This window comes from Protomyctophum bolini, assembly GCF_963924005.1.
Source record: "Protomyctophum bolini genome assembly, chromosome: 6".
NCBI lineage: Eukaryota > Metazoa > Chordata > Actinopteri > Myctophiformes > Myctophidae > Protomyctophum > Protomyctophum bolini.
This window is the reverse complement of record NC_137867.1, coordinates 29,382,204-29,454,292: the sequence shown is the minus strand read 5'-3', so window position 1 is coordinate 29,454,292 and position 72,089 is coordinate 29,382,204. Positions and strand designations below refer to the sequence as shown.

The 72,089-nt window shown below is 42.1% G+C and overlaps 3 protein-coding genes across 7 annotated transcripts in view; 2 read left to right on the top strand and 1 right to left on the bottom strand.

Moving 5' to 3' along the window:
• Positions 1–3,998, top strand: part of txnrd2.2 (thioredoxin reductase 2, tandem duplicate 2) — a 29,917-nt gene extending 25,919 nt beyond the window's left edge. The window contains exons 15-17 of the mRNA XM_080765931.1: positions 1–21; positions 195–292; positions 638–3,998. The exon at positions 1–21 is cut by the window's left edge and continues 51 nt beyond it. Of these exons, the coding sequence (XP_080622057.1) occupies positions 1–21; positions 195–292; positions 638–761 (243 nt within the window). The 3' untranslated portion in view covers positions 762–3,998. The remainder of the gene's footprint in view (positions 22–194; positions 293–637) is intronic.
• A 7,991-nt stretch (positions 3,999–11,989) lies between these two features.
• gnb1l (guanine nucleotide binding protein (G protein), beta polypeptide 1-like) lies at positions 11,990–49,205 on the top strand. 2 transcript variants are annotated; one of them, XM_080767020.1, is made up of 7 exons: positions 11,990–12,043; positions 23,196–23,360; positions 24,256–24,381; positions 24,915–25,077; positions 29,122–29,214; positions 37,923–38,138; positions 47,372–49,202. In XM_080767020.1, exons 2-7 carry the CDS (start codon positions 23,251–23,253, stop codon positions 47,630–47,632), a joined length of 969 nt encoding a protein of 322 aa, XP_080623146.1. In that variant the 5' UTR covers positions 11,990–12,043; positions 23,196–23,250; the 3' UTR covers positions 47,633–49,202. The 2 variants fall into 2 exon arrangements, with proteins under 2 accessions (XP_080623146.1, XP_080623147.1); XM_080767021.1 differs by lacking the exon at positions 11,990–12,043 and having other exon boundaries at positions 23,199–23,360; positions 24,261–24,381; positions 47,372–49,205.
• Positions 49,206–53,327: 4,122 nt separating this feature from the next.
• Positions 53,328–63,674, bottom strand: tbx1 (T-box transcription factor 1). 4 transcript variants are annotated; one of them, XM_080766870.1, is made up of 8 exons: positions 63,102–63,674; positions 61,442–61,781; positions 59,438–59,539; positions 59,059–59,230; positions 58,301–58,456; positions 56,456–56,523; positions 55,336–55,490; positions 53,328–54,870 (listed from the first exon to the last, which is right to left on the bottom strand). In XM_080766870.1, the coding sequence occupies exons 1-8, from the start codon at positions 63,292–63,294 to the stop codon at positions 54,488–54,490; spliced, it is 1,569 nt and encodes a 522-aa protein (XP_080622996.1). In that variant the 5' UTR covers positions 63,295–63,674; the 3' UTR covers positions 53,328–54,487. The 4 variants fall into 4 exon arrangements, with proteins under 4 accessions (XP_080622996.1, XP_080622995.1, XP_080622997.1 ...); XM_080766869.1 differs by having other exon boundaries at positions 53,329–54,870; positions 61,442–61,832; XM_080766871.1 differs by having other exon boundaries at positions 53,329–54,870; positions 55,390–55,490; positions 61,442–61,832.
• Between the last annotated feature and the right edge of the window lie 8,415 nt (positions 63,675–72,089).

The window sequence follows — 72,089 nt, the reverse complement described above, 5'->3', positions numbered from 1 at the left end:
TCCAGTCAGTGTTACATGAAGGTAGGAATCATTTGACAGCAATTATTTTGACGTGTTACGTGATGGTTTGGGCTTAATGAATTGTACATTTTGAATAATAAAATCTGACATGCGTAGATGTGACCTGACTAATAACGGTTAGACCTACTGTACATGATTGATTGGTCAGCAGTGACGTTCCAAGGTGTCTGCAGGTGGTGTGTGAGCGGGCTGGAGAGCAGAGGATCCTGGGTCTACACTTCACTGGACCAAACGCTGGAGAGGTCACCCAGGGCTTCTCCATGGGCCTCCGGTACGCTTTGCTTTATTACTACTATTTAGTTGTGAATTTATGTATTCATTACTTGGCTTATTATATCAAATTATTGATCGTATTTGTTACTTTATTACCACAATTGACTGGAATAGAGCCACTCACTCTTCCCCCTTTGCTTTGACCATTCATTGATTTCGTGAACTCTGAATTAACTTGCCATCCTCAGACTGGATACATCACACTTTGTAATTAAAAATCTAATTATAACAGCATCTCATGGTATCCCTGCAATAGGGATGGAATAATGAAAGCTGACACTCACACACAGGTAACAGAAGTTGTGTGAATACATGAATGCCCTCTGTGTCTGTCTGTGCCCAGGTGTGGAGCCACCTACAGCCACCTGATTGAGACGGTGGGGATCCACCCGACCTGTGCCGAGGAGCTGACCAAGATTAACATCACCAAGCGCTCCGGCCTGGACGCCACAGTGACTGGTTGCTGAGGTTAAGCACCCACTCCGACCCCTGAACACATATTGAGCACACAGGAATCTCCAAGTGATGGGATGGGATAGGATAGGACAGGGTGGGATGGAATAGGATGAGATGAGATGAGATGAGATGGGATGACAATGAAGTTAAGTAAAATTGTTAAGGAGGGCCACTTTATACTGGTTGCTTAATGCCACATCGACGAGCAGCATGGTTGTACCACAAAGTATAATCTAGGCGTTAACCTGCTCTATTTACACTCTATACTTATGGCCTGTGTGTGTATGTCCCCATTTTTCTTCCTCTCCTTGACTCTGCCTATATCTCTATGTACTTCCATTAGTGCTGCGTGCTTAAGCCATAAAGCTTTCTCTCTCTCTATACCTTCATCCGGCCCGCTTCCTCATCTCTCCTCCTACAAAGAACGCCATATTAGTTTGTGTCTCCTGCTCCATAGGAGTTATTCTTACTCCTGTGAAGGTTGTGGTAGCTCTCATTCCCCCGGTCTCTGTGGCCCCAAAATGGCCTCTTGGCTCCACAGCGGTCTCGAGTTTTTCCTGTACACCTCATGTGCAACTGATCATCACCACAGGCAGGTCCCCCGTCATGGGCTTGTTGTTCCCTCCATATGAGCTAGTTCAGGTTAGTGTCAGCACCATGTCATGTGATAACCAGAGAGTCATTATCCCATTTAGGCCCTGCGTGTGTGCGAATGTATGTGTGTGTGCACTGTATGTTAGCGAAAAGCTAACCGAGCGCAGAGCGAGCGATCAAGCGTCCTTCAAATAAACACGGTCATAAATCAGGATTAGAAACCGCTACTCAAGGGGGGGCACGTCAGGGTGTGTTGAAACCCTACGAGAAATGCGTCGGGACTCTCAGAATCTTTTTTCCCCCTTTTCTTTCTGAATATATATATTCTACAAATATTGTTGTTTCTCTGGCTATACTTCCTGTCCATTAGTCTTGGAGGTGACACATGCCGTGCCTCCCCCCCCCCCCCCCCACAGCCCAGTCTCCACTCTCTCTGCATGACACTGATGGATGGCCATGGGACTGTTGCTGCAGCGACACAGCCCCGATTCCCATGGACACACACAAACACGTCAGTGGGCAGCCTGTCACTCAAGCCTAGACCTGGCCAGAGAGCACACTCGCTTGATTTAAACCTCCTTTGCATTCTCTGCTTCTCCCCTGCTCACCTTTTTATCTTAATCTGTCCATCCCCTTGTCTTCCCCCTTCCTCTACTGCTCACTTCTCTGTCTTTCCTCCCATGCTGTCCTCTTTGCCTCACCGCACCTACCAATGCTCATTGGGAGTGCAGTGAGACCCCAGTACCGTGCTTTATCACACCTTATGAGTAGACAGCTCAGTCAATTTATCCCTTTTGTACAAGAGAGACTCCTAACTCCAGTCCTATTGATCCATTTTCAATCTAACCATTATATTTTAATATTGTATTGGTGAATGCAATATTTCCTGCAATACTGAATACTAAAGCTAGCAGTAGTTCTTAACTCTAGAGTTTGGAACCGAGACTTAGGAAATTAGCCTCAGCTACAATTGCAGTACCCAATGTGACCCAAAGGTGGCACTGTTGCCCGCTAATTTTCTTCAACATACTGTAACGTGGTCAAGAGAGGATAATAAGGCTGTTGCTGGATAAAACTATGAGACTGAATGCATTCAAGTCGCACATTTAATCCCCCTTTAATCCGTATAAAAGATATGTGCCTTCAGACAAAGTTGGAAATCATGTGCTCTGTATTATCAGTGCCAAGCTAGATAAGAGGTTATCTTTTGTGTATTTCCACGTGTGGCAGCTTGGCCCTTAAGAGTTATCGCTGCCCAAAAGAAGTAAGAGGTTTATTTAATTTCACTGAAGCGGAAATAATAACATATCAAAATTGTCAAATGATGAGAGCTACCACACATTTGCAAAGTTGAGAGCGGGATGAGGCAGTGGACCACGAGAAGAGGAGCTGGGGTCAGATCAGAGCAGCATGTTACTGACACAGGGAGGGCTGAGAGAGAAGGCCATAGGGCCCGGTTTATTTGTGTTTGAAGTCTAATCTGCCCAGGCTGATTAATGAGTCTGACCAGAAGAGTGACAGCACACTGGGAGACGAGAGTGACAGAGAGAGAGAGAGAGAGGGGGAAAGACAAGGGTATAGGAGAGGATAGGGGGAAAAGACGGGAAAGGGGAGACGAGGCCATGCTACCAGGTTTATTTGGACCTGGGGCTGAGGGAGAACGAGTCTGGACTCTCTGGAGATGCTGCCCAGGGACAGTGTTCTGTGGAGAGGGAGGAGGTAGTGAGGAAATGGAAGGAGGGGATTCCTGTGTACTGTGTTCGGGGCCGGGGTGCTGACTGAAGATCCCTGACCTCCGCTCAGCAGGAACAGCTTGACTTTATCACCGCCCCAGCACAGAGGGCTCACACGCTCCAGCGCGGCATGGCCGGGGGCCCGTGACTAGGGGCCTTTAGGGGCCCTGGGAGTCTAGGACCCGGCCAACCAACATAGCAGCGAGCGGTAGTGGTGTGTTTGCCTAAGGTAAATGAGTCTGTATCCCTGCGCTTAACGAGCCACTTCAGAGACCCGGCCAGGGCCCAAAGCAACCTGAGGGAAGTCATTGAGGCGATGGATGTAACAGTTAATGTCTGTAATGCTGCTTAACCCATTGTCCCCCCCCAACCCCACCCCTCACCACTACTGCATTATTTCAGTAGTGGTGAGGGGCTGCTGCTGCATAGAGGACGCACAAAATTAAGAAATTGGAACTATGACACAGTATTTATTTATGTATTATGAATGTTTTTTTTCTTCTATTATTGATTTGTTAGTTGTTTTGTTTTTGCTCTATTTTATCATTGCACTGTTGCATCCAAACCAGGTTGCTCTATGGGTGTTTTTCCTAAATGGATAGGAGAGATGGTTACATCAGTTGCTAAGGGTACATACATACCAAAGCCTTGGGCCGGGAGAAGGGGGTGTGGTTTCAATAGGACACCAGCGAGCCTCAGCCGTGCAGAACTGCCATGCCCTGAGGGGTCAGGGTTCAAACTTTTCAGGTCGACCAGCTAATGATGACTTGCACTGCAAACCCATAAACTGGGGAGGGCATGTCTGATGTCACCTGGCCAGCCAACAATTGTAATTTGACCATAAAAGCTTTGTTATGGTATTACTGTATGTAAAATGATGACATGTAAAAAGGCTGCACAATTAAAATGCAATGACCACTGTGTGTGTGTGTGTGTGTGTGTGTGTGTGTGTGTGTGTGTGTGTGTGTGTGTGTGTGTGTGTGTGTGTGTGTGTGTGTGTGTGTGTGTGTGTGTGTGTGTGTGTGTGCGTGCGCGCGCATGTATATACACTATGTATGCATATGTATTTACTGGTATATCTGTGTACTTATGCTAAATATGATGTGAATACCTTTCATTATCACTACCTAAAACTCATAATTGACTAATTGTATTTCAAGTATTAGAAAAATAATCTATTAGCCAGTGTTGCTGTGTCCAGCGGTAGGGGTGGTCACACCAATCTGACCCCCTGGTTGTGTCTGCTGACAGGCTGGCTCCTCTGCTATGCGGCCCCTGTCACTCAACCCTGCAGCACCAACAATGGCAGAAATTCCAGCCTGTTTGTTTGGTTAAGGGCAGAGCTCTCCGAAAGCCCTGAACCTTCCTCAGCAGCTTCTCTCCCTCTGTCTCTCTTGCCCTTTCTGTGTTTGTCTGTCTCTCTCTCTCTCTGGTCTGTCTCTCATTCCCTTCGACTGAATCCCCAGGTGTCAATCTATCTAGACCCAGACTGAGCAAGAGCAAAGTTCACCATCTCAAGAACAGTCAAAGCTCCCATTTAACAGTCGTGGTTCTGTGTCCCTCCACAATGGAGCAGCAGGGAAGCTAAATCCCACCTTGAAACGCACTTAGCGAGAACATGTCAACATGTCAAGGTGCGCTGGGTTGCGTACCCTGTCTTAATCCCAGTCTATTGAATGCTGACAGTCATGTCTGTCGGTGTCACATTCACCTAGCCTTTGTTACAGTTGGGCCTTTTAGCCCCAAATGCCTAACTTACGCACTGAACACTGGAAAGCCGAACCACTCATTGGCTAGGTACACATCTCCATGTCCAACAGCGAAAGCCTTACTGTAGGAGAGAGGAGGAAGACATTGTTTGTGTGTGTGTTGGGGGGGGGGGGGAGTGGGGTGTATGTATGCCGATGTGGGGTAGAAAAAATACCTTGTGCAAACATTTGTGAAAAAATGACATTCGGGATAGAAAAGAAGGCTGGACCATGGCAGAGGATTATCCAGCAAGAAATGAATAGTGTTGTGTTGTAACTACCAGGTATACCTGGATCAGTGCTGTCAGCCCTGAGATGCCTGCAGGGTCAGAGGCAGGGTGACTCGGAGCAGGGGCGTGTGTGGATGCCTAGCTGCCTATGTATAGCTTTGTGCTTGTGTGTGCTTGGGAGTAAATGCGTGAAGTCAGTTAATTTATGTCTATGTGGGGGTGAATAGGGGGCTGATCTGTCGCATTCTGCACCGTCTGCCCTGGTGTGGCCTCCCAAGTTCAAGGCAGTCAGCTCAAAGACCCACCCCACCACTCAGGGATATATTGGTGCCTCAACCAGTTTGTACACTTAGTTACCACATCTACAATAGACCTTGTCCCAATGTCATGACTTTGAATCCACCCAATGCATGTCCTTCCAACTCTCTCTGCCCTCCCTTTTCTATCTTTCTCATCTCTATGGTCTCATGAAGCAGATGTGAATTGGGAACTTTCAGTGCCACTTTAGTACCTTACAAGTTTATGCTGTTAAACATTCTTGGAAATGACTCATTATCTTCAAGGTTATTGGAGCCTTTGCGGTCCTCCCCAAGGCCAAGGTTACTGTCACTTCCTACGGTTTCATTTTTTTAATCAATGTTTGTGTCTGCCATCTGACACACTCCCTTGTCTGGAATCTCAAGGTTGGCTCTCCCTCTGTCTCTATTCTTTCACCCACAGAACAAATCTGCACTCTGCAGACTGCATATTTGAACTACCAGGGGGACTTGTGTGCTATGGTGTTTTGCTGCAGCTGTCTGTCACCTATAGAATATTTCAGTCAGCAAGGTTCCTCCTTGCCTCAACTCTCACCAGACCCACAGACACTGAGCTACAGTGTGGGAGAGTGTGGCCTTAGATGGCATATACAAAGGAAAAACTCATTTGACAGTACACAATATTGGGGGGTTGTGTTGGTAGCCCTAGCAGAGGTGAGGGCCTGTGAAATGAGTTTATCTGGTCCCAGATAAGAGCAGATAGCCTCGGGAATGGTTTACATTTGGTACACATGGCTCCTGCACTGGAAGTAGCCCTTTATCTTTAGGAGGATGTGGGAATTTGGAAACTATCTCAATGTAAGGGCACTGCACTGTGGTCGGGGGTTGCGCAGGCCCAGACCGGTTCAGCACCAACCACAGCCTGACGTAGGCATCCAGCACCCATGGCCAACAGCAATAAGAGTGTGCGACAGTGTCATAGTTTGTGGTTACCATACCCAGACGTCAATAAGAGAGGAATTATGATGGAGACCTCAACTTGTAAATCATCTAGTCGAGCATGGCCACACAGGAAGCTTCATGTCTGGATGCTGTGCAGAGATTTGTGGAGATGTTTTGTTTTTTCTCTCACCTGATGGCACACAACAAAGTGTGTGTGTGTGTGTGTGTGTGTGTGTGTGTGTGTGTGTGTGTGTGTGTGTGTGTGTGTGTGTGTGTGTGTGTGTGTGTGTGCACGCGCATCAACATTGATTAGGACTTTAACAGTCTGCATCCTACAATAACACCTACGTACAGTACACTGGTGTTTGGGGTTAAACAATACATGACTGGCACAATATTTAGAGTTGCAGAGATTATTATGATTATCCCATAGGCATAGACACTTCCCCCATGACTAGCAGCCCTCAGTTGATTGTCTTTCCCATCGTAATTGAAAAGGATAATGTAAAGTAATTAGATATCAGTTATTTTCATTGCATTTAAAGTGCATTTATTATGCCAAATCGTGGTGCTCCCTAAAGATATATGGATGGATGATGGATATATGCACACACATACACATACTCATAGCTATGAATATTGAAAACTAAAGTAGTTATCAGGAAGATCAACTAAATGATGACAAAGTACTACTTCACTGCACCAGGCGAGAGGGGAAGAGAAGATGACAGTTTCCCCCAAATGTGTCCTCTGGGGATCCAGTCTTATCAACCACTGTCAGATAATCATTAATTCAAGCTTTTTCTTACTCCCAGCCATGGCAATGATGGCACTGCCATTTTCTCCCAGCCATTTTCATACTCATGAGTAGAGAACCCACTGTCCGACCAAAGCACTTCCGTTCAAATCCCAAAATGAGTTGCGGAAATGTCCTTTTAAGCATTACTCACATACATTTGGGTCAGTTTCAACATTCCTCAGAGTTAAATTAGTTTGTAGAGATGAATTTGTTAGATGTCATGCTAGTATAATACTCTGGCAGCCCTCCATTCATTTCTTATTGACTTTTGTCTCTCCTATTTAGTCAAGCACGTCTGCATGGTGGTGGGACCACATAGTATACACACATATAAACAGTAACACATATACGGCTGAGGGGGCATTTTGCTGCTGCTCACAATGCTGTTTAGGGCTAGAATTAGGGTTTGGGGTATGTTAGGCATGTAGTGGTTATGGTTTGGGGAAAGAAGGTATAGTGGAAATCAATGGAGGATCCTCACGAGTGAAACCTGAGTGTGTGTTTGTGTTAGTGTTGCTTCTTGGACTCATAGGTTTACTTCTGCGCTTTCCATTGTTTATTTGTCACTGATCTGATGAGAGACAGCTGGCCTGTGTGATGGTGTGTGTGTGTGTGTGTGTGTGTGTGTATGTGTGTATGTGTGTGTGTGTGTGTGTGTGTGTGTGTGTTATACTTGCTGCCTTACTGTGCACATATGCATCTATGTGTACATGCGTTGGTGTGCTTGTGCACTGTGTAGGCCAAGCGTGCAGACTTCAGTTCAATCTGTATTTGTATGTGCGTGCGTTGTGTTTACATGTACTACATGGGCGTGTCTGTTCATAGGTTTGCGTGTGTACTTAGGTGTGTGCACATGCACACACGTCTGTATTGTTCCACAGTGCTCTGCAATAAAGACATAAACAAAAATAAAACTGTTGTTGAACTGAAGTAGAGTGAGTTTCTAAATCTATGCCTCCGCTCTACGTTTCCAAAACAAGTCGGCCATTTTAGGGTGACAGTTCTATAACAGGGATGTCACTGTCACAGCCAAACTATGGGCCACTCACACACACAGACCCATGTGTATATATAAGTGGACCAGTAATTAGACTGTGTAATGTAACCCTTGGCCTTGTGTTGTACTGTATGACAAATGAGGCAGTGGCAGTGAGCACATAGAGTGGTCATTATGTGGAGGCGTGGACCGAAGGGGGAACATCCTGTTGTGTCTAAGCCGGCTGACCTGTGCTGAGTTTCTACAAAGCATCTTGATGCAATGATCAAGTTTTATCATTGCTTTATTCACTTACATTGGAACATTTAGGGTAGTTTTGAGAAACCTGAATGAAGATGTGCCGGGCCAAACTTCGCTTGTGAGTGTTAGATTGGATAGACATGATCCATTGTTCGTTGTTACAAGAGACAAGAGGGGTTTTAGAAACTAATTATCTCTAAACACGCTGGTTCTGAATGTACTGGTTTTGTTTTGTTTTAAAAATCTGTCTCCAGTCCTGATTGGCTTTCATGCAACTGATAGTGGTCACTGTCCACAGGCACATGTTTAACATTTGGTCAACCATAAATCCTCACTATGTGACAATGAGAGGGTCTCTTTTTGTATGTCTTAGGTGAGCAAGTGATCAGTGATCATAAATGTAGCTTCTTAAAACAATTTAAAAACAAACCACCTAATATTAAACTCTTTCACCCCATCTTGTCTCCGTGAAAGTGACCATGAGAATGTGCAGAAGGGGCTATACAGTACCTTTGCAGAATTGTAGAGAGCAAGATGATAAGAACATTAACTTCAGACCATGGGTGACTCCTCTTCTCTCCACTGTTCCAAGGGGAGGATGAGCTTACGGGTACTGATAGTGCCTTTCTGCATCCGCTCTCTCGTCCGCCTGCCCGGTACAAGGCTCGTCTGGGTTTGCAGCCAGTCATGCCGATCAGTCCTCACCTTTGCTGAGATCTCTCCATTCACACCCGTCCCTGACTGTGCCCCTTGCTTCGCCTCAGGCGCCCAAGGAAAATAGGAGCGGGCAATGGAACAAAAAAACCCTCTGGATCATATTTTTTTTAATGATATCTGTATCCAACACAAACTCCCACGTATTCTCTTGCTGTCTCCCAGACCTGTCTCTCAGTTTTTCTCACACTCCCTCACTCTTTTTGTCTTGTTAGCTCTCTCTCTCTCTCAGATAGATTGATTGAGTATTTTATTAGACACAAATATAAACGGCACAGTGGTATAGTAAGACATTTTGACATTTAGGTTGTGTATCACAAATATGTCCTGGGGACTTGTTTCCATTGTGGCCCTCTCTCCCTCTCTCTCTCTCCCTTCCTCCCCCAAAACACACACACACACACACACACACACACACACACACACACACACACACACACACACACACACACACACACACACACACACACACACACACACACACACACACACACACACACTTTATTCTATTCCTTTCTCTTTCTTTCCTTCAATTGCCCCCCTCTCTTGATACAGTAGCTGAGTGTAAGGCTCATCCAACCCCAACACCTGCTATTACCACAACAACCCCAGGGGTTCTTTATTTCACATTAATGTTTCCAGGTTGAGCATGAGCATGCATGTTCCTCTTCTGCAATATATTATATTATTTTATATGCATTCATACTGTAAACCCTCACACCTGGGGGAGCTTCCCAGTAGTAGGAGTACAGTCAGTATGCTCATCAGTAAAACTGCAGGTGGGAGAGAAATGCTATGCTCAAGGGTACCCCAATAATATTAATATGAATTGGTCCAGGAAGTATAGAAGGCACTGGCTCTTATTAAGACTTGTTTTTCGCATGTACATATCTATACACGTTGGGGGAATTAACCCGCCAAGTTTCCTGGCACATGCATCTCAAACTTTAAGCCAACAAGATATTCCATATGTACACGATTTAATCTTTTAGTTGTGCTATATGGTCATCTTTGCTTATCACTCCCAACAGGAGGGATCAGATGTATTCACTACATTATGGTGAATCCTTGTACTCTACTGTGTAGGCCTACCTCTCTGCTCAGACAGTGAGCATCAGGAGGTGGCATTCTATTCCTATCACTCTGTGGTCTGGCTTGCCCAGAGAGGACTGCAGTACTGGGGCCACCACCGTCCAGCAGACCCACAGCCTATTCTAATTTGGTGATGAGCTGTAAAATGACCCGGCTGGCCCCTTGTGGCCAGACTGCGATGGCGAGAGTGGGATTCCGCAGGGATTTCCTTACCAACCGGCAACCGCTCTCTCTCTTTCTCTGTCATTCGCTCACAACCCCTCAGACCCACAATCACATTCTTTTCCCCTTCAGCCTTCACCCCTCCTCGGACCCACAGGGACCGCAGGCCAAGTCTCAAGTGCACCCTGGCATTGTCCTGCAACCCCTGGGTAAGGTGAGACATGAGGAATTATTGATGACAGTGCTAGGCATGGCACCTGACTGGGCCCCGGTCAGCAGACACCTTCTCCAGCCTCCTGCTGAGGGGTCACCATCCTGCCACCCCATTAGCACTAATTGGCTTAAGTCACTTTAGGTGCCCCACCACTAGCTTCTGCCCTTTTCATATGTGTCATCGGGTGCTTATGTGTCCCATCCATTTCAATAACCAATTAGATATATTGGTGATCGTCGTTTGGTCCATGTTGAGAAATACAGTATAACTCACTTAGCATAATTTGGAAGTAGGCTACTGTATGGTGAGCCAGGTGAGTGGAGGTTGAGTATGTGTTGAATGTGATCTGTCAGTTGGGTTTGGCGTCAAGGGCAGGTCTTTAGATATTATGACAGGGTCATGTTCATGGACAAATTACAACATTAATGCTAATAGGTTAATACAATTATGTCCTGAATCCTGACTTCATGGCAAACACAATTGTTCTTAGGGTCTGAGTGAATTTAATTTGCCTACCAATATCATCCTCTACACTCCTCTACTGGTGTCTCAGAGAAATTCTGTTACATACATAACAGATGCACACCAGATTCAGACCCAAAACATCATGGTTACATGGAAGTCACTTCAACCCACTGATCCACTGACCACCACCCCATGAGCTTAATATTCTTTATTGTTTCATTTAGGACTCTAGGGGAGGTGGATTGCTGGTTGTAGCCATGAGCCAGGCTAATCCCTGGCCACAGAAGCGGTTTAAAACACTCTGGTTTCAGCTAATCTTGCCTGCTTAGACCCAGCCGAGCTTGAAACCTGCTTCTTCCATGATAGGTATGGCCAAATAAAAGGTCTCTCCCAGCACTCTCCATGAAAGGAGTCTGTGTGCTCTGTGGATTAGTCTACTCGTGTTTTTTTCTTTGCCTCCCTTCCCTCTCCCCTTCTCTTTCTCAATTAGACTGAAAATGATGAAAAAATAAAGACTCCCCTGTTTGCTGCAGTAGCACAAGGATCTACGTGTTCCATACTAATCTCTGCGTCCTTATAGATTTGGAGGTATTCTGAAAATATGTGGACCAGTGTTTGTTTGCAGATGGTCTTATAGGGCCCATCTTGTAATGCTCTCTGCTCCAACCGCATCATCGCATATTTGTGTGTGTGTGTGTGTGTGTGTGTGTGTGTATACTTATGCGTTATGCTTATGCCATCATCCCTCAAAGTTTTTGATGCATGCCTCAAAAAAGTTTAACACAGGTGGTATTTTTATTTATTTAAATATTTCTAAGAAGGCATGTCTTTAAAATACTTTTACTTATCCACTACACTGAAGTGCAAGTAAAATAATATTGTTTGCAAAGAAAAAAAAGTATTCTATTAATAACCGTGTTACTTTAAACGGTTAAATTGGGGAGGTAGACGTAGATTGGATCATACGGTAGATATATATTTATGGATTGGATAATGCCTCGCTTATGTGAACAGGCACATGTATGGGCAGCTTTACTGAAAATAGGGGTCCTTCAAGTTCAATATGGCGCATGTTTTGGTTCTTCACAGCCGCGGCGCGTTGACAGGTATAGCAATTGGCTATCATTATGTCACCGTTACTGCTAAATGTTATTTTGTGAGTTTCTGCAAAAAATAATTAATCAACTGTTGTGTTTTGCCTGTTCTTGCTCAATATTTGTGTTAGAGAAATAGGGAATTGTGCTTTGTTTTTCCCTTGCTAAAACTTGCCTGGCTGTTTACCATGCAGACTGCTGTTTGTTGACTTGTTTGACGTTTGTCTTACTCTTGTCTCTACATAAGATAGGCTAAATGGCGCAGTTTTGTTTTAAATCAGTGAATGCAGGACTGCTCTTTAACAATGTACGAGACGAGAGTGACGAGGAATGATAGAGAATGTAACAGCAGCAGGATACTTGCTACTACACTGTATAGCTACAGTGTTCACTGGTCATGCTGCCTTCAGTGCCTTAATGCGACGTTGTTCTGTCTGTGAAATCCTCGTTTCAGTTTACGTTAGGCTTTTATTCAAGTTCATTTTGTGACAATAAGGCTTCGCTTTCAAAGATAAACATTTGCGACGAATCTGACACAAAGTGAGGAAAGGGAAAGTGTGTGACTGTGTGTGTGTGTGTGTGTGTGTGTGTGTGTGTGACTGACTGAGACCGTGTGTTTGCATACATGTGCGCGTGCCCTCTGTGTAAAGCTAATTATACCACCATTACAGCATTGCAAATTTGACATGCATAAATTAACTGGATTGTAATATTTCGGTTCATAATTATGTGGAATGCAATTATTCTAAAATCATAAAATTGGCTATTCCCTTTCACATTATTAGATTAATTATTACAACTTTTAAACTACCCTTTGTAATCGCATAAACATCTGATAGTGATAGGAGAGCATATACCGGTAGTTAGTTGTATTTTTGTTTTTAAAGGGAGTTACTGAATTCTAAAATGCACAATTGTACAATATTTGTATGTTTTCAAGAATTCTCATAATGTACAATGAAACTGAAATGAAAAATTTAAAATGCCCATTTGATATTTCCACAGACTATAGTAATTCCTGAATCTGGATGTGACTATTGCTGCGTTCACACTGGCAGATGCAAAAGATACAAAGCTACACATTCATAGCGTTCATGTATTCATAGCGTCCGATTTATTCTAACTGTTCCCGAATACGGTTGCCTGGTCCCCGCTGGCCATGATTCACATTGGCCTTCATTCTTTCGCACCCGAGTACACTACATTCAACTGTATATAAATGCTTTCACATGATTGCAGCGATATGTATTATCCAAATACACTTCAATCGGTCCAGATGCGGTACGCAGCATTCACACCATAGACACAGTAGATATAAAGTACTCACCACGTGGACCACGGATGTTAGAAATGTACTGAGACAGCGATTAGCACTGCTGCATCCAGCGTTGTTTAATAAAAGGAATTTTTATCCAAGCGTTATTTTTCAACTACGGCTTTCAACTACGCGCCCCTATCGGTCGGGAGGAGTGTGGCACCCTGAAACACTGGGTGTGTTCGATATAGGCACGCTGACTGCGCTGCCAATACAAACTAATAGGCGAGTGCGCTCCTGATGTGCAACTGTGAATTTTCCAAATGAGATGGGGTTGTTTTTATTAAACAAAGCGGGATGCAGCAATGCTAATCGCTGTCCCAGCAAATTCCTAACACCCGTTGCACACGTGGTGAGTACTTTATATTTGAAATCTGAATGTTTATGTACAGGTTTTCAGTGTAAATGTAGTGATCGCGTAAAACTGGCTTCAGTTGCCTGATGACTGTCATGATTATGACATTCATGTTTCAGGGCTAGCTGAGGGGAAACAGTACAGTATGTTCTATGATTTACAAACGGGTTGGTTTATTACAAACGTTGTCAACGTGGCTATGATTCAGGACGCTTATCTGCTTAATGTTTTTTATATTAATGTATGCGGACGTCTCTGACGTTTATAACAAACCAAACTGTTTGAAAATCGGTTGACAATTGAGCAAGTTATGGTTATTTTAAAAGTACATGCCCCATAGACACAATGTTATACTGCCCCTCGGTAAGATGGCCGCCACGTAGCAACGTCGCTCTCCATTGGCCAGAGTGGTACCAAGTGGTCCCGAGTGCGCATCCAGGACCATAGTGTGACTGTGAATCCCCCCTAATCAACTCTTTTGAGGGGCACTAGCCCTACCTACATCCAGCTTTTAGTGTATATTCACAAACTTTGTCTTACACAAAAATGAAATTCCCATTGTCAATGAATGGAACATTTTACGTCATAGTATCTGAGCAAAATTTCATAATTTCTATTTTACGTCATGAATCTGATGTATGTATTGTTCCATGATAAGAGTGCCCCTCACTTCACACTGGTGTGTAGCTGTTGTAGCTTTTTCAGCAGCTACAAACATCAGATGTATCAGATGTAGCTGGCTTCCATTGAAAATGAACGTTAGACTGTATCTTTGCATCTGCCCTGTGAACCGTAGACTTATAGACCCTCCTACATCCAGCTTTTGGTTACCGTCCACTTCGTCTATATACAGCTTTTGTCCCCACGTCTCAATATTTCAGTTGTTCAGATGATGTATAATGATACGCCCCTCACTTCACACAGGTGTGATTTTTATATAAATAGGAGATCTGGGCCATTGCCCACCTCTACACGGCTTATTCCAGTAACCAAAGAGAAACCTGAATGAGCATGTCTGCAGCTCCACTTCACGTCGTAACGTCGGATTCAAAATCAAGTTTGCATGTACAGTACTATGTTGATATGTGTTTTCAGACATTTAACCACTTAGACCTGACCTTCAGTATACTTGGTAAACCTGACCTTTGGCCAAAGCTCACAACACATCACATTGTGATCTTGTAGATCTGCTATTTTTTGCAAATGGTCCAAAAATAGATTAAGGATGAAGACTCCTGTTCTAAAGTCAGTTACCGGTAATGCCAAATTGCCAATTTGTTATCTTTAATGGAAATTATTTCTGAGTAAAGACACCGAACTGCTCTCTCAATGTTACTTCCTCAAGAATTTGCAGACATTCTTGAGTGAGTCTGAAATGGCCAGGCTCATTATGTTCTACTCCGATGTATCACAAACATAATTTGTTTTCATGTTTTGGCTGCAGGGCATCATGTTCTTGGAGCACTCTGTCTCACATAGTGGCAGAGGATGACACATCGGCTGTCGGGCCTCTTGTGTCCCTTTTGTCCTCTAGTGTGCAAGTAAATCACCTAGCAGAGGAAATAGGTGATAATACAAACAGATAACGTCTTGGGTACCTGTTGGCCACAGTCAGTACCTCCTAAATCAAATGACACTGTTGGGTGCTCCATTAGTGCAAGCCTCAATGAGAGCCACAAGCCATTGAGTCCTTATCTGCAGTGGCCCCTGCGTAGCATTCACGCCGTTGATGTGAACAATGCTACCTCTTCCCGCTCACTGGCGCCGTGAGTGACAGTGGGTGTGGGTCCACTTGTGTCTGACTTCATCCTCTAACTGACAGGGAAGGGGGTGTGTGTTTGTCCAGGCCAGATACCCCCCGCATCACCACCAACATCAACACCACACCACCCGCCACCGGCCAAGTGACCAATGTCTCTGTCACACAATAAAGGGTGTGTGTGCACTGCTGCCACTTCCTACCCTGTTTATCTTACTAGGTTTTTATAATGGACCTGGCGCTCCATTTGACACATCGTTTTCCGTCTCCTCGCCTGCAGGTTCTGTGTGTGTTTGGGGGCGGGGGTGCTGAGCACTTCTGTCTTGTGTGATAACTGCAGTTGCCTGGGGGTGACAATTCTTACTGTTGGTTTTAAAATGTTGATTGTCTTGGAATTTAAGTTTAAGCTTATTCTACAATTTAATGGATGTAAACTCGGCGAATGGGAATACTTCTCCCTATCCCTATTTGTTGATTTTATATTGTCACAGGAGTATGTCTGGAGGATGAGCCATAGTGCAACAGGGTCCTTAATAGCCAAGCTGTGAAACATTTTGAATATTCCCAGTGCCAAGGGCTCTCAGGGGCCCAACATTTTAAATGGCTGGTTTAACAAATATTAGCCATCCAGTGAGTCATATATTGTTCTCCTGTGGCCCAAAATTCTAAGCAGATCATGTAATGAGGGGATGGAAAGTAATAAGTAGGCGATTGAAAACAATGTGTATGATGATCTATAGGACTTCATGGCAGATTTAGTGCCTTCTTCAGGGTAATGAAAAATTTAAAACCATGTATCTTGGAAGTAAAGTTCATGTTAGTTATTAAGGATACATATGATTTGTAGTGTGCGAAATAAGACATTACAGTCCTAGTGGCAGAGTTGGTCTCCACATACCTCAACTTGCAAATGCTTCCTCTCCTAATGAGGAATGGCAAAAAGAAATAGGAAATAGCAGATAAAGCCGTCGGTTCTGATAAAGAGCAGAATGACTAATTGCTGATGTATTATATGGCAGCAAAAGGAGGGATTTAACTACTTTCTCTGAAACATTCAGCCCCAAAGGCTATTATTAATTTTAGTTTGTCTGCACTTGCATTCTAGACGTCTAGAAGTTGAGGTTTCTTTGTGTGATGAAATATGATTCTAGATTGACAGGTTATAGCCCATCTTGGCTTTAACTGTCCACAGGTCAGCCTATCTAGACTGCATGCTTTTCAGCTATGTGTAAGCTACTTTCAATTTTTCATCACACAGCTCAGATCTCATATTTGATGATGAGGATATCAGAACAGGGGATCTTGGGATCCCATGCCTCCGTAATGGCTCCTGTGAAGCTGGGCCATTATAGAGCTACTATAATAAAAAGCTGCCTGTGATCAGTATATCCCTCCCTCCCTCCCCTGCTGCTCTTTATTTATGAATGGCAGAATATGACAGGGAGGGGGCAGCTCAGGTGGACTAGCTGCCGATCACATGATACTAGCACCAAAGAGCCAGGCGAGGAATGTGGACAAGACTTTCCTTTCCTACGCAACCCAAAAAGAAAAACTTTTGAAGACCCTCCCTTCCTCCATAGCAGCAGCAGTTCTCATATAGAGTCCAGAGGAGGTGGATGGCAAGGTCTGGGGGAGGCACAGATAGTGGGTGCGTTTGATCTGAAGGTCGCCAGCCCCTTGCCTGTGTTGAGAGATGCCTTGGCTGGCCAAGGCTGGCTCTTATTTAATAACATGAAGGGGAAGCGGACCTCTCTCTCATAATTAGGGCCTAATTACCCTGCAGGTGTGGACAGACGGCCCGAGAAGAGACAAACTGCCTTTATCCACAGACTTAGAGTCAGATTACCTCCAGAGCTGTCTTATCTGTTACCGGGCCAGTAGTAGCCTCGCTTCTTCCATGTTAGCTCCCAGGCTCAGGTATATTAGACAGTCAGCCTGATTTATTATTATGCCCCGTCCTCCCACGGCATACACAGATTTAATTAGGCCCGCCTACTTATCACTGCTTCTGTATGTGGGTACATGCCAAGAAGGTACATTTTGAAATGGAGTGACCGGACCCTTTGGTTATATGGTTATCTATTTTCAATCACGTTTTGAAAGATACTTAACTTTATTAAAATGGGTCGGAGCACAAGGGGTACTTTAGAGACGTTGACGTAGCTTTCTTTTCATCTTTTGTCCATTAAGGGGCCTTCAAATAATCTTTATACACCATTAAAATGCAGCTCAGTGGACTAAAAAAAGAAAATGTGATTTTTGCTTACACAATGACAATCTATCTATCTCTATACTAATCAGGCTGCACAACCCATATTGAATTACAAGTACAATACAATACAATACAATACAATACAATACAATACAAGTGTCAAACTGTAATTTCACTAAGTGACGGGGGCCCTTAGCTTAGGAGCGCTTGGTTTGTTTGCTTGGTTGCGTCTTTTGGTTTACTGCTATGACAATTGAAGCGTCTTCCTCAAATAGCTTTTGAGTGACATCCTGCCAGTGGGTTGTTTATTTGCTGACTCCCACCCACCCACATACCGCCTGCATGTTTCTGTTCGCAGTGTTTCGGGTTTTCCCAGTGGTTTACGGCCAACGTAACAACAGCACCATTGTTGATGATGCTGGAAATGCTGATGCCAGAAACATAGAAATTATAAAGGCAACAGTCCACTGAGGCAGTAGTGAGTGGCGGACTGGTGAGGTTAGGCCATTTTACCATGTTACATAATTACATAATACATCATTTATTTTAAGAGTACAGTTTCAATCTGTCTCCTGGGCGAAAGAGCCAGGAAATCTGGTAGGTGTGGGAGTGCAACGACGTCTACATAGTGGGTTCAGGCTTGCACCGGCACCCATGAGGAATTGAAACCACGAAATGGCACCCTTGAGCCTATTGGTGGCGGTTTGGTGTCCTCCTCTACGTTCTCAGAGGGTGGGGGTGGGCGTTGCCTCTCCCCTTTTATGTTCGCAGTTCTACTCTACTCGTCGGCGCAGTCAAGACCCCTCCTATTCCTTGTCCCAGATGGCAGTTTTGGTCAAAAACAAAGTTCCTTTGATGGCACAGAGACGACGCTGTGGAGGCCTCCAGTGCCCCGGCATAGATCCATCTTGTAAACACCCGTTAAACTTACTAGGATATATCAACTTCCGGAAGTCTGGAAATGTGGCTTTTCAAAATAAGAGCTCAACTGGGAAAAATGCTGGCGTGAATTAGATCCTAATTTTTCAATAAATGCTAGCGGTGTTAAGAGCTTCGTCTCTGTGGAAGCAAATGGATTGGTGAACCAATAGGATCCACCGGCTGTTTTCGTCGGATAAATTTGAATCCGCCCCTCTATACCAGAAATCACACTGGCCTGGGCAGGCTCCCACAGAATGAACTTTGGGAGTTCAGACTTGTGGTGTGCAGGTGCCAGTTGCTGGGCAGCATAAAGGGAAACAGCATAGAGCAGTGGTTCTTAAACCTTTTCATGTCAAGGACCTCCAAAATGATGTGTATTTGGCTCTGCTCTGCGGACGGTCGGACCCCCATCTCAAAAATAGTTTGTGTCAGAGACCTCCCGAAGCAAAGTATAAAAAATAGCAGATCCACAAGCGATATGACCTTGTATGATCTGCTATTTTTGTGGTAAAAATGATTGTGATGCTATATTAACTACTTCTCTGGTACCCTCCTGGGTCCTTGGACCCCACTTTGAGAACCACTGGCATAGAGGCTCTGGCTAAAACGCCATGGGGCATATGTTATCATTGCTGTCGGCAGAAACCTCGGCTCTTCCATATTTTAACTTTTTATGTTTTACCATGAATGAATTCCCTATCGGATCCTACTTCTACAGTGTCACTGTAGTGTTTTTGCCATTTTTGAATTTGAATCCTGAAATGTAGCATTTGTGGATATGAGGTTTCCACCCGACGTCCCGGCGCCAACAATATGTGATTCCAGTGATGTGTTTATTAAGCACCACTCACTCACTCACTCACTCACTCACTCACTCACTCACTCAGTGAGCACGTCGCCAACGTCCTTGTCAGCCACTGCTGTTTTCTCTTTGATTGACATCAAGCCACTACAGGTGGAAGGTGTTTATATTGTGAAAAATAGCCTGTTCCACAAGCCTCCAACCACCCACATACACACCCTTCTCTCTGGCTCTCTCCGGCTTAGAGGTCCATGGGGGCTTGATGCAGAATGACAATAAAGGGAACCTTAATCCACCTGTTATCAGGGTGAGCCTCCTGTCACATATACACATATAGTACACAGGTCTCTGGCAGAGGAATGCAGCCTCCCCACCCCATTCATAAGAAACATAAGGCTTAACTAATGGACCCTCACAAAATGCTGTTGACATTCTTTTTTACCCTTTTGTCATTTTCTTCATACCGTAGAAGTTGAGAAGGTACAGTACAGGGCTCTGTGAGTGAGAGGTCATACCATGGCTGTTGTCTTGGCCTAGAGATGCATTGATAGCAAAGGCAGGTCACAATAGGAAGGTGGTAAAGAGTTATTATCCTGCTGCTACAAAAGTTCAACAGCATTGCAAATTTCAGAGCCAATAAACCAAACTACATTTTTCTTATTTTTTTCACATGTTTAACAAATATAACTCCCTTAACTTGGGTGACATTAATGTCTGTCTGTTTATATATATATATATATATATATATATATATATATATATATATATAATGTGTTGATATTTTTAGTGATAGTAAGCTGACAGGAATTGGGGGGAGAGAGACGGGGAGTCACACGCAGCAGAAGTCATCGGGATTGGGAGCCGAACCCGCAACACGCTGTCAGGCTGGATTAGCAGCCTAGTTGCTGGCCCGGGCCATATGTTTACATTTTTGAGGGGCGCTAGCCCCTCCTGTATACAGGTTTAATGTTTGTCTTTAGTTCAATGTTTGTTTAATAAACGGCATTGACAATGAAGGGAAAACTTACGTCATTTTGTAACTCATACGTCATATTGTCTCTTTATTGTTAATGGCATTTAATGTTTGTGTTTGGCACAGATTGTTTTACATCACCATTTCATCACCTAATCAACATGATTCTGTGCACTGTCTGGGAGACAGCGATGTCCTGATGGGCTGACATCCAGAACGCTATGGAACATATCATCAGCATTGTGATCACACAATTTGAATATTGATCGGCGTTCACCTGCTTAGAATTTAACTGAAATTTAGGAATTGATAGTTGAATTCGTACTCGTAGCCACAAGCGTTCTTCTTGTCTGCCTGAAGGTAATGGGATTGTATGGATGTGATGACTATGCTCTTTGTGAGATGTTAGACTGTGGTGCCCTTCCCTTAATTAGGAAGGTTGGCCCGAGGTTCCATCTTTCCGCTTCACAAATTTAACATGGACAATTTAACCACTAACTTCCAAAATGAGCTGCTCCCAAATACCTCAGGCTCCGGTTTCAGCGTGTGCCGATCGCCGCTGGGTCAAGGGTTATGATATGTCAAGAGTCAAATAAAAGGGGACAGGATTGGCATGTGGCATGGGGCTGACGGTCAGTAACCACGGTGACCTACCTCCCAACAGGTCACCTGTACTGGTTGCAATTTCATTTATTTAAGATTAGGATCGTTGTTCAATTATAGCCCTTTCATTTGGCTTGTAGATGAAAGTGGTTTTCAGCTCTGTTTGGCATTTCATTCTAGCTCATACTGACCTGCTATATGACGTACTGTAGATAGTAGGGAACAACCAATACTGTATATCAGTTTGACAGATATATATAGGCCATTATTTGACTTTTTTTGTTTTTTTACAACATTAGTATCTGCAATTTTAAGGTCAATGTCTTGGTTTTTTAACCATTTCAACCTGGTGTTGTGTTTTTGTGCAAGTCTTCTGTGCCTTTTCAATTTGCACCTAACCTAACCCGATCAGTCTGATTGCATAACATATTAAAATTATTTTATCCAATAGATAAGTGAATCATTCCATTTGGGCTGTGGCATTATGTATCTTATTTTTTTAAACTATTTGTTAATTCATATAACAAATTAGGCCAATCTCTTAAATTGAATCATGCAAAAAAAACATTAGTCAACTAAGACTCCCTCAATCAATTTGTCGACTAATCGAGGTCAGGCCTAGTATGTAGTCTAGGATTGACATACCTACAAATCTGGCTTTGGTTGGTCTCTATTGAGAACCACTCGCCTAGAGCTCATTTCTTAAATATCGGATTCAGAATAACATTTAGAGTAGAAACAATAAAATAGCAGGCCTATCAAGTCAATCAGGTCTGCTTTCCTTCCCATCTTTTTGACATTGACACACGATTTCCTTCTGGCATGTTTGCAGTCGGCTGTGATTTCCACCACGGCCCTGCCTTACGGCAAACACACAAAGCGGGCCTGCCTTCTCTGCCTGTGGAACAACTGATGTTGATCTGAAGTGCAGTTTAAAAAAAAAAAAAGCTCAAATGTCTGTCTGTTTACAGTAATTAAGCTGTCACCAGGCTGTGATTTATGACGAATTGAGTAAGGGCAGCGTTATCGTGTAGCCTAGTAGGATAAATGGAAAGAAGGCAGAATGATACAGAGAGGCAAGGCCACTGTAGCTATCATAGCATCTAACAGACACAGAGGCTTGTAAGCACCGTGTTACCCATGCTCCACCACTCCAGTTGTCTGACCATGTGACAATATAGATAGATAGAGACATGAATAGTGCCCATCAGTCTGTGACAAATTCATTTTATTTTAGGCCCAGGTCCTTTTAGGCCCTTTAATATCTGTGGCCCCTTTTCCACCGGTTGGTTCCCAGTGGGAACCAGTTCAGTTCTTTTCCACCGGTTGGTTCCCAGTGGGAACCAGTTCAGTTCTTTTCCACCGGTTGGTTCCCAGTGGGAACCAGTTCAGTTCTTTTCCACCGGTTGGTTCCCAGTGGGAACCGGTTCAGTTCTTTTCCACCGGTTGGTTCCCAGTGGGAACCGGTTCAGTTCTTTTCCACCGGTTGGTTCCCAGTGGGAACCGGTTCAGTTCTTTTCCACCGGTTGGTTCCCAGTGGGAACCAGTTCAGTTCTTTTTGGTTCTTAGTCCATGAGCCATGAGCTCCAAAATTGAAACGTTAATTATGAATTGAGTGTGCAAAACCATACTATATTAGATTGTTATCACCATTAAACTTCCCCAATTGAGTACTTACACGAAGACAATGATTTATTGTATTACAAATTTTACATTTTTAAATATGCAAATGAGGCATTATGTGGGAAAATATGCAAAATAATCAAAATTTTGTAAAAACTACTACTGTGGAAGGGTTATCATGTATTAATTTACTTGTATTGATCCTATAAACAATTTAATATAGGGTATAGTTTGCCCACCAATTTTGGAGCTCTGGCTCATGGACTAAAAAAACCAAAAAGAACTGAACCGGTTCCCATTGGGAACCAATCGGTGGAAAAGGGGTCAATCATGTGTCGTCAACTACTTCACAATCTCACTCGATAAAATCAATCCTCTCTGGATTATTATCGTCATTGTAGGCTACATTGTCACAGCCATTAGTAGTATCCTTCAGTGGATAAGTTTAAAGTGAGCCCACACTAGTATTTTCAGGACACATTTGTAAATATATATATATAAATATTATATAGTCATTGATAGCAAAGCTGCTACTCTGTTTGTTCTTCCTTTTTGTTCCAAGTGAATGAATTACAGGTGTTAATAATAATTTCTCTTTCAGTTCATGAGGTGCCCTGGGTGTATGGCTTCTAGATGGTGCATACAGTGAAGCAGTGATGTCACGTCCGTCCCCGTCCCCCATCTATATGCTGCGGGGGGCTGGTGCAGCTCTCAACACCCTGCACTTCAGCTGCCATGGGGGGGGAACCCCTCTCCTCTTCTCCGGGTTAGACCTTTTTTTATGTCGTTTCGCCTTCAGTCTTGTTCTATATGACGTCTGCATGTAAAAAGGTTTCCCTTGTCGTTTCACTAGGAGATATACTTGGTACAAGTGAAAACAATCGTTTTTTTAAATACATCCTAAATGCATCGTTTAACAATGAAATCCTTGAGCAAACAACAAATACCTGTCTAGCAATCACTTCTTAGGGCCGATTCATACTCCTATTTTAGAGCCGAATAAAAGTCGGTTCGGCGCTGTAGAGCCTACAATTTGACGTCATTTGAGGTTCGGGGGGGCGGGTACCGTCCTAAAGTCGGCTCTTCGGTGCTACTGAAATTTTCTGACGAGCCGAAATCATTTCGGCACTATGAATATGAATCGGCCCTTAGTCATGTCCCTAAAGACAATTGGATTCTGGATGTCATTAACTAAAGCAGTGTTTCAATTACAAGCACCTCTTGTGTGTTCTTGAGGAGCTTCGACATCATTTTAGTCATCTTTTATATCCACCCTTGGCTTAGAAAACCAATAAACTGAGTTTAAACTCTATTTTCTTGTTCTGTCAAGAGCTGAGTCAATTGCCTAGAATCTTTGTTTGATTTATTTTTGATGAGGGATCACATCACTTGTCCCCTTTAAACTCTTTAATCCACCAATGTTTAATGTAGTTTCATTGTACATTTCATTTTCACAGTACAGAATAATAACAGCTCTTAATCGCTCTGGATTTAAAAAAAGCCTGAATTGTAATTGTAAATTGTAGTTGTATATTGTCCATTTATTATTTTAGGCACTCGTGTGGCTATTCATACATCTTTATACAAATATATATTCTATACACTATTATATTTATATTAGAGTGTGGTCATCTGAGACCTAATGTAACTGTATTCTCTAGGTCAGCCAAGGGTTCCATTCATATATGGAACTTGAACACCCGGAGGTCTGAGAAGATTCTAGAGGGCCACTCTGGGAACTCTGTTATCTGGCTCAGCACACGACAGTCAACAGATGCCCTCATCAGGTACACATGATGGCTCCTGGTATTACACTGGTTTTACATTTAATTTTATTCACCAGGCTTGGAGGTAGAGATTATCTTTTCGGCCCCTGTATGTGTGTCCAGGATCACAGGAATGTTGTCTGGGTTGTCTGATGCTACTGGTCCCTTCGATTGGGTTCATGAAATGGTGGTGATTGAGAAATCAAAGCACAAATCAATGCTTTCTTTCAATATAGGACAAAGGTTAACCACATTCCTATTCTGCGCATGTCATAATAGGTGAACATAGGATGGGTAAATAAGGTAGAGCCAATTATAGACCCCGAGGTGGACCTCTGTAAATAAGGTAGGGTTTCTTTAAGTGGTTAAATCATTCTTCTCCAAAGAAAATTCCTCAAATGCTGCCTTGCTCCAGATTGAGGAACAAAGGTGATGGACTCTTTGCCTTAAGTCATTAATTTATTTTGTGATATATATATATATATATATAATTTTTTTCTTTTATTATAATCTGCTCTTCATTTTACATACCGGTGTATATATGTTTTCTACAGTCAGGGACGTGACATGCGTGTGTGTCTCTGGGACCTGAGGGAGGGCCGTAGTGACGTGACAGACTCCATGTGGACAGGCAGCGTTGGCTTCTGTCAGAGCTCCCTGCTGGAGAGCTGCTCTGGCCCACAGCTCCTGGCCTGTCCTGGTCCACAGACCGAGGAGGTTAGTGGGCTGTCCTTTCTCAAGACCCCCTCCCTCAAAAGGTTTCAATCTTGCATGCACGGACGCGCACACACACACACACACACACACACACACACACACACACACACACACACACACTGTACACATATGTGACCCCTCCCAGTATTTTCAACCACAAGTCGGCTCTAATGAAACTTCACAATAGTCCAAAATACGTTTTTTTTTTTTTTTTGCCACATTAACACAGTTGGAATGTTAAAGAATGTTTTTATTCCATCAGAAAGTCGTTTTAGTGTCATTAAGTCGTTAATGTCTCAGATTATTCTGCATATTTTATAAAAGAAAAAATATATATTGGATGGGTGGATAAATGAATAACAATTGAGACTAGGGTGAGAAAAAAGAGGATAGAGAAGGATAGGAAATTAATCTGAATAGGCCTAATGTACATTACACTGTACATTACTGTACATTACACTCTGCAGCTGCCACTACTGTTGACTGATTGAACTGTTAGAGGTCAAGGGGCAGCACATTAAAGTAAAGGGGGCACTACCTCTTCACTTTGTGAAATCTTTGCAGCATGTCTGAGAATTTGAAGCGGCATAATTTTGGTGTTAAGCCTACTTCTCAATATTAAAAAAAACAAAACAAATTGCATTCAACCCTTGAGACTTGCTATTGTCAGTTTGCCAGATAGGCTTTTGGCATCAGCACATGTTTGTGGCTTTCAGTAGCCTAAGCACCTTTGAAGTTGAAAGTCCTTTTGCATTGCTATCAAGGGCATTACACCTCAAAGTTAATGTCAGCTTTTCACCTTCTCTCACATATTATATTCTTTAAAATCTATTGCCATGCACAAATTACATAACTGCTAAAGCACCACAGTGATTATTCTGGGGGCCAGATTTGAAATGTTTTATTTGAAGTCTTAGTTAGCTAAGTAAAATATCATAGTGATCTCTGTGGATTATAGTGTTGGAAAATAGCTCATTTAGTTTGGACCCAAATAAGCAGTGAAGATAAACTAATCTTAAACTAAACTTTAGTCACACATTAAACCCACTTAAATTGGCACTCATAACGGTAAAATAATTTATCTCTGTCAGTTTCCCAACCTCGATTTCCAAAAACATGCATTTTTCTTTTTAGGGCTGGGATAGTATGTCATTTGTATTATCAAGGTGAAAATCAACACATCCACATACAACTATTATGCAAGAGGTATTAGATGGGCTGGTATAATAGAAAAGAGACTTCCTAGAAGAATAATGAACGAGGACTCCTTTTCATTTTATTTATTTATTGTTTTTGCTATTCTAAAAATCAGTTTACCTGTCAAAATATATAGTAGAAAAGATAATAACTGGGAAAAACGCCTCTGAGGAAGACGAAAGTCGAAATGTCAGTCACTCCTGCAAAACAAAGAACGTGCAGACCAGTCGAGTGCTCCAGTTTATTTTATTTGGGGATTCTCCTGAAGAATGTATGTATCATATCTTTTGTCCCTGTTGAGCACTGATGAGCCCTTCTACATTCTGCTGGCTGAAGTGTGCAGGACATCTCTTTACCTTGAGAAATGTACTATTGGAATATATTTTCCAGTTGGACTTATGGATGCGGCAATAATTTCTACCCACATGATCTGTTACTGTCATGTCTTGTGGGTTTGTTGAACTAGTCATGCTGGGACCTGTGGGCCATGAACTCGAAATAATATTCAACAATACCACATCCCGATCCACTAGTGTTGAGAAACACTGTCTGTTTGTAGAGGTTAGTCTCTTGTGCAACGAAGCGGGACAGAGAGGTGGGGGGGGCAGTTAGCAATTCAGCCACCTTTTATTGCCTCCAGATTCATGTTACTGCACTCTGCGCTGGAAGAGCCACACTTAAAAGGGACAGGGCAGTCACTTGATCCAGCCAAACGTGCCGCTGTTAAGTCTGGTCCACATGGACCAGGCATCGGGGCGCCTGCAATTCCCAGCACCTCAATAATGCTATTGTCCCTAACAGACAGACAGATGCGCTCTCTCTTTCTCTCTCTCACACACACAGATCCTATCATGTATCCACACACACACACACACACACACACACACACACACACACTGAGAGAGAGTCACACAAATACAGATTAATGAATAAATTACCTCCACAACCACAGCAGCACATTTTACAGAGAACAGCATACATTAACAGATATACACTGATAAACATTCATGACTTCATACCCCCCACCCACAAAACCTTGATACATCCACCACAAAGCATGGCACACCACTGCAGTGTAGTGTCATAGGCAGGAGGTCAGGTACACTGTAGGAAGTTACTGTAGGTATGTTGGTGAGCAGGTATGTAACTAAGGAGGCAGATCACATATTTCCTGGCTGGCTTTTTGAGGTTTTCGTTGTTTACAGCTGGCAGAAAGTCTCCTGCCAGCAGATTGCTGCCATAGCAGAGACACATTAATTAATAGTGTGGTTGTTTTATTTATGGGCAATGCAGCGGTGCCACACAAGAACGGTCCCGGCAGCACCTGAGGCACATGCAGCTGGGTGAAGGCCCTCTTTGTCAGGCGAGACGAGAGGGAAGCATGTGGGACAGATGTGCTACGGTGCTAAAATACAGATTGCTGTCTTCAAGGGCATGTTTAATCTCAGGCCTAATGAGGATGAATCTGTGGATCATCAGCATACAGGAAATCAGGGGTCTGAGTGTTGGTGTACAGCCACATCAGCACACACACACACACACACACACACACACACACACACACACACACACACTCTCTCTCTCTCTCTCGCTTTTTCATGCATACACATACAGTACACAGACTCGCTCGTAAATTCACACATACTGTATATACCCTCTCTTTCTCACTCTCTCTGTCTCTTACACACACACACACACACACACACTCGTGCGCACATGCAGAGGCACTCACTTTCTCCTGGGCTTCATTAGGCTGTGTGTATTTTGTCAGAATCAGTGCCAGCGTTCTCAGGAAAACACCATTCACGTCTGGGGGTCGGCCTTTAGTAGGATTTATTATAGACAGTCGGATGGCCGTTTTTCCCTGATGGATAGGACTGTACTGATGCTGGGAGCAATACTGAGCTGCTTCTGGACTTAAATGAGAGAGGCTGTGACTTGAGTGGCTCATTACAAAGAGCAGTCATGATTTAGCTTTGCGTTTCTCAAACTTTTGGGTTGAAACCTTATTTTGTAAATATAGGATTTCTACTTCTTGGTCAAAGCAAAAGGAGTCCTTTGGAGCAACATAGCCAACCTACAGTAACTTACATGTTTTGTGATTTTATTAATAATACTGGTGTCGATAAGTAGGAAGTCATGAGCTAAGATGTGAGGAATTTGACAATTGAGAATAATAATCAAATCAATAATAATAACTAGAATTCTGTGTCGTGGCTTGGGGAGCAGCAGAGCGAGGAGGTATAATTTTGAGTAGATTTGAGGAGAACCGTTTTTGGTCTCATTTGATGTTGTAGCTAGTGCTACATAGTCCAGTACGTACAGTATGTCTGACCCGTGGTTACAGTGAGACTGGTTGATCTATTAAACTGGCACAAACAAACCTCTATAGCAGGGGGGTCAAACACATTTCAGATCACGGGCCAGATTGGCGTGCGTGCGTGCGTGCGTGCGTGCGTGCGTGCGCGTGTGTGTGTGTGTGTGTGTGTACAATTGCAGCTGTCAGTGCCTTTGTTTTTTCAACCTGCTGTCTCTAGTCTAACTACAGTGTATTGCTTTACAAGTTTAGTTTATTATGACAACTATTGCTTTTGACATTGGTATTTGGTATTTTGTGAGACCCATCCCTTACATTAGTAAACCATTTGAAATATAACATTTATAGACAGAAATGTAGAATAATGTCATGGCTATACACAACTATAACTACAAAATGTTTCTTGAACTAAATTTGACACATCATAAAAAGTCAGTGTAAAGTCTTTAATCTGCTTTCCACACATTCCTTGCCAGTCTTCTATTATATCCTCTTAACTTGATGTTAAATTCTCACTTTTGCATTGACAGATCAGGATTGTAGAGCTGCCCAGTATGGCCAGAGTCTGTACCCTGATGCCAGACAAGAGACTGGGGATGGTCATGTGCATCCAGCTATGGCAGGTAAGCTCCAGACTAACATGTCAGTGAATTGAAACAAATGCAAAGAATCAACATTTGACACCGTATCGTATCCTGTAGGCTTAGCGACTTACTTTGCATACAGTGCACACGGTAAAGTCCCCAGTGTTTATTTAACATGGAGAGTGTACAATTGTATAAAGTAAACTAACAGTGAGGAGTTGTCTGTATAGCTCATATGGCAGGTAAGGTCACAGTCAGAAAATGTCACTGGTTTGTCTACTTCATGACTGCAGTGGCATGTCATCTCCTCTACCTGGTCTTTTCTGACATTCTTCACTGTGCTGTCTAATAGACCAGAACTAAAAACTATCTAAACTAATCAAAGTATTTAGAATGCCCACAGGTTGAGACAAAAGTCAATCAAAATTCAGTTCATGTCTTTGTCATTTTCCCTCAGAAGTACAATCAACTGCCGCCAAAGAACGAAAAACTAATGTAAATAGACTAACTTGACTGCATACAAGACAAAACATTGTATGATTGTATTGTAGCAACGTGGTAAAATACAACAACTGAAACATATCAATGTAGGTTCTAAAATCTCTATTAGGAAAGTCTAAACTACAACATTAACAAGCTCCTTGCAGCCTGGCAGAATTGTTAGGATGGAGACTACAGGTTTGATACCCAACACCACCAACATGTGCAATAGTAGTAGCCACTCTGGACAACAGTATGAAGAAAACATGACTTGGGCAACATTTAGGCTAGAAATGCTGATATCACTTTAAAGGTCATTCAACTAGTATTGAGTGGATAAAGCTTTGCATTAAGGTCCCCGCACACTGCTGTGTTTTTCAGATTTTTTGCTGCGTTTTTCCGTCTGTTTTCCGAAAAATGCGTCCAGTGTGCAACCACCTTTACTCTCTCTTTTTTTTGGCTACTTTTTCTATTAACATTTATAGACATATTGGCTGGAATCCCACAACAAGATAGAATAACAGAAAGGTCCACACATCGAGATGGAGGTTGAGAGACATTTTGATTTATGTCCCACCTCCCCACCCTAACTCATCTCTCACACACACACACACACACACACACACACACACACACACACACACACACACACACACACACACACACACACACACACACACACACACACTCTCTCTCTCTCACACTCACACACAATTGTCCCGGTCTCTCTTTTTTTCCTTTTTCTTTCCATGCATTTCTTCTGGGTTGGCAGAGAGTCCCAACACAGTAATTAGAGCGTTAGGTTGGAAGGGGACTGGGGTTCACGTCATCCATATATCAGCCTGCAGCTGTACCTCCGTCCAAGAGAAGTCTCGTGCTCTGTTTGATAAATGCTGTCGAAAGTTTTATTTCCCTGTCATTAACGAGACCTGTAATTATTTTCATGCTTAATTAATAACTCTTTTTTTCCCTCCATTTTTGGGGGATATTGGGTGGCCTTGTGGGGAGGTTCAGTGGGTCTTCTTGCTTATGCAAGGCTTAAACAAATTGCAGGTGGTTTTGGCGGAGGGTTTTGGGCCATTATGCAGTTTAGTGGCAGCCACAATTCTAACAGAAGCTGTTTTTTGATCCGCAGCAAATCAGGGGGCTGGATTAATAATTGGACTTTCCTGGATCCTCAAACATTAAGGCCTGATCAGCAAATCAGGGGCCTGGATCCTCAAACATTAAGGTCTGATCAGCAAATCAGGGGCCTGGATCCTCAAACATTAAGGTCTGATCAGCAAATCAGGGGCCTGGATCCTCAAACATTAAGGCCTGATCAGCAAATCAGGGGCCTGGATCCTCAAACATTAAGGCCTGATCAGCAAATCAGGGGCCTGGATCCTCATTAATTTAGCCCTGAGCTTCAGTGTTAAGCCTGATTTATACTTTGTCGTATAACGGTTTCCTGTACCAAAAATAGCCGATCTGCAAGCTCACTTCATGATATGATATGATATGAACTTAATCACTCTAATCACATGGTACAGTTGAATTGAATTATAAGCTAAAGTCAAAGAAAATGTACATTATGTGAGATGTCATGTAAAAATACAGAAATATTAAATATTATAAATATAAAGTGGAGGACAGGTACAACATATTTAGTCAAAGGTAGTTGAATTATGCAAGTGACCAGTCACAGTTGACCATATACTGTATCAGACAGTGTAAGCGTTATTATTGTGGCCGACATTTGTGCTCTTTAGTTGTACTTTGTGAACAGTAGGAGGATAGCTAGTTATTGATGTGTTATTGCTTATGTTTTGATTAATTGCAGTATCATCAGAGATGATTAAAGTATGGCAGTTAAGACATTACAGCAATCATCAATATTCAAATGTCTTATTTGTTTTAGTGCCTGATTTGACAGCCGTATCACGAAGTTCAACATAAACTACATGAGACATTGCATCAATGTGAGACGTCTTGATGATGAGTTACAGTTTCACAGTCCTTAGGATTTCAGTTTACTCCTGCAGTTTCCTTTCATCCACTAGATTTATGGAGCCGTTACAGTTTCACTGCTGAGTGCCAGGAAACGTAATTATCAATGATGCAATATGAGTGTTCTAGTGAGCAGGCAGCTGGCTGAGTTCAAAGGCAAAGGGCCCAGGTGATTCTAAATCATTTCAGGCTGATTCCCTCTCATGGCCAGACCACAATCATCTGTTACTGTCACACAGAGACATGGAAACACTGATACGCACTCACACCATTTATGACCCGTGTGTGTCACACACACACACACACACACACACACACACACACACACACACACACACACACACACACACACACACACGTGTGTGTGTGTGTGTGTGTGCATGTGCATCCCTGTACGTGATGTAAATCATATTCATCATCAGAGTTGGTGTGTTGCACTAGCACTCGTGAACATATCAGTGTGTGAGAGTGAGAGTGCCTGTGTGTGTGCGTGCGTGTATATACACACACACACACACACACACACACACACACACACACACACACACAACCCACCCCACCCCACAGGGAGGCTAACAATACTGGCCACACATTCTGTCAATCAATCATGAGAGGAGAAAGCTCATCTTGTCTTACTCATCAGCTCCTCATGTAGTCCTGCTGTGAACCTGACCTTACACACACCAGGAGGTAGAGACACACACACACACACACACACACACACACACACACACACTTCATTCACTTGGACACTGGGAGTGAGGCCTATATTGTCCACATTCACAGAAAATCCCATCTACACAAGCACGATTATAGAAAAATTACTGTCATCGCAAGACTGTAAATTGACAACCTGTCAACACTGACAGTCTTGGCGATGACAGCCCATACTGCCCGGTCAGAAACGTATTCTGTGCTCCACTGCTCTCTCAGTGTTTCCCAAACATTCATGTGTCTCTCAATCACATACACTTCACTCTCTCTCTCTCTCTCTCTCTCTCTCTCTCTCTTTTTCCATCTCTCTCTCTCTGTTTTGATGTTGATGTTTGAGGACTGTTTGAACAATCCTGGAATATAAATACAACGGCGTGAGGGTGACTGACTCGATCCAAAGGGTTTGCACATCCTTGTTTGTGTGGTGTGTGCAGCCATTAATGTAGATTGTAGACAGTTTGCATGCACCTGGATGTGATGGAACCCCACACACTTCAAGAGAGATTGTTTCTTTGACGCAAACCCACTCTCTTATGCAGACAATGGGGAACTATGTGCTTGTGCATGTACGTGCCCGCCAGCGTGGGTTTGCAAGCAATGTCTGTGTGTTTGCATTTGTGCAAGAGAGAGATAGGCAGCAAGGGAGGGTGGTGGAGGGGAGCCCAGGAGCTGGACCTTTCCACAGGGACAGTAGTGATGCATGACGTGCAAGGCTGTTACGGTGAACAGGGGCTGGCTGGGAAAAGGAAATGTTCCTATACAGATATCCATCACTCTCAGCTCATCACCTCCACCCCACGGCCAATGACATCATCACAGAGGACGGGGACAGGCCGAGTGGACATGATTGGTTCCGTATGTTGTTTACCGATAGCTCCGCCCATCCAGGGTCTCTACAGTAGCTATATCGGGGGGGGGGGGATACTTTGTCTTGTGATCTTTGTTCGATTTGGAGTAGCCTAATGTGTTAAATAGCTCTATATTCCGAAGGTAATCATTGCTATCGTGTGTTTGTTCAGTAACCAGAACTCTGTGTGTCTTCAGCTGCATTTTCACGGTCGGAACACTCATTTCATCCAGTGGAGAGAACAGTGGAGATAATACGTAGGGTTGTCAGGACCTCAGCAAGGTGCACAGGGAATTGTGCATTTCTTCAAAATATAAGTTTTCACATTTGTGAAAGTGAAAGGGTTTTGGAGGTGCATTCGAAGCAGTAGAGGCCCCTCAACATTCCAAGTTGGGGTTGATTGGCTGTTACCTTCATCGACATATGGCATTTTCTGTTACAAATAAGAAATATGACCCTTCACAGTGGAATTATCATTTTCATTTCACCACAGTAGTACATGGTAACACATAAAGAAATGCATTTTAATCTAATTTATAATGCGCTTATAAGACATAACACTCGCTATTAATCATTTATGAGAATTTATAACGTTTTTAATGTATTATAAGTGTTGGTGTGAACCTCTAGTAATTATATAGCCTAAGCATCTGTGTTGTTTAGATGTTGAGATTTTAGATGTTTTCCCGGATTGAAGGGGTTAAGAGAGGTGGCCTTGTGGTTAGTGTGCGCCCTGACTGGAAGGTTGGGGTTCTTTCCCCGGTTGGGTCGTACCAAAGAATGCCTCCCTGCTTGGCACTCAGCATCAAGGGTTTGATTGGTGTAAGTCCTTGCGGCATACTAGCGTCATGTCCAGGGGGTGTACTTGTATGTACATCATGTCCAGGGGGTGTACTTGTATGTACATCATGTCCAGGGGGTGTACTTGTATGTACATCATGTCCAGGGGGTGTACTTGTATGTACATCATGTCCAGGGGGTGTACTTGTATGTACATCATGTCCAGGGGGTGTACTTGTATGTACATCATGTCCAGGGGGTGTACTTGTATGTACATCATGTCCAGGGGGTGTACTTGTATGTACATCATGTCCAGGGGGTGTACTTTACTTGTACATCATGTCCAGGGGGTGTACTTGTATGTACATCATGTCCAGGGCGTGTACTTTACTTGTACATCATGTCCAGGGGGTGTACTTGTATGTACATCATGTCCAGGGGGTGTACTTGTATGTACGTCATGTCCAGGGGGTGTACTTTACTTGTACATCATGTCCAGGGCGTGTACTTTACTTGTACATCATGTCCAGGGGGTGTACTTGTATGTACGTCATGTCCAGGGGGTGTACTTGTATGTACGTCATGTCCAGGGGGTGTACTTTACTTGTACATCATGTCCAGGGCGTGTACTTTACTTGTACATCATGTCCAGGGGGTGTACTTGTATGTACATCATGTCCAGGGCGTGTACTTTACTTGTACATCATGTCCAGGGGGTGTACTTGTATGTACATCATGTCCAGGGGGTGTACTTGTATGTACGTCATGTCCAGGGGGTGTACTTTACTTGTACATCATGTCCAGGGCGTGTACTTTACTTGTACATCATGTCCAGGGGGTGTACTTGTATGTACGTCATGTCCAGGGGGTGTACTTTACTTGTACATCATGTCCAGGGGGTGTACTTTACTTGTACATCATGTCCAAGGCGTGTACTTTACTTGTACATCATGTCCAGGGCGTGTACTTTACTTGTACATCATGTCCAAGGCGTGTACTTTACTTGTACATCAAGCTGCCTCAAGCTACAGAATCAAGAGATGGGCTCCTGCCCTATGGGCCTCATGGCTCAGCAAGGCTTTTACATGATGAAATGTCTTGGCTGCACCAATGAGCTCTTTTTGAGGCTCCACTACCCTTTGCAATTTAACCAATAAACCAAGTAAAGAAGTACAATTGTTTGTTTCTCACAAATTCTACCATGTAGTTATCACAATGCATTACAATGCATATTGATATAGTTTCCTTATAACTTTTCTACCATCATTTGTTTTCATTCTTCACTGTATACTATAACCGTAGGAGGGGGAAAAAACAGACATAGTTCCTCTCCTTCTGTCTGTCTCTCTCCCTCTTTTGTTATTACTCCTACAACGTTTGAGGAACGAAAACCAAGGATGTGTTCTAGTATATCAGATGTAACAATAAAAAATCTTTAATCTCTCACATAAACATTCCCTCTTTCCCTCTCTCCGTCCAACTTCTATTCATCTGTCTTTCCAGCTGTTCTGTGGTGATGAATCTCTTCTCGAAGCCCTAGCACCACCACTGCCAACACACACACACACACACACACACACACACACACACACACACTGGCCCTTACTACTTTCTTGTAGAAGGAGTTGTGGAGGATATAATGAATTAGGTGTCTACCCAGGGTTCCCTGACCTCCGGCCCGTGATATCATCAATCAAGGAGGGGTCCTACAGTTTAAGTGAAGTGCAAAAGTGGGCCACGCCAACCACCCCACCACCCGCTTGGCCCAGGAACTCTTAAGTCCAGACCATCCCACCCCCATCCCCAGCACAGCAAAGACAAGTCAAGGGGCCACTCACTGATTTTCACTTGTTTTTATTTATTTTCCTAAGTTCCTCACGCTCGACCCTCACTGACGTGTTTGGAGGGAATACACGGTTCTGTCTATAATTTGTTTAAGGCTGGAAAAAGAGAAATATATATACTGCGTTAAGTGAGAAGGGAGAGGACTCGAAGATGGATGAAAAAATGGCAGTCCTTGGCCTCCCTCTTTGCACATATGGAAAGAATTTATCTTTCTCTATTCCTTCTTACTTACTTGTACCCTAAGCAGGGCACACTCTATGGCTGAGGCCCTGATATGTTTATGTATTAGATGGAATGCCCATAGAGCATGCATAAAGCATTTAACACCTTGCAACTCGGGCAACGACAAACTAAGTAGGTAGGGAGTTTACTACTATTTGCCAAGTATCGTTCAACCAGACACATTGCAGTGGAACTGTAAATGAATTCTAGATCACTGTAGTTTACCGCTGCAACCTGTGTTTCCATCTGTATGTCGGACACTGTAATAGTAGTAAACAGTAAAAGTACCTGTTGATTGGTAGTAGAAGCTTACAGTTTTCTGCAGCTGCAGTAATGCAACGTATGGATTCGTGATACAGATGAGGAGCAAAGTGACGAGTGCTGTAATTGACTGCTGGTAGGAGAGGAAGCGCCAGGCTGACGAATGGAGTCCAGAGTGGCTCTGTCTCTCATAGTGTCAGCAGGCTGACGAATGGAGACCAGAGTGGCTCTGTCATGGTGTCAACAGGAGCTTCCAGTCTGATAACCTCTCTGCTCTCAGCGGCAACCCACTGTGGTTTCTCTGGTTTTCCACAGAAACCACAGCTTCTCCTGATTCTGTGGGCCCTATTTTGCATGTCTTAAAGGACAACTTTGGGGGTTTTTTCAACCAAGGTTCATGTTTTAGGTTATTCGAGAAAGTAAAAGATGAGTGTTATTATTATTATTTTTTTATCATTTGCTGCTTTATTTCGTGATTTTAGCTATTTTTGAGAGGGGGTCGGGGGCATTTGAACAGGTGGCTAAATATGTATTTTTATACAAAATTTTACAGCAATTTCTTTATTATTTACAAACTGATTGAGTAACAATGACAAACTGATGATTGAGCCTATTGACCCTATTGTACCTCCTCCTTCACGTTCAATAGACCCTTTGCTCTTTTGAGGCCAGATGTAATTTCCTGGGGTCTGCTAGGGATATAGTAAATTATAATAAAATAAATCTCTGTAAAATGTTGTAAAAAAAATACATATTTAGCCACTTGTTCGAATGCCCCCACCCCCTCTCAAAAATAGCTAAAATGAAAGAAATTAGCAAATAGAAAAAAATTACACTCTTACCTAAACTACTGCACTGAAACGGACACAGAGGCAGTTATAGTGGACCCCCGCAGATAATAATAATGCAGCTGGTAATTCGTTGATTTAATCAATTCTTGGTGTGTGTGTGTGTGTGTGTGTGTGTGTGTGTGTGTGTGTGTGTGTGTGTGTGTGTGTGTGTGTGTGTGTGTGTGTGTGTGTGTGTGTGTGTGTGTGTGTGTGTGTGTGTGTGTGTGTGTGTGTGTGTGTGTGTGTGTGTGTGTGTGTGTGTGTGTGTGTGTGTGTGTGTGTGTGTGTGTGTGTGTGTGTGTGTGTGTGTGTGTGTGTGTGTGTGTGTGTGTGTGTGCGCGTGCCCGTTAAAGCAAAACAAGGGCATTTATTTATAGAATGCAGTCATTTCTGGCAAAAATAACATCACCATTGATAAGATGAAAGACATTGTTTTATTTGTAATGGGCTCCTGTAGTAAGGTTTGTGCCCATATATGATTTGGGTCGAACGTGGTCACACCAGGAACAAAAACAGAATTGTATAATGTGGGACAGACTGTCATAAAGCTCACAGCGGACCACCACGTCAAGTCTTTGCTGGCACAGTTTAATGCCAAAGTCAATGTTACAGGAAGGAACAAAACTCACGTAATACAATTCAAATAGCTAAAGTCAGCTGGCTTTAAAAAAACAATGTGTAACATTATCAATTCTTATATTTGCAGTATGGTAAGGAGATAGTTGTGCAGAACAGTGCCACCCCCTCATCCATCTCCCTCCATCCCTCTCTTCCTCCAGCCTGTATCAGGTCCAGGCCCTCTGCTATTGGCTGGTTACGAAGACGGCTCCCTTCTGCTGTGGGACGTATCCCAGAGGTCTGTGCTGAGCCAAGTCTCCGCCCACCCTGAGCCCATCATGTGTCTGACCTTTGACCCTGAGCGTCTTCGTGGTATCTCGGGCTCTGCAGAGAAGAACCTCTCCCCCTGGACGCTTGGCGGACAGCTAAGCCTGCAGGTTAGTGGAAGGAGATGGATAAAAGAGACAGGGTGGGCTTGGTGATGAGGAGGGCAAAGAAGCAGGGGGGTTACTTAGAATCTAGACTTAGAAACTAGAAATGGTAAAGATTTATTGAGAAATGCACTCCACTGTCTTACATGGGCAGCAATACTTAACGATTTAACTGCTTGTGACGTAACGTTCCGCCAGAAGGAATCCAACCGGCAACTGCTTCTGGCGTAATGTTCCGTCTGATAAGCTTTATAAATTTTTTTCCATAATTTTTTTTGTTGCACAACATTCGATGTTGCGCAACAGTGGGACGTCATCAAAGCGCTCCCAGGCTGTGGAGCGATGCGATCAGTTTTGACATCAATAACCTCCGTCTTTTTGATAAAACTGGGCGCTGGGTGTTACTAATTGAAAGGACGGTGAACTTCGTCCTGGGCGATCGGGGTGTTAATGGGTTACATAAAGTGTTTTTGACCAAAACACTAAAATATACATTGTCTTTTTTGTTTTTTCAATCATATGTCAGTCTGACCAGTGCCTCTTCACACCCATTCTTTTCTCTTAAATTATGACTAAATAGCTAAACTGTAAATTGGACAGGAGAGCCGGAGAAGTGCATTTTCTCCTCTCCTCTCTTCTCCAGACTGTCTGGGAAAACACTAGAGGCCAAAGAGGAAGAGACTCAGCAGGGCTCTGGGGTCATAAATCAGTTGCTGGTTACACAGTGTTGGCAAGGCCAGGGCTAAGGGCTGACCTGTCACTCCGGAGCCCGCCACCCACACACAGTCAAACGCAGTAGGACTGCCTGAAATTGTCTTTTGATACTTTATAAGAATCTTATTGTTGTGTGTGTGTGTGTGTGTGTGTATTTTTTTACTGTCTGGCATTTGATTTTGTCATTTTAAGATGGTTGCTGGTGTCACGTTGCGTTGTGAGCTTGTAGATCTGCTATTTGTGCCAAATGATCACACACATGCAGCCATCGGACTCTGTTTTGGGCAGTTTTCTTCATCTGTCCCACGATAATCTGGTTGTCTTTGCCTCACTCTGGACTGATCTTCTCCAGGTCTGTTTTGGCCAGCTCAGATTGTGGATGCTAGGATTCATGTGGTTAAGTTCCAGAGTCCAGACAAACATAGACACACTTTTGGGGGTGGACCATACGCTCTCATGCTGGGGCCGGAACATCTCCCACCATCCTCCATTTTAACTGCTTCAGTAACTCAGAACCTAAAAAAAGAATTCCATCAGTCTTTGTACCATAATTCATTTTACATAACGGCCAGCTCATCTGACTTGCAACGCCTCATTTGATGCTATATTTTCTGTCGGATTTCACAAGCGAAAGGGAACGGCCCCATATTTCAGTCGGCCTCCAGGAATCAGAGCAGAGAAGACAGAAGGACCTAGGCTGACATAGTACACTCCAGCAGTATGGAGGAGTGTTATTCTTTCCGAGCCATTTTACAAATGAACGCTTGAATTACAAATATTTGCGGGGGGAAAAAAAGGAACCCTGCATATTCATCTTGTGGAAAAAACGTGTCCAAAAAAACACTGAGAAACATTTTATTCATTATACCTAAAATAGGGACAGAGAGAGGTCATTTGGTTTATTTCGCATGAGCAACAAAATATGTATTGGGCGCATAATCCAGAAGGAGGGACGAGAGGGGAAAAGGGGGGGGGGGGAGTAGGGGAACGGGATCCAGCAGGGGGGGGGGGAGTAGGGGAACGGGATCCAGCAGGGGGGGGGGGGAGTAGGGGAAAAGGGAGGGGGGGAGTAGGGGAACGGGATCCAGCAGGGGCTTTTAAATTATCCTGAAGTGCAGCCCAGTGTGACGTCCAGACAGTTATCCCCAACTTCTTCCCACAAAAGTATTTTTGTGCCTCTGTAGTGAGGAGTAGGTGGGGGGGGGACGACATGGGGGAAGGGGAGGCTGCCGTACCGGGTGGCGTATCCCATCCCCCCTCCGACGGACAACCCGTGAGAGGTAATAAAAATATCAAAACCACTGAGGCCCCTTTTAGCCAAACATAAAACACATCTGCAGTAAAAGGGAACAGTAGTTCACAGTGGGAGGCTGCAATAAATGCTGGGTAGGAGGGTTAAGATGTACAGCATCCCGCTTGCTACAAATCACTGCCTGTGCCACACACACACACACACACACACACACACACACCTGTAGTCTTCACACACGCTGAGAGTGTGGACCCTTACAGTAAAAGGTTGCGTGTGCGTGCACACACACACACACACACACACACACACACACACACACACACGTAGTCACCTGCATGTTATCATTAACCAGCCAGAGAGGTTTTCCCACTAGCTGGTTGCAATCTGGAGGAGAGGAAACTGAATTTGACACACCACAGTAGTGGTTTTGATTTAGTGGTTGTGGAGGGCTGTGAAAAAAGCTTATCAAGGGCCAGATAAGGACAGATAGCCTCAGGAATGAAGGTTAATCTATTACACATGGCTCCCAGAAGCCTTTATCTGTTGCTCTGCAGACTCCACAGTGACCTCCGTGGACCCCCTGCTACCTGGCTATCTGTTACTGTAGGACCCACCATGTATCATCTGTGCCGACTGTTGTTCAATCCTCTTTCCCTTTCCAGAAAGCATTTTTGACGTATGTGTCAGAATGAGATTATGTGGGTGTAGGGCATTCAAGGTTTAAAAAGAAATCCCTTTTTAAGCCGAATGGACGGTTGTAAGGACAGATTTTTAGGCGGCTGCTTAATGTATTGACAACAAGTGTCTACAGACTGGTTTCTCCAGAACGCAGAGAAAAGAGAGAAAGGAAGAATGCTAGGGGGAGAAAGCCAAGGTTAGGTTTAACAGGGTAAATCAACCATGGCTGACAGTGAGTTGTGATTTTCTTTTCTTTTTTGAGATATGATGACAGTTGCCTACAGGTTGAGCTACATCTCCCTTCAGCTCAATTCCACCTAAATGTAACACTTCTTGTATACTCCACACATATACTGTATGTAGTGATGCACACATTCACCTCCATGATATATGATATCACGCAAAGCACACAATATATACATTTTGCTGTAGCCTTTCCATTCATCAGTCATTGGAGAGTAGATTTCATGAGCATTTCCAAAAATAATCTGGAACAATGTACACTATGAGGGCTGCAGCTCCACTCTGTGACAGTTTATTTCCATTTTGACTGTTTCAGTTAGAGCAGACATTCTAATATCTATAATTAATACCTGTTATTGACTGCTGTAAAGCCATATTTACACTGCCCGCATGCATCAGTCTTGTCTAGTCTAGTCTGAATGAAATTTCTGGAGATCAGCTGACTGGATTGTCATTCAACTCTGTGGGAATTTATTACTTTTGGGGACTAAATGGTCAAGGTCACAAGAATTAAGGTCAAGGTTGAAATGGATCCAACTTCATTAAATATTAATTGGTTAATAATTATTAGGCTGCCCTGAAGAGATAATTAAATGTTGAAAACGGTCACGGTCACTAGCAAGGGCAAAATTACATAAGGTATCCTATGAATGTTATTAACAATTGCCCCTCATCAGTATTCTTTTGTCCTATCTTGAATATCTTTAAAGGATCCCTGGCTAATAAGCTAGGTATGCCTTAATGCATTATAATTGCCCTCTATAACTAAAATGTCTTGAGATATTTTATTTATTTTACAAATGGTTAATCTTTTACTCAAGGGGGACAATGCCCATCACAAGTTGTCATTTATCCATGTGTGGTCCAAAACAACTTAATACTTCCTACGGTTAATATGAACATGAAAACAATATTTGAAATATGATGAATGTATATGCATCCATACATTCCATAGGCCTTGACCGTTGACCGCACATGGACATATTACATCATCAGCCTGTGACGGGTCAGTAAAAGATCAAGCCAAAATAGTGAATGAAGGTGTTTTTCATCAGTTCTAGACGTCAATTATAATAGCCTGGAATCCATACTGATTGCCTACGTTCACATCAGTCTGGCAAGGGTTCTACTGTAAGTGACTCGTATTTCCAAAGGTCACCTCACCAATTATGTAGGAAAGTCAAGAAGTGACTTTTGTTTTACATTGGAAGACCCTAGAAATGGTAATGTATTATGGCATATTTTGATTATTTTAAAGCTTTCACAACATATATCAATATGGACAATATGACATGACATGCATGATACACAGTTACGCACAATAACATATAACTTCAAATGACAATTGTCTGACAATCATGACACAGTCATGATTTCTATGGCAGGTAGTCTCGTCTGTCATAGAAATCATGACGTATACCTTATTTTACCACCCCACCCACACATTACCCTCTTCCTGAATAGAACCGCTCACCTGTTTGACACGTCCTTCTCCTGTCAGCCTCTTTGGCAAGCGAGGTGTGACAAAAGACTGTGATCTTGTGTGTGTGTGTGTGTGTGTGTGTGTGTGACACGGCCTGGGGTGTGTCTGGAATACCTGTGAAAACCCTCCATCACCTCCGCCACACGACAGGCCTCAGTGAGCGAGCGATGACGGGTCGTTTCAATAGTTCAGCGGGAAATGCTGAGTTTTGTGCCAAGAAAGAATGAGAGAGAGAAGTGAGACTTGAGTGAGTGCTGCCAAGCAAACGCTCTGCTGTTTTCAATTTCTCTGTCGGTGAGAGTCAGGAACAACGGTTCTGGAGGCGTGATTTCGTCCTGACTACTTAGAAAGACTACACTACAGAACCACTCTGAGGTCCCAGCTGCTGAACAGAACTGGCCGTTCTGACAGCTGAGAGCACTGGCACTTTTTGCTCTGTGTGTGTGCGCCTACGGTATGCACTTGTGTGTAGCCCTGTGCACAATCATGCACACCACACATCCGTGTGTGTGTGTGTGTGTGTGTGTGTGTGTGTGTTTCCCTGTATGTGTGACTACACACATTGTGAACACAAGCCAGGAAGAAGCATTCTCTCCGAAGAGGAAAAAAAAAGAAAATGAGCGATGGGGCCCAAAGATGGATTCCATCTTTCGATGATGAGAATTTGATAGCGAAGGGAGGAAGGGAAGGGGGAAGAAGAAGAAGAATGGGGCGTCAAGGAGAGCTAGCCAAGACTCCCAGGTTACAGCTAATGGATTTCATTAAGGACTGAGGCCTGGCTAATAGCACTGCTAGGACATCTGGACACTGGATTCATTCAGCAGTGCTGCACAGCTAAAGCAAATAAGTGTGAAAATAGAATAATAGTATAATGATTTTCTCCGTCACTAATGCAACATTGTAAATGTCTAACATTCAAAACAAGATATATCTGCATGCTCTGGAAGCGTTTCTACTATAAAAGGTTAAGTCAAATATATAGTATATTGATGATATACCAAAGTATCTTTGTATATCGATGAATTTAGCGGAGTTTAACAGGGTGGAATTCTTCAACTCAACTCGTGACATCACAAAACTGCTGTTGGGTTGTAGCAAATGTGTAGCAAATGTAGTCCCCCCCCAACATTTATTGTTAATAAGAATACCAAATAATAACATACATTTTCACATTATTTGAATATCCAGCATTAAATATAAAGTTCTTTGCCCACTGATCCTAATGGTGACATGCGCAGTGACAAAATATACCAAATAGGGGTCGACACTAAATTATTATTACATATAGGTATATAAAAACAAAATGCTTTATTATGTACTGTCAATGTATGTATATCTAGCAGCTTCCTGCACTGGTGATGACATCGCTGTGCAATTCCATTCTCCTACCTTTACAATAAGTTGTTTCCATATAATTCTGTGCAGAAAACCTGATATCGTTTTAGTATTTAAATATCAGAAGTTGTCCCTTATCTTTTGCCCAACCTTTAAATACAAGTATAATAAATAAATAGTCATGGTATCTAAAACCATCAACACTAAGACCATAACTTAACTTACTCTAGCTGTTTTGACTCAATGTCTAAGCTTTAACATTATTTTTTTGTTGGCTAAACTGTTGTCTTACAGCACTTAAATAAATAAATAAGTACTAGGGCCATAACTTGTACCTAAAACAGGAATGGATGTGGTGCCCAAGCTAAACTTACCCCCAAGCTCTACCGGAGCTTCCAAATCACAGAGGAAAGAAACACACCTCTGTGTTCTCACTGCAGGAAGTGTGTACGAACTAGGCCTATCCTTTGAAAAGCCCTCGGCTAATTTCTACCTGATTTCTTTTTTTCCTGCAGCTTTCTCAGAGCAGAGAAAGTAAAAACAATTAGCCACCCGACCGTGTCGAGTGACACATAACTACATCACCGTCCATTTACTGCTCACGCCTGACCCCTTAATGAAATAAATACCTTTTCCTGACACAAACTATGGGAAGCAAAGCAAACAAAAATAGACACTTAAACCCATCATTATCAGGGCTGTAATGGAAGCCAGATGGAGAAAAGTTGGGGGCATACCAACTTCTTGAGGTAATAATGTTACTCCAAACGATTCATCTCTCATCTTCGCGGTGTCCTTTGTAGAGTCATACCTAGCTTGTTCGGGCCTAGAACCCAGTGCACACTGTTTCACACTGCCTGCCTTCAGTGATGATGGTATTACTCCACCGAATTCCTGTAAGGAAAACAACGCTATCTAGAAATTCCGCTCTGTTCTTATTTCGGCTTTCTGGTCTCCCATTTTGATCAACGACATTCCTCCCCCTGCGCTCCCTCTATCACTCGTGCATTGCATTCCACTTCCTCCACCCAGGGTACAAGAGTACCTGGCTTATGTCTTCCACATGCGGGCCTGCTGACGTTGGCCGGAACAGGAGCGCGTAGATAAATTCTCCTGGCGTCTCCTCCCGCACGGGGCCATCAGTCTCCCTGGACGTGTCTTATGAAGTCAATTTTACGCTGTCCAGTTCGATTTGGGCTGCCACAGCCAGATGTTCCTCCTATCCCGCCACACCCGCCTCCCTTGGTTTGTCCGACACAGTGTAGATCCCCAGGCTGCAGGAAGAGCACGTTCGCCTCCCCAGGAATGTCCGCTGCGGCAGGCGCCTTTTTAGACGACGATCACGACCGCCATTCATTACAATATGTCAGAATGTTGCCCCTTTTACAGAGATTGATTCCGTCCCGGGGACACAGTAGATCACAGGGAAGATGGGAGCTGTGGATAATCTGGTGCAGGCAGCCGTTACCAACCATGTATTTATCGGGTCGCTCTCGTTCTCCTGCTGACCAGACCTTTCAGTGTGAATGTAATTCATCAGAGGCGCTTAAAGCAGCAAGCGCCTTGGCAAACAAGCATTTCATCAAGGCCGTCGCTCTCTCTCTCTTTTCACGTGAGCAGGGGTGACAAAGGTAACTTGAGTCCCATCCCGTGCTGTCCCATTGCACATGCAGGATATACACCCTCTCTCTCTGGCTCTCTTCGACTCCAAACCAAACAGAGAGGACGCAGAGAGATTTGCTCGCGGCCCTCGTGCCATAATGTTTTATGACTGATGATTGAGTCCCAGGAGTGGCCTGGGCCAGGTTCAACAGGCATCCACGGGCCTTCCATTCTGGACCTCAGTCAGCCGATCAGCTGATAGACTGCTTCTTGTCCGCTGTTTGTCTTGGGCACGCTTCCCTAGAAGGCAATGAATGATTAAGTTACTGGCTGCCCTACATTTACAGTATATTTAATTGCTTTCTTATCTTGTAGTTGAGCAATAGGTGGGCTGAATTTATTTTATTTTGTTCAAGTAATAATTATTTCAGGCGATAAACATGAAGAATATGTCAGTGTGAGTTGTCACCCTCAAAAAATGTTTTGGTGTGGAGTGTTTTATTTGGCTCATTGTGACACAGTCTTGTGTTAGAGTGGTAGTACATAATCACAAATACGTGACAGCTGTGTTTTGTCTGTGTCTAAGCACCTGTAAGTGCATGCGCAGTTGTGCACATGCCCTTGTCTGTGTGTGCCTGGATATCTCTGCATTAATTATTATGCACTTATATATAGCAATGCTATATATGGTACACATATTTGGTACACATATTTAGAGAATATTCATATTTTCTTTATAGGCCTATGTGTGTCTTCCTGTCTTAGTTTGCATATGACTATATGTATGTTTTGTGCTGCTTTGTAAAGGTCAAGACATAATTTGTTTAGTTAATTCCTGCGAGAGTGAGGTCTAGCCAACACCAACTGGAAGAAAAAAATGTTTATGAACTTTTAAGAGCAGTCTTTAGTGTGCCTTGAAAACCTTTACAGAATCAATTTGCCTGAAGAATACCTCGTTTTTGGTCAAAACATGTTGCCTCTTTGATTGCACAAATTAGTGATGCTCCGATGTATCGGCCACATATTTGGTATCGGCTGATATTGCTGTTAACGGTCATTATCGGTATGGGCAAATAAAACTGACATTAACCGATTGCAGTAGCCGATGTTTATCTGTTGTTGACGCATACATTTTCCATTGGCTAGGTTGGTATGTAGGCTATCTGTAGTCTACCAAGCTGTAGCTTCTGAACATGTATTTCTTGTATTGAAGATCTATTTGTTTCCCTGGCACAAAAGGGGAAATAAAAACAACAAAAATTAAATAAACATATCTGTATCAGTATCGGCTATCGGCTAAATTGTTATGTTAAACATCGGTATCGGTATTGGCCAAGAACTTCCATATCGGTGCATCCCGAGCACAAATACTTTATACCTTTCTTTTACTTTTATTATTACATTATTAGAAACATAGCTATTGTCAGCAGGCAAATAATTAATTGTCTATTTGTTGTGAATAATTAATGCTTTATATTGGTTCACGGCAAGTGTGTGCAGCATCAATACTGTATTTCTTGGCTACTACTGAAAACGTTTGTGGATCCCAGATTAGAGCCCGATTGATGTCAGATATTTGGGTCCTATCCCACCAATTACAGATGTTTTGACTGATATTTTCATTTTGAAAATTAAAAAACAATATACAAACCTTTAAGATTTGATAGAATGTTCTATTTGAGAGCATTTTCTTGTACACAAGAAAATATATAAAAATTAACACAAATGAGTTAACTTTATTTAACCACTTAAGCCCTACTCAAAAATGTTGACAATCATCACCTGTGAAGTTGACTGAATAAACCGTGTTAATACTGGTAATTATGACATGAACTCACATAGTAGTGCTTTCGCAAAACGGAAAGTCACAGGAAATGTTTATGGTTTTGACTTTGACTTGACTTTTTGTGAACCTGTCATACACTTTGTCAGGTCCAAGCCCCTGTGCCCCTGACCAACCCCGGGGTCTCCCAGCTGAGCGTCCGTAGCGACGGTAAGATCCTGGCGTCGGCCGGTTGGGACCATCGAGTGCGCATCTTCAGCTGGAAGAAGCTGCGGCCCCTGGCGGTCCTCCAGCATCACACTGACATGGTGCTTAGTGTGGCCTTCTCAGACCACCAGGAACCCACCCACAGGCTCTTGGCCACAGGCTCCAAGGACCAGCGCATCAGCCTCTGGTCTATAAGCTTCTGACACTGGATAAGTTGAGCTATTTAGGATGGGTAAAGGGTGGATGGTGACGCTTCCTTCAGGAGGATTCAATCAATGCAAAGCATGCATGCTGTATGCTGTATACAAGTAAGTATTATGGAACTGATAGTCATTGAGTTGAGCTCCGGGTTATTGTTTATGTGGAACATTGGTCCATAGCTGGACCATTTTGATGTCATTCCTCATTGCAAACATGTAAAACAAACTTATCAACAATATTCAGATTTGAACACAATCTTTTAGCTCAGCATTTATCACATTTGTCTTATACAAATCTTTATTCTGTAACATCATACATTTCTTGGGTGCAGTTTGTTTACTTTGCCATTTCTGCATTATGTCAATACAACAGCTGTACATATGTGAATATATGTACACTGTAGATATCTGATCAAAGATTGTTCAAAGAGACCAATTGGTTCTGATTAAAATATAATTTGCACTTATGGCATGGCAGTTTCACATTGTTATTAATTTAATACTATAGATGTGAATAGTTCTTTACCTCAAAATGTGTAAACTATTAGATTGAAATTTAGCCTAGGCTCCATTCGCAAGGACTGTTGTTATCAGAATGAGAAAATCATAGCCGGTTCATATGCCTATGTGTAGATTTGGTGCAGCGACATAAAATGGTTTATGACTATTATTTTTTTCCCAATGGAAATATCCTAAAAAGCAGGGTCGTATTATAATCGGTGACTAGACTATTTGACATTCAATGTTCTTTTTCCACAAAAGAGTCTTGTAAAATAGAGGTCTTATAATCAGAGTTGTCTTATATTCGGCCGCACAATACGATATTAACGTATTATATATTAAAGTTTGACATTACACATTGACACCTGGACGGAGGACCCCACATAGGGTCCAAGAGGATATATTATCCAGTCTATAGGAATAGGAACACTAGTTTATGTGGTTAAAACAAAGGTGGTGCATGTCACATGTGCAACTACATTACTGTTTATGGTATGGGGCCTGCATATACACCAGACTTGCATACACCCCAAACTGGCCTGGTATCCAACCCTGCCAAAGCATTCCTCCTTTGCATCTGTTCGTCTCCGTTTTTTGTACTGTTCATAAATAAATAAAATGTATGAGGGACTAGGGAGTGGACCATTATGCGGTTTTTAACTACTTTTACATCTAAAAGTTGACATTTTGCAAATAAGTAAATACCTGACAGTCAAATTTCACCTCCCATTGTTTGCCAAACTCCTGGCGCTTTGTACTGCTATGTTATTGTGTTGTCTTATCTGGTAGGAGATTTGCGCCAGTGGACTTGTATATTTGTGCTATAAAGTCGCACCTGCAGGGCCGTAATCCACTGTTATTCTTGCCAGCCTTAAATTGAATACTGCCTGCCGCCCAGAAGTGTGTGTGTGTGTGTGTGTGTGTGTGTGTTGTGCGTGTCTTTTTTGCCACTGCAAGCATTTTTGCGCCTGTGTTTGTGTTCATGTGCATGCGTGTTAATCACATAAAGGGCCCACAGACAACAGAACGTTTAGTTGGTTTAGTAGAGCTGCTTATAAACAATGGCTTTCCACAGCCTTGACTATCGAAAGCCTTGATGAAATAAATACACCCCCCCCCCTCTCTTTTTTTTACTTAACTTTTGTTCTTTTCTTTTTTTAGGTGAGCAAGCAATGTCTTATTTACAGATGGTAAGCAATGGCTAATGCTTACTTTTGTAACATTTCCTTTTCTCATTTACAATAATTATTTCTCCTGTCTGTAACTTTGGTTGTCTTGCTGTATGCAGAAACACATAGCTGAGCTTTAAAAAAAGAAACAAAACTTTCTAATTGATTTTTTGCAACTTGCGACATTGAAATTAATCAGCTGCACTAGTACACAGGTACATTTCACATATATTGGAAAATAAACACTTTTTTTTCTTAAAAAGTTAAAATGTTTTATCACAGCCACAGAAACAAATTGAGCTGTTCCTCCTGGTTGGTTTCTAATATCTCTGATTCAGTGAGCAGCACTGTCTGCATGGTGTGAGCTGCCGCGTTACAAGGCCAGTGCCGAGAGGCCCTGGTGGGGGCCCTGACTTCAAACAACACACAGGCGTTCTGCTTCATATAAACCTGGTCCCCTGAGATAACCCCACTGAGTATCATTTGTGGTTTTTGTTTTATTTACAGGAACAATATCACTCAATGATGTGCAATAGCAATGACTAATTGGCCAATAGTTTTTATAGTTCTACTTCTCCAAAATTAATATGAATTGGTATATTTAAATTATATGTGGCAAATAAAAAGTTAAATCTTGTAAATATTCTCAATTTATGGAATGATTTGCTAACTTGTATCCACTGCCATTTATCATCAATCATTAATAATGCCCACTATAGGCTCGCCATGTCGCTCTCAAAGCATGGTGACTTTGTCCCTGACCATGCTGATGACAGCCTACATTTATAATAGCTTCCTAGTTCTCCTGTAGACTTTGAACAAACAGAGCTGTGTCATCGTGGCCTGGCTTCCGTTCGTTCACTGATAAATCAAACCATGGGTCCATGTGCCAATGACTGCTGAATGGAGCACACAGCAAAGCCTGTGCCTAAAAGGTGTGCAAGTTGAGGGGGGGGGGGGGGTGTCTGAACGTCATAAATCACTTCATAATGGATCAATTAGGAAGTCAATAAATGGACAGGGGGACTAGGGGACCCCTCCACCCCACAACAGACCCGGACCAAGACAATAGGCCTGCTGCCCCAGTTATCACTAATGTGTATCCTCCCTGGCTTTGCAGGGCAGGGGTCAGCCTGGCTTTGTAATTGCCCATAATCCATTCAAATGGGTGAGTAATGTAAGGGCATATTGTGCGTGTATATACATGCACATATCACAACATTCACAAGTGTAGCCTACACGGGTGCAATATCAAAATAAATGTAATGGGCACATTTGTTGTTAAGCAGTTATTTAGTCAATTGTGAAAGCTATGTAATATCTAATGTGTCCAGTGATGTATTGTTTTTATACTTTGTTTTATTTTCCCACATTTACTTTCCACATAGAATATTTGTCTGTGTGATGGCAAATGGAATAACTTTTGGATCATTGGTTTACCTGCAGTGTTTTATTTTTAATGATGGTACCTAGAACGGAATATATGGGCAGGCAGGCGAGGTAAGGCGGCAGAAATCTACACAGAGGTAGCCTAAAACAAACGGAGCGGCACATTGATAGGCCTGTCACAACAGATGTTCCAGATGCGGCGGAGTGTCAAATGATGCCTGGGGTCGCATTATCATCCATCCTCCCTATACTCCTGATACTTCTCTGGCCAAGCCCCCCTGGCACTCCTGTCTTCTTGGAGCTGAAGACATCTGGGCATAGTCAACATTCAGCGATTTGACGTAGACCCTTATATGCAGGGTTTTTTCGCCGTTCATCAGTGAGTGATAGATGCATTGCATACATTATGCTTCAAAATAGCCTAGACTTGTTGAAAGCATGCCAGAGCCGATTTACGTGCTTGGGCAGAAAAGGTAAATGGAGATGGAATTTTGTTCCCTTTACACGTTACACCACATTGAATTGATGGTAGGCCTATATGGGTTTTATATTGCGTTGTAATTCCTCGTAATTCCTCTAGCAGGCGCAAATTCATTGATATACCAACACAGAATAATTCACTATTACACAAGATTTAAGTTTGTGTGTTTGAAGCTCTGGCCAAGAATAGAATGGGGTGAAACAGGGCTTCACTAACTGTGGTGTGTGTGCTAACGAATATGTTTCCCGATCTTTTAGTGCAGGGCTATAGGCCTATTAGCATATAAGAAAAATATACCTTTTCTAATTTACATATAGTTATTAATCTGATTCCAATCAATGACATAATATTATTTGTGACTGTTTTATCTAAATCAAGAAAATGCATAAGAAATTTGAAATGTGTGGTGATTTCGACGTATTCGTTGTCCCTAATTAAACAAATGTCAGGGTGGCAAGTTGTCCGCAACTCTGCATTATGAAGCATGTGATCTTTGTGCATGGTGTCAGAACAGCAGTTAGTGGCTATAGTAATTATTATGGCCATGACATTTTTTTCTTTCTTTCTCTCTCACCTGCTGACCCCCCGACTAGCAAAGTGTCGGCGCAGGGGGTACAGGTTCGGCGACCACCGGCCCACATCAAGGCCGGCGCTGGGTGGATAAACACAGCTGGGTCGCCCTAAAGGAAGAGTCACGGGGTGTCGGTGTCCTCCGCCTTCCTGGCGGGCTCCTCTCCTCTCATTACCTCCAGTCGGACCTCAGCCTCCAACCTCCGTCCAGACGGACGCTTCCTGTCCACGCTGGAGGGAGCTGCAGGAACTGAAAATATTCGAATGGAAAAGGCAGGGTACGTGTTTGTAAAATAGAAAACGCAGCACTTGCCTGCATAAATAGCCTATAAATGGCATGTTGCCCTATATTTTTCATTCAGTCTTTGTTTTCGGTCCGGTGCACAAATTTAAAAGACATGCATGCTAAAAGATAAAAGACAAAAAGGAATATTATACATCGACTCTTCTGAAGGTCAATACAAGAATGATCGGTTTCCGACATTAAATACATAATTAGTCTGACAGCTAACGCGTGAGTGATGGGCTATGCTTACATTTTTGAGGGGGCTAGCTAGACTCTATTTGTGTAGATTTTCGTCTTACACAAACATTAAATTCCCATTGACAATGAATGGAGAATTTACGTCATATGTGGATGAGCAAATCTGAATTTTTGTCCTACACAGATTAAATTCCCATTAACAATGACAACATATGTGTCTGAGCAAATGATGATGATGTACGATTATAATTGCGCCCCTCACTTCACACGGGTGTTATTTTTAAAACTATTTAATGATCCATTCCAACGCCATTCAAATGACATGCTTGACCTAGTAGGCTAGTCTATTTCAATGGCATAGGCACATATTGGCAGTAGATATAGAGCCTACCCTAAACAACACGAAATTATACGACCAATTAGTCGCTGTTTAAATAAGTGGAAAGATGATTTAACCTTTGACATTTTTACAAGTCATTAACTGTCAAAGGTCAGGCGCTAGCGGCATCCTTTTCCTCTAGCCTACCTTGGAGCTCAAAGCTGCGACGGGGAGAGAAAAATAGGATCTACATTATCGGAATGAATCATTAGGGTACGTTTCCTTTTGTTACCGTGACAGTCACAAATCCCCAAAGCAGACAGTTTTTTTCTCGACGAGATTAACCTTGACAACAAAGCATTCCTCACGGAACTTCAAATGGAGATGGAAATCGTTCAACAGATAGGGGGGTTTCTCAACGCTCCAAAAATATAGGCCCAGACTACAACTGTCCCATTAAACATGAGAAATGATATCCTTTTGGAAAGGAAATGTACAAATGCCTTTTTCCTATTTGTGTGACATGGAGTTCTCATTTTCTGGGAACACAGGTAGTTCATGTGGTCGCTCCTGCTGTTACACACACACACACACACACACACACACACACACACACACACACATATATATATATATATATATATATATATATATATATATATATATATATATATATATATATGATAAAATCACTGCAGTAATGCTTTTGCCAATGAAGGGTTTTCTTAGGAAAGTATGGACAACTACAGTCTGTGGGAGGGCTGGCATAGTTAATACTGTTTTATTACAGGTGTGTGCGTGCGTGGAAATTACTTGGTGAAAGTAGAACACTGTCTGTGTTGAGAAAATGGGCACCTCCTTTCTGATTTACATGTATTAACATGCATATGATGGCTATACTATGTATATGTGTATGCATGCACTTCTTCATATAGAGCCGCAGAACGTGAGATTTGAACTGCTGCCCATAATACAGTTCAGTGTTTAGACAGCTTCCAGCTTCTCATTCCCACTGATACACTGAACATCGCAAACACAGCGAATCCGCTCAGAGAGACCTGAACAATACTATCAGTGAAGTAAGCTTTCGTGTTTCCCTCCGCCCCATGTAGTCGTGCAACAGCAGACCAAGTCATGTGAATGGAAGACTGTCAGAGAGACCCATATGTTTTTTATGAATTAAAAAGTAAAAGAATTTAATGTTTATTTTACAGATACAGAGCAGTCATTCTGCTTCTTTTTTATTTACTTTAGAATTGCTGCAAGTCAGTGCCATGGTACAAGCTTCTCAGAGCTGCTTGAGACGTCCTTAATGTTTCAGAATCAAACCTTCTGCTTCCTCCTCAAACAAAAACATTTCAATGTGTGTCGACACCCCCTCTCTGATGAGCTCAACATGCAAAAATCTCATCTACCTAGAAGCTCGATGGACTATGATAACATATGGCTTTTTTGAAAGCGAGAAAACGAAGAAAAACAAAAAGTGCATCCAACACAAAAAAAGGATCATTCAATTCCAGTCCGTGATCAAAACAGTTGTCCGTCCATTTTAAGGAGTCGTCACTTCCCGCCTGCGTCCTTTATTTGCATGGCTCAATGTATATGCACTGCACAGGCAACCGGGTGCCCTGACGAGAAGGTATTGCTGTTTGGGGTTAAAGGTCAAATCAGACCTCTTCGAGGGCTCCTCGGAGGACCTGGCTGTCATCCATCCCGTGAAGATACGTTTCCTTTAAATAAATATGGCAGGATTTAGTTTCTCTCTTAGGTGTGTGTATGTGGGGTCTCCAGCAACCAGGGCCATAGCTTGCGAACCCACCCCCTTGTAGGTTGTATAAGAGCCACAAAGACAGTCATCTTGTGTGTTTTTTTCCTGCCTGTTCGCATGCATTCCCCACAGTGCCATTATCCAAAATCACAGTTCGCCCTCGGTGGGCAGCAGTCATTATCTCGGCCCATAGTCATAGTTAGAGGGAGCACTTGTGGCTGAGTACATGTTAGCCGTGGCGGGATTCATGTGATGGTGGTACGTGTGGCCCCTGATGCCGGGTAAAGGATAGGGTGAGGGCCTGGTTTTGGCCCCCAGGTAGTGTTCATAGCTGGTAGGGTACTTGTAGGGGTGGTGGTGCAGAGTGTCAGGGGGTAAAGAATGGGGATCCGACCGCAGGTCGTGTGGAGGACTGGGGCGGCCGCTGGTTAGGGGCACAGCGTGGAGTCCTCCCGGGACAGGCAACGCGGGGCTGAGGACACGGGACATGAGCTGGTGAGCCGGGTCCGCGTGTATAGGTGTGGCACTGGGGTCTCGCTCGTAGTCCCGTCTGCTGTCCTCTGTAGAGCAACAGACATATAGAGGAAAGTCAGAAATAGTCATTTGGAGACGTTGTGTACATGTGTCCAACAAGTGAGCCTTGTTCTGTACTAATAATAACTAATACTAACTGTCATTTGATTCTTGTTTTTTTCATTATATTTATTTGATCCTTTTTGCATATTTTTTTAATTATGCTTTAATGTATTGTAATCACTTTGCATATATTATATTATAAATGTACAAATAAATCAAAGAGATAACACGAGACCTAAACAAAAATGCCTGAATTTAAAAATAAATAAATAATCATGGTGGTAAATTTAATATCAATATAGACTTTGGCTTAGCCACTATTCAGCATACATCCTTTCTAACAAAGACAGTATAGACAACATAATAATACTGCCCAAAATGAAGGCGTGGAAGAATGGAAAATGTGTTGCAACTTTTGTTATTTTTATTTTTTAAATCATCTAAGTTACCGTAATGTGACTTTGTCTCAGGTGAATATGAAACAAAGAGAGCTAGCTGCAGACCTTTCTCTGAGCCGTTCTGCTGAGGGGGAGACGACATTGGGTTCCTTGTTCTGGCAAAGGCACTCATTATTGGCAGGGAGCCTGGCCTGTGATTCCTGGGCCTAGAGCAGGGAGAGAAGATTCAGTTACACAGACAGTTAATGAGCGTCAGCACCAAAGTTCCTTTATTGTACATTAAAGATAGATGATGTGTGGGCACAATAAACATCTTTTCTATACTGATGCAGGTGCATAAAGGGCATGTATTTGTATTATAGGTATCCAGATGATGTTTATTTCTAGAATAAGCATCAATTCCATATACATCAGCATTACAAGCAACCATGAAGCTTACAAAATTCCTGCATTTATCGCTCAACGGGGCCAAAAAAGATTACGAATAATAGTATTGTTTATGCAGTCGGATACATGACTTAAATTGAGCGGTTAGAGACATAGTACTGTAGGGTCATAAATACAAGCTTGCAGATTATTTTCATACTTTCTAAGATTGTGCCATGATAGCCTAAAAGGCAACATTCTTGCAGCATCAGAACAATAATTGGTGTCAGAGAAGTCGTCAATCTCAGAGAAATGTGTATCGACTTTCCAATGTTGCCCTAGGATTGTCTAACCTAACTCATTCCAGCAAACCTTGCCCACCCAACACAAACAGACTAAAATAACATGAAATCTTGTAATCAGGACTATATGTTGTTTTTTCTTTCTTTTTTAAGACTGCCAACAAAATTCACGGTTCGATTCAATATGGTGTCATGGTTCGACATCAGAAATGTAGATTTTTTTATTTTGTAATTTATTAAAACTACATATTTTTGGTTTTAACTTTGAACAATACCCAACTTCTAGGGCAGTGGTTCCCAAAGCGGGTTCCCCAGCAAAATGTGTTAATATAGCATAAACATCTATTAATTAACCACTTTAACACATAGGATATTTGAAAATGTAACAAGTGTTGCACACACACACACACGCGCACACGCACACGCACACACACACACACACACACACACACACACACACACACACACACAGTATATTCTATATTCTATAAATATATACCTACCAGTCCTCTGGGTCACAGTCCCTGAAGCCCTTGGCGAAAGGATTACTGGCTATCTTCAGCTGTGTGATCTGGAATGAAAAAGAACATAAAATGTGCCATGTAGCATTGTTGGAAAGAATGTCTTCTCCAACTCAACTCAAGTATAGGCCTATAGGCCTAAACTCTGGCTATGTATGTCCACCATAGACTTCATGTATATTTTATATATTTGTAAAGTATAAACTGCATGTCTTCTTTTATGTTTCTGTAAAGCCAAACAGTCTTCATCCAGACATGTAGACTAAACAATACAAAGAATGTAACCACTCCCCCATTTGCAATGAGCACCTGAACCCCTGTTTGATTAAATACCTTCATTTTAAATAGTTATAGGCCTATATGACTGTACACGATTATGCCGAGCATGAGACATTTTAGTTAAGATAGGCCTAATGCTGACAGACAGGACTTAGATCAAAGAGGAATATAAATTACAGGTGTATTTAAGAAGTTTGACCAATTACAATATAATCAAAGACCTTTTCATAAAAGTGTAATTTGTTTATTCAGATGCATAGTCATTGCACCATATATAATTTGATTTGCACGTGAACTCTTTTTTTATAGTGAAAACTATTTTATTTTCAATAATCACCGTAAAGAAATATGGTGAAAAATATCCATCTCATGAGGAGTTCTGAGATGGATATTCGTCCACAAACTATATCCATCTCATGAAGAACTATAGTAATTATTTGTGAGATATATATTTTTCACCATATTAATTTGTCCTTACGATAATTAACTTAAGTAGAGCATGTACCTTAGTACCTATACCAATAATCCTATACATATACCATCATTAAAGTTGGAAAGGCATGCCTAACTCTAAGTATGACCTACTTTGTGCATATTTGCCTTATAACATTTAGATGAAGTCACAACCTTGCACAACCTTTAAGTCAGTTGAATAAATATTATATGACACTAAAGTTAATAGACTATAGGCCTAGGTCTACCCGTATTACAGTGATATGATTTGAACAAAAAATGGGTAAAAAAGAAAGAAATCAGTCCGGACTGCAGTGACACTGACTGACCCTCTCCAAACATAATAATTTGTTAATTCGTTCCTTTCTTTTGACCGCAGGGAAAGAAAAGCAAAGATTATTTTTTAAAGGAACTCAATCGCCTTTCATCTATTTCCTGACATTTTTGGCCACATATTTGCCTCGTGGAGAAATAGTATGCTACTACTCGATCCCTCTTGCAAAACGGTCTGTCCATCAAGACAATTAAATTAATACACAAATTAAAAACGAAAAATAATATAATTCCCATTTTATTGCATTTAATAGCCTACGCAGATACCTATGCCTTTCATGTTACATTGTTTTCGTTCATTTATCTCTGTGGTAGAAATTAATAGCTTTTAATGATATTCCCCAATAACCGTTAGAACCGGATATAAAGTATCAAGAAGTGTAGCCTAAGCCATGGCAATACCGAGATGATCGAGGGCGTCTGTGGTCTGTCTATTCCCCATATTCCCTTTTTGTTTTCAAAATCATAATGGCACTAAAATATAGACTTATTAGTCAATATATGTCTCGAGTCGAGATATCCTATAAGTAATTTCCGTTTAGTCTAGTGGACATTCATTCACATCTGTGCCTGATTCATATAAGCCTTAAAATAAAATAAAATCATCTTAGAATCAAAATAGACACACGCGGGCCTTTTTGGGCTATATGTGTTTGCATGCCACACAATTTGTTGTGTTATTATCATAACATAATAAACCATCAAAGTCTCTGACTTTCTGGTCCGGCCGGGGTTATAATAATTGCTCAATGCTTCTCTTACCCTGTGATTCTGGTACGCTGTCACCGCTGTGAATCGTGTTTCTTCAAAAACAAATGTTTTATAATTCTCTTCGGCGTATTTCTCGCTGTCTTTCCGGGGGTCGACATAGACGACGTGGAACCTCGGCTGGTATCTATGCATGGAGTTTAGAATGATCTGCAGAGAGGAGAAACGAACTTAATTCTGCACTAATGAGTGTGAGATTGTTCAACTTGACTGAATGGAACGACTAATGCTCGTGATTAACATCTATATGGGCCTACATTTGTTAAAAGGTGGATTGCAATGATAATGAAAGATCACATCTAAGCATTATAAATAATATTAGCTTGTGTGTTATGGTGCACGTCACTGACGGCCTATTATTTTCCCCGTTGTGCCCTGTCCTATAGCCATTAGCCTATATTCATTTATACTTTTTTGCGTTTAACTTTGTGCACTTTGACGCAAACTATTATGTAGCCCACTATAGGCCTGCAGCTTATTGCAACGCACATCAAATTATAATGCAATGCATGATGCATCGTGGTCAAGCATGGACAAATTGGACCAATAGCTAAATTGAGAATGAGCAAATGTGTCGTAATTAGCCTATTATAAGCCATCTGCCACCATGGCCTCGCGTTTGCATTTATGTAGGCTCCTATACATTAGGTTGAAGGGATTATGTGAACGTGCACGGTCTTAATTGAATGCATATGTTTTCTTCCCGTTTCGTCTCCCATTACAACTCGTGTCGATGCAGCCTATATACTCACATGGCCATTATCGTCCAGTAAGTTGTTGGTGAGTTTGAGTTTATCGAAAGAAACGATTTGCTTCATCCATTGCGCGCCTTTGGCGGGGGAGTCGGGGTGGTAGTGAACTCTCCCGGGAGTCGCGGGGTCAGCCTTACCGGCGACCAGCCACGAAGAGCTGTGAAACGCATACCTAGAATGACACAACAAAAACACCATGAACACCCACGACAGGCCAGTGTGGCGTCTAATTTCCATCGACTCGCTTAAATAAAAACGAACCTATACGGATACATCTTTCCAAAAAAGTGGACATTTTAAGGAGTTAAAATATACCTCAGGGTGTTGTGGATAATCATTTTACTGTACCAACGAAACGGCATGCTTTGTTATATTTTACCTATATCGTTTGTCGTCAACGGGTAGGAAGTCCATTAGTAGCATGTAGTCCGCCATGGGATCCATTCCAAATATTTTCACTTGGAAAGTTGGAAACATTCGCCTGGCGAAGAAGAAAATGTGTGTTGAGTTGAGTGGAACGTTTTGTCTTATATAATACCTATTGCTCGTTGGAGAGGAGTCCATAATATATATAGGCTACAGAACCCGTATAGGCCTTTGGCCTATTTTGTTCAAATATTTGCCATAGGTTTACTTTTGGATTTTTGTCCACACCAAGCAGTAGCCTAAACAATGTAGGCCTATAGTTATTCTACAGGATTCCTTGCTGTTTCTATAGAAACAAGCAAGCTTCCGTCCGAGCCTGCATGTGCAGAGCAGAGGCTATAGGAAGACAGAGGCCGCGAGCAATTGAACATGACGTGATTGAGCGCGTGCATAAAGTGAGTACAGACCCATGGTTTAGATTCTGGGTTATCCAAATGGGGATTTGGTTTTGTAGACTCTTTCACGTATAGGCTATATAACCTCTGCAATTCACTGCGATTTTCTCTTCTGTCTTCTGATGAAATCCAGACACACACACACACACACACACAGTCAAACACACATACACACACACACACACACACACACACACACACACACACACACACACACACACACACACACACACACACACACACACACACACACACACACACACACACACACAGTCAAACACACACACACACACACACACACACACACAGTCAAACACACACACACACACACACACTTATTTTTCTTTCTTACTCTAACCCAGTACTTATGTGTGGTGTGACGTACCTGTAAGCAATATAGCCTATATTTTTATGGAAAATGCACCAAGTGAAAGTGATCGTACAATCACAGCTCAATTAACGTCAGCTTCTATTCAAGACGGCAGTTGTGGATAGGTGAGGCTAAAGTATAGCTTTTAAAGTGCTATCATGGTTTTTGGAGAGATAGATCAGTTGTCACTTGTCAGGTATGGAGAGAAGGTAAACTGAAACTCGCGCTGTCCGTGCCTTCACTTTTGGAATTTCCCAAAAAGTAAAATAAGAACATTATGTTCCCCGATAAACGTCATTTAATTTAGGCCTGATGAAGAGAAATCAGTGAGCCACATAGTAATTATTGATTGCAACTTTTGCAGAAACAAAACAAATTTTCAGCAGAATTGGCCCGATTTTTGCTGCCTATGCACAATATTGCTCACGCTCACGTCATCTTCTGTTCATCTCAGTAGCCTACTGCTAATGTAAACGAAAAAATGTCTCCTGAGATTATAAAGTGGAAACCTATCATTTGGAAACAATTGTCATCCAATCCAGACGCATTTAAGGCCCGAGTATAGGCATATGAAAACAAAGTGACTAATCAAATAGGATGTCACGCCAATAACCCAAGTGTTTAATACACGTATAGCATACTATATTATCTGCTCACACTTTATTGAATGCAGTTAATGCCGTACAAATGTGGCTTTGAGTAGTCTAGATGCCTAAACCAAAGTCGAGCGCATCATCGTGGTGTTTAAAAATGTAAATAATGAATAAGTATAATAACAATCATCATCGGTTGTTGTGACTCATCCAAACATAGGCCTAATAGGTGAATATTTGCACAATACCTTTGCAATATCACACGTGACATGCATAACTCAGACGAGGCCTAAACTGATTCTTGTCAGATTTTTTAATTCAATAGTTAAGCTATTTTATTTCTTGCTACTTTCCAGCTTATTTCTATGATTTTGACTAAATTGGATTAGACTAAAGTATTACAGACCAATATTTTTTTTATACGTTTTAGGTAATTTTGTATTGAATTTGCAACAGCCATATAACTTTTTAGACATCTGGAAATGAGGCCCAAACAATCAACACATTCATTCAGAGAATAATAAAGCTCAATGTTTTGCAAACTCAATAAATCAGCCATCTTGTTATAACATTTTTGTTCAGTCATTCCTCTAACTCACCTGCCAGCCTTGGTAACAATCATCTCTGTCCCGAGGTTGTTAAATTCGTCCCATAAAGCTTTCATTTCCAGTTGAACGTTAATGTTGGCTACTTTGGGGTTCTTCTTCACTATCGACTTGCTGTTGGGAGTCGAGCTGGACGATGAAGACGAACAGTTGGAAGTCCCGGTGTCGCCCTGCTGGGCCTGCCCGGGGTTCGACCCCGAATAGTTGTAGTTGTGTTGAGCGGCCGGGCAGGGCTCGAAGTGGGCTTCATGTTGGCTGTAGGGGTCCCCCGGAGAGGGGGAGAGGTGGTAGCTCCCCGGCGTGTTGAGGCTGCTTAGGCTGCTTGTCGTGAAGGCTGCAACATCGCAAAAATGGGACAGCTGCGTCAACCACGGGCTGGATATTGCTGAAATCATTCCAAAAACTGGATTTTACTGATATGCGCTGCACTTTGGGTGGTTACAGAACAATGGCTGAAAATGTAAAAAAAAAATAGAAATGAGATTCTGTTATCTTCTTAGAATAAAAGATGTCACACAGAATGCGCCACTTTCGATAAGAAATAGTTTCCGTCATATAAGCATTCATTAATCCTCGACGTTGCATCCAGCAGCGAACTAGGTTGTCTGCGCTAAGACAGTGTCTCACTGCATTTGCTTTGAGGCTTGTAAATGTCCGAATGGCGACAAAAAGTCAAACTGAAAACTTGTTGTGTCCTTCCCGTCGAATTATCGAACTATTTCGAGCCCCAAAAATAGACATTGGTGCGTGTAAATTCTTTTTTTATATAGGATATGCATATTGATTTGTGTTCTTAGAAGTAGCCTATATATACTTCGTCTGTTCTGCGCTACTGCTGTGTGCTAGTAAACTGCAATCCAGAGTCTTCTCTTATCTCACTCGGAGGGCCTCCCCTTCACGATAAAACCGGTTCTTATTTCTATTTAGATAAGGAACTGCAGGTAATGTGCCTTTCCTCGCCTTGGGACGAGACTGATTGACAGTGAAGTGCGCCCCTTTTTAATGGGCTTTCCGGCACTCATTTACTTTTGGATAAGGGTATCGCCCACATCGTCCACCATTAACAATAGACGGGGCTAACTGGCACAGTGGAGTATAAACGGTTTACAAGGTAAACAAACACTGCTTTGCATGGACAAACAAACAGGCGGTGTAACTGGTTGAGGTGACTGTATTATCGTTATTTGACAAATAGGGATACGGAACTGACCCCAGTGAGCTAAGAAGGTCTATTATAGTCTGTTTTACCATTACGCACGGGTGCCCTTAAAGAACCCTCCTACTAACTTCATTTTCAGCACTGCAGTGCTCTCGCCAATGACTCCACAACGCTTTGGGTGTGAACGTTTTTTGTTCTCCCTCAGATCGCCTGCTTCTCTATATGTTGTTGGTGGTTATAGACTATACGTGAAACTGAATCAGCCTAGTTTACCTCTAATGCAATCATCTTATTTCCATGTTTGTTTCATCTGTGCATCAAGCAGCTATTCCTCTTCATTTGTATTTTTATGGGAGGGTTTAATTACAACTGCTTGCGTATCCTATATAGCCTCATGCAGATCTGTGCATGCATGCCTGCCACACACAGCTTTAGTCTAACTGTAATAACAGCATAATAAGAGATCAGAACATCAAGCTATTATTGCGCTCGTACCTTCCATTTCCCGGGTGACAGTGCTGTAGTGCATTTTAAAGGAACTGTAGTTGTACAGGTCTGGCTTGTGCTGGCCAGTAGCAGTAGTGCCTTGTTTGTCAAACGCTGAGTTTCCTGCTTGTTCCGCGGCCGAAATCAGAGAGGCAATACTGAAAGCATTTGCCTTTGGAGATAGGGGACCGCTGTCGTCCATAGGCGAGAAATCGAGTTGAGAAACACCGTCCCTCCTCCGCTTTCCAGCCGCTCGGTACGCTCAGAAAGCAAGATAAGGCTGCACAGAATGGAAAGCAACGTGCATTGGAACAGTTTTACATTCCGCCCCACGGTAGCAAGGGCTGGTTAGTTGGAGAGATAATGAGTTTTGGTGAGCTGGATATAACCTCCGTGTGTTACAGAAGCAACAATAATTCCCACGGGCAAGACATGGTCATCTCGAAAAACGGTTTGTCTCGTACTCAAATTCATTTGGTTTGCCCGAACACGTCCTCTCGTATATCAAAACATTGTTCATCCGCAGCGAGAGCTTCCCTTCTTCCCCCATTCGGTGGCGGGGGTGATGTCATGTGAGTTCAGTTCGCTGTAGTCTGCCTGGCTGAGAAGCTACTGCCGAGAGAATGTCAAAAGTGAGAGCTCCACGCCTCCAAATGCACGACACGAAAAAAGTGTCTACTCTCTCCAATGGATGTTTTATTTGAATAAGACCGTGTTGTCAATCATGTGCCACATTCAAATTCAGCTATATGGAGAGAGAGGGGAAAAACAAATTGCTATGTTCGGCAGTCGGCTCCAAAGTGCACCAGTTTACTGTAAATTATACTGTATTTGTGGGCATTTAGTTGTATAAGCCCCATATAGCTTGCGCTGTGCCGACATTGCCAATGTAGGCTATAGGCTACTGTGTCAACGTATAGTGAAGTAACACATGTTTATTCTGGATCTGTTTGTGCTGTTTATGACTTTCATTGACGAGCTTATATATTACACATGGCCTACTTTATTTTCTTATAGGTTTACACAATGTTACATGTACATGCACTTACACAATGTTCAGTGACTCGCATCCACTCGATGTCTGTCCGTCCGTCCGTCCGTCCGTCCGTCCGTCCGTCCGTCCGTCCATCCATCCATCCATCCATCCATCCATCATTTATTTAGTTTTCCCATTTCTTTTTTCTTTCAATAAATAACAGTAACGGGTTGGTGTGGGACGTGTTAAATGCACTCTGTGCCTGACATATAACTGCAGACTAAAAACAATCAAATCAATCAAACATTTGCGTCATTTCATATAAGTTTATGTCAACTTTAAGCCATCTTCATAATCATAACGATAGACAGATATACCAAGCCAAACCTTGTTAACCTTAAACCGTATAGCCTAACTAAACGCCAACCACGAAGTCAGTAGGCCCAGCTATTAAAGTGTAGACGAATAAACACACGTGGCATTTTATATGTCAAGAAGAAGGCGCTTGGTTAAGACGAGCACTTGACCTCTCTCTAGTTGGTTATTAGCTTATCAGCATTGAATCATAATTAATGAGCAGCAACACAGTTGTTTCGTCGAGCTGCTGCGACAGCAACCGGATCGAGTCTAATTTACACTTTGAGCAGTTGAATAACGTGCGAAAGAATGCAGGGTCTTAATGGGATAACGTAGTTATCGGCGCTTCTGTAATCTTTAGGGATTAGTCTTATTTGTTTTAGATGTTTCTCTTGGAGCCAAAAAGCATAAACAAACCGTGGCACGATGTGCTGGTTTTAGCTAAGCCTTTCTTACAGTAGGTCGGTGGTCGGTATAGACAGATGGACAGAGATATAGATAGATAGATAGATAGATAGATACTGTAGATAGATAGATACTGTAGATAGATATAGATAGCAACACAACAAATATCTACAAATAATATTTACAGTATAAATAATCAGTTAATTATAGCAATAGGCCTATTAAAATGAACGAATTGGAAAAAGGTGCAGCAACAACGCATAAAGAAATGTAATTCATTCATGCATTTAATTACCACTTTGTCTTTGAAAGGGGGAATTCAGGAACTACTGATGCACTGATTTTTGCAGCATGCATGGTCTTCCTGATACACGTTTGAAAGATAAACCAGTATATTCCATCCTTTATTTTATTTTATCAGACGACGCCATTGTTACTAGTCCACTTAATCATTGCCAAGTCGGAAGCGTCCTTTGTAAATACTCAGGTGATAACAGACAAAATACAGGACCAGATCGGAACTGGAAGGGAGTGTGTTGGAATTTGCTTGGAGGGCCTCGCTCGCACATACTGCGCACGCGGCCCAGAAGAACACAGTGGAAGCATTCAAGTATAGTAGCGTGAGTAGCCTATGCCTGGCTGCGAATGCACATGGACAGGACAGACTATAAAGAAGCAATCACCTGATCGCGTACGTTACATTTAATGATGAAAATTATAGCCTACTTTCCTATTACGCCTACAAGCAACAGTTTAAATTAGATATCCTATAGCCATATATGATAGTGTAGCCTACTTTTTAAACTGGGGTAATACCCTGCTACCTGATCATGAAGAAAAATCACACCTGTGTGAAGTTTGGGGTCTTATCATCGTACATCATCATGACGTAAAATTGTCCATTCATTGTCAATGAAAATTAATGTTTATGTACTTGTAGGACAAAGTTTGTGCACCAAAAGCTGCACACAATATAAGCCTATATAGCGGAGGAAAAACCAAATAAAAAATGTGATCTGAATATGCGTTATAAATAATATATATATATATATATATATATATATATATATATATATATATATATATATATATATATATATATATATATATATGTGTGTGTGTGTGTATGTGTACATGTAACATGTGTGTGTGGAGAGAGAGAGAGAGAGAGAGAGAAAGAGAGAGAGAGCTATATAGCTACATGGACGGCAATAATCCGCGTGGCGCGCATGCAGGCGGATAGCCTCTATTAAGAAGTGAGCGGAATTTATTATAAAAGGGAATTTCTGAACTACACAGTAAAATCACCAGAGTTAATTTAACTCTAAGTTAAGGGTCCATTTGGTCCACATTTCTTACACTGTAAACAGTAATAACACTCACTGTTTACAGTGTATATAAAAGTGTTCAGAAGTTTTTTTAAATGGATGTTGCGTGAATGCGTGTGTTTGAAAAAAAAAGAGTGTGAGACAAATAATCGACTATATGTGCACGTATAACGTCTGAGGAACGTTTATTGGTCGAGGAACATACAAACCCAAACACGTTCTACTGTGTATACATATGTTAGATGATGGATGGGCAGGACACAGTATGAACATAGCAAAGCATGGCCACACAATCACATTTCTCTAGCCATTGCTCCATTGTCAGCACTAAATTGATACGGTTGTACATCAAGTCTTTTCTTCTTTTAAAATCTGATTATGTTGAAAAACTTTGCAATGTAGCCGAGGGGCAATTCAAACGTTGTGATTAATGCAAGTGTTTAAGTTATTTACAAAATTGTCTACCTACCACATAGCTTTAGCGAATAAGTGAGATTTTCAGTTAAGGCCCAACAGAAAAATATTTCTGGTAGCGTCATCGCACTTTTTCAAAAACGTCAAAGTAAAGTTGAACATGAACGTGAACACATGTTGGCCAACTTGGCCTATATTTAAAGTTGTTTTTGCCTTTATTTTTCCTCACCTTATAACATTTCCATTGTATTTTTTGTATATCTGAACACAGCTAAAAAAAAAGAAGAAAAACATAAGAATTATATAGTGCCAACAAATATTTTTTTATAGGTAGACCTAGAACTATATGGTCTTGTCGTCAACAATTGCAAGTATGATTAAAACAATAATTACCCACTATTAACCATAGCATATTATATTAGTTTATGTCCAAAACTAACAATGAGATTGTGAACAATTTACATGATAGTTTCATGAGAAGGTAAATGTTGAACATGCACGTAGCTTCAGTGCCATTTATTGATCATTGGAATTTTTATATTATTGTTGATTTTGGGCGCATTTATTCAAAGTTGGTATCTTGCATGTCATTTCCATTATTTCAAACTTGTATTTAACTTAATAGGATTAGATTATGATAAACAACTATATCCCATGGCTGGTTTTGTATCTTGTATTTCTTATAAGACCATATGACTGCAATGAGTGTTCAATGCATTGCCTATCCCTTATATTTGTTAAACTCTGTGTGGTCCCGTATAAGTTTCTGTTGTGGTAACTTGATAAATCACTAACTTGGGCTACCGGCCCATGCCTCATTAAATAACATATGTATATACAGTGCTATAGTAGGCAGTAGCCTATGCACGTCAGGGCATTTTCTCTATCATTTTTGTGATTATTGCATGTAGATGCAGCAGATGCACCACTTGCTTACAAAGACACGCTATATTTTTGCTTTTATTTTTGCTGTTTTCAGTTAAAATATATGTCTAGGTAGAATCTACACAACTTTGCATTAACTGTCCTCCAATAATATTAAAACATATTAATTACAACTTCGTATCAATTAACAGATAATTAATCACACGGGTATCCATCGATAAAAAAAACAATAATTTTAACATTAACGTTGCGTGACTGAAACTGCGGGGACCGAAGTGGCGCGCTCCAAGTATAAAACTCTATCCTATCCAAATATTAGTCCAAATCCCCGAATAAGACCTGGAGGAAGTGAGCAGTTGACCGCTGACAGCTGAGGTTCCCGGGGAGCCGCCCGGAGTGTCCCTCAGAGCATATCCTACCTCCACCTTTAACCGGTGTGTCCAAATGTGCCCGAGCAATACTTTTAAAGTATCCTAATAATGATGGCTATATTACGCGATGTAACATTTTAGCCTATATTGGGATGTATAGGCTAGCCTACTAATTCGTTTACTTATTGAGTAGGCTGATTAGACTATAGTTCTAAATATAGGCTTAAATTATGTTTCTAGATGGAAATTGGCAAAATAAGCCATCTTTATTAAGTGCATGCATAATGTAGCAGCATAGGTTAGCCTACTGTGTCCTAACTAACTGTTACATCGGCGAGTAGCCTCATTTGTTGACCGCTTTAATCTATGAATGCTTTCATTCACTCTTCACGCGAAGCACCAAACATTTTCTTCGCCAAAAATTAAACCTCAACTTCTGCGTAAATAAATCCTAATTACCGTTTTCAGTATAAACGTCTAAACATTTGACCACAGTGACGAATATTTGTTTTAACGTCTATCATTATTCGGTTTGCCTTATCATTATTTACCGTAGATATTATTTTAGTTTACTGTCATTAAGTGGTTTGTCGAAAATATCAAGGCCTCAATGAAACGTTTTGCAATTTAAAAAGTTGGGACTCATTGATTTAGTAGGCAATTTCACGTGCCCGCCTGTGTATGCCTATACTTTATTTGTGGCATAATTGGGTGATAATTGAATATTTCGTAACATTTTTGTTTGGTTTACATTGACATTTGTATATTAGACGGACAACAGAAAGGAGAAGAGAGCGCTGCGAAGTTGTCGAACAAAAGTTCCACAACAGGTGTTTTCAGACGAGGGCCAATCAGCGAACACAGTGAGCGGTTGATCAGTCAGGCGGTGCTGGGGCCCATCATGTGATCTATCGAAAATATATTTTTTATTCAATGGAGAAGCCTGCATGCTGTAGCCTAATATAGCTCCATTTGCCTATAGCATTAGCATATTTGGTAAAATCTTTCGGACACTAAAGCGAATGTCTTATTGTGAATTTGTGACCAATGCCCATTGCTAAAAATCAGTCAGAACATGCATCCGTTTTGGCATATATTAATGTCGCTTTCCTGTTCAGCCCATAGCTGTTCTTTGTATTTTTGGTCACGTTGAAAGGACATAGCCTACTATAAAAACACAACGGAAACTAACACAATGGACGACTACAGATGAAATCATTATCCCCCAGTGTCCGATGAAAATTCCAGCACATATTCCCACACAAATAAATGAAGACAAAGACGAGCTTGATAAACTATTAAAGTTAAATTGAATTCGTTTGGATTAGCTGTATTAGTATTTGTGGCTCAAATCAAAATTACACATAGTCATTTTTAAATAATTTGGAAATTGGAATGCGAGCAGGCCTATCAGTTTTCTGGCAACTTTTAGATTAGTTTATGCCACATTTCCTTTTACTTTATAAAACAGCACTACATTTTTCATATCAAACCTGACATCAAAATACAATCACTGCTCATTCACTTTTGTTTTGTTCACAAAGCATCAAGAGGTATATTTGCAACTTAAATATATATAGGCCACATGCCCACTTGCCTTAAGCTTATATAAAGGCAATCACCTAGAGGTTTTCAATAACTTAACCCATACATATAGGTCCGATAACTATATGAGCCATGCATGGACAAAAAATAGTGAGAGAAAGACACAATATTCACTTTCTCCCACCCCTATAAACTCTGGGAAGATGTGTGCCACCAGTGTTTGTTTATTTTAGGAAGGAAGGCCTTCTCTCTGCATGTCTTTGCAGAGCTAACAAATATAGGCCTGACAGCTGCCAACTGTGCCCTTCAACACGTCTCTGTACTGGCTAAAGCAGGCAGGCAATAGCCCCTGCTCCAGTTTTCAAATGAACCCAGTTGAAATTAAATTCTTTCAATTCACATCTTCAGTGTCCTGCATGGGAAATTTGGGTTGTGGCGTAAAAACCTTATAGCCCTCTCCCCTTGGCTCCAGCTAATATTCAATAGTATATTGCATGTCAACCAATGCCTTACCGCAGGACATTAGGCCCACATATACCTATACCCAGGCATAATATCCAGTACTATATACAATAACAAATAAAAACCTATGCTTAGGGGTGTGTGCATGGGAGTTATCATCCAACACACCAATTGGATTAATAAAGTACTGTACAACTCCAATCCCTGGAGTTGTCTGTCTAAATAGGATTTCACACAAAAACACATTAGATTTATTCATCAGATAATCTCTCTAATAAATCCCTGAAACAGTAAATCATCTCATACTATATAATCACTTGACAGTTAATGGTTTGTGTTTCGCTTCTCGGACATGTCATCAGAAAACGTGTTTCAAGTTGTGTAAAATACTGTCCTTCAACCAATATTCATGATATACAGGACTTTTCGCTATGTCAACTGGTTCATAAAAAAAATTCAGTGCTGACAATTCACCATTAAATACAGCCGTAAAATATAGGTATACTCCAAGTTAATCTCCAAAACAATATCCAGAAATCTGTGCATCTTAAATTATATAGAATATTACAAAATAATGAGTAGCCTATTTGATAGGGTCAGGAGGAATAATCAGGGTGACGAATTGATTAAAGGGGAATTTCACCATGCATAAAACGTCTGATTAAAATCAGATATGATGACATTTTGCTAATCCATGAAGGGGAAATGATTCCTGTATTTACATAAAAATATAAAAAATAAAAGCAGTGTGACTTCACTCAGGGATGCTCTTGTGTATATTAAAATCTATATACGCCTATATAAATAAGTTACTTTTTAAGAATTCAAATAATTAATTAAGAATTCAACAAATGAAATACCCCTTTAAAACACAGCATGACCACTTAGGCCATATTCTATATTTTAAATATGTTCAAAAATAGTCGATCTACAAGCTCACACCACGTCACAGACACACCATGAGGCATAGTGAACTTGTATACCACAATTTTGAAGATGTTCAACATAAAACAATTCACAAATTGATTTCCTAAAATACGGATGCCAGATTGAAAGTGGTTCAACCTAGCTGTTTACATGTGATTGTTAATTGCTTTTCATATTTTTTCAGTGTTCCCCGATTCCCGATAGCTTCATAACAATGCTTTTAGACATGCGTGCAGGAATAGCTATATCTTGTATGCCTTTCAGCACAGACAGTGGAATGTTGTTCTATAGGGAGTGTTATCGCTGTTCATTAAAGCAAATTTTCTCATATAGCTGCACAGAGAGTGAGACAGAAGAGAGGAAAACAGCTTGGAATGTCTGCATGGGGGATTGTGTGTGTGTGTGTGTGTGTGTGTGTGTGTGTGTGTGTGTGTGTGTGTGTGTGAGAGAGAGAGAGAGATCTCTTTTCAAAATCACTTCTTCTCTTTCCCTCCCCACCTTTGTTTTAAAACTGGGGAAGCTTTTAGCTTTTGAAAAGTATCCTTTTCCTATCTGTGGCAGAGCGGTCTGCTCGTCATCACCTCACCTCTCCTCGCTCACCCTCATTGGAGCATCGGGAGAATAGCTGGCATTCCTGCCACAAAGACCCGATGATGTGGGGCCCCAACCCAGCACACTCCCCCCCTCCCTCAGTGATCTCCCCCCAAATTAATTAAGGCCTTTCTTCTGCCCTAAGCAGGATCTGTGGCCTTTGTCTCTCTAATACGTCTTAAGCCCGGGTATTAAACGCCGGGGCAGAGTCTCTGCTCATTATAAATCTTTCACTGCCTGCTTTGCTCTCCTCTTTCAGCAATAGGGCCCGTGATCTGAAACAGGTTTTAATGTAGTGGAGAAGCCATCCTCTAGTCCAACTCTGTCCCCATAACCCCCCCCCCCCCCCCCCCCCCCCCCCCCCAAACACACGCGCACACACACACACACACACACACACACACACACACACACACACACACACACACACACACACACACACACACACACACACACACTCTACCATCCCTTCATCCTACCAGCTGTGTATTTATTTGAATATGAGCAGACCTGGTGTTTTTTCTGGCAGAGGGGGCTCATGGCTGAGACAAGGGGAGCTCAGCCCCCCCGCCCCTCACAGCTCTGCCATTTCTCCCTCTCTCCCTCATCCCTCTCTCCTTCCACTCCATCCATCCCTCCCTCCAGCAGTCTTCTGCTATACCCTGGCTTGTTCACTCTTCACCAGGCATGGCCTCTGCTTTCATGAACTTGAACCACAGCCCTTGTCTCTACAGAC

Bases quoted from the DNA above. Each gene is read 5' to 3' on its own strand.
- gnb1l (XM_080767020.1), top strand. From the start codon at position 23,251: ATGTCACGTCCGTCCCCGTCCCCCATCTATATGCTGCGGGGGGCTGGT. The intron at 25,078-29,121 runs GTTAGTGGGCTG...TTGCATTGACAG, and splicing joins CTGGTCCACAGACCGAGGAG to ATCAGGATTGTAGAGCTGCC. The intron at 38,139-47,371 runs GTTAGTGGAAGG...ACACTTTGTCAG, and splicing joins GCGGACAGCTAAGCCTGCAG to GTCCAAGCCCCTGTGCCCCT.
- tbx1 (XM_080766869.1), bottom strand. From the start codon at position 63,294: ATGGACGACAGCGGTCCCCTATCTCCAAAGGCAAATGCTTTCAGTATT. The intron at 61,833-63,101 runs GTACGAGCGCAA...GAATGATTTCAG, and splicing joins TGTCACCCGGGAAATGGAAG to CAATATCCAGCCCGTGGTTG. The intron at 55,491-56,455 runs GTAGGTATATAT...TCCCTGCTCTAG, and splicing joins GACTGTGACCCAGAGGACTG to GCCCAGGAATCACAGGCCAG.